The sequence below is a fragment of the Pelobates fuscus genome, chromosome 5, assembly GCF_036172605.1.
Source record: "Pelobates fuscus isolate aPelFus1 chromosome 5, aPelFus1.pri, whole genome shotgun sequence".
Classification (NCBI taxonomy): domain Eukaryota; kingdom Metazoa; phylum Chordata; class Amphibia; order Anura; family Pelobatidae; genus Pelobates; species Pelobates fuscus.
In genome coordinates this window covers 276,097,397-276,169,485 of record NC_086321.1, presented here as the reverse complement: position 1 = coordinate 276,169,485, position 72,089 = coordinate 276,097,397, and positions in this window count along the sequence as shown.

Here is a 72,089-nt window from a genome sequence, read left to right as displayed (position 1 = left end):
CTTAGGGGTGTACTCATTTTTGTTGCCAACGGTTTAGACTATGGGTGTCCAACCTTTTGACTTCCCGGGGCTGCATTGAGAGCAGAGGAATTGTCTTGGGCCACACATCAAATATATCATATAGATTATAGATAATGTATATAAGTAATATATCGTTAAAAGCCTTTTTCTTAATTTTGATATTTTAATTGTTTAGTAGATAACTCCCTTATTTGTTATCCTTATGTGGGATTGGCATATTTAAGGATATCAAAATGTATATACGTATGCACACATAACCACAGGTACACACACACACACAATCACAGACCTATACACAGTCACAAATCTATACACACATAATCACCGACACACATACAATCACAGACCTATATGCACAATCACAAATACACACACACACACACACACACACACACAATCACAGACCCACACACACTCACATAAATACAGAATCACAAATGTACACACACACACACACACACAATCAGACCACACACACACACATACATACACAATCAATCACACACCCCAGACACACATGCACAGATATACCCACAACACAGACCTATACACACAATCACATACATACAAACACCCACAATCAGACCCACACACACACAAATACAATCACAGACATACACACAATCACATACATACACACACACACAATCACAAACATAATCACAGATGCACACACACATAATCACAAACTTACACACACAATCACAGACATATCTGCGGACCCTTCCCCCACACACAGCCAATCGCTGCCAAAACATACACAAAAATCACATGCACAGACATTTAATACTAAAACCCTGCACCCTCTCAATACCCTAGCACAAAACAAACACTTTTAAACAAACAAAAACCCCAACAATATTAGTAAGCACTCTGCTCCTCCGCCTCCGTGCTTCTGAAGGCACAGTGAGGGCAGAGCTTGTGGACAGCACGGCACTGCGTGCCTCCATGCACCACCGCATTCCTCTTTCTGCTGCCCAGCCACGACTCTCGCTCCCGCCCCCTATTAGTACACCACCTAATAGGCTCCCTGTCTCCCTCTATGCCCGGCAGCGTGGACATCAACCGGGCCGCACTGCTAGCAGTCCCGGGCCGCATGCGGACCCTGGGCTGTCGATTGGACACCAATGATTTAGACATTAATGGGTGTGTGTTGAGTTATTTTGACGGAACAGCAAATTTACACTGTTATACAAGTTGTACACTTACTACTTTACATTGTAGCAGAGTTCAGTGTTGTCACACGAAAATATATAATAATATTTACAAAAATGTGAGAGGTTTACTTACTTTTGTGAAATACTATATATACACTTTGTGAAATACTATATATACTATATATACACACATACACACACACACTCCCTTAATGCTCCCTCAGCCAGGTAGGTAATGTGTCACATCTTAGATGTAGCCGCACTGTCCGTTCAGCTCGCATCTACCCCATGGATTGAAGAATCCATGTCTTTTCTGCACCCCCTCCCTTCCATCCATGTCTCTGTTCCCCTCCCTTTCATGTCTTTTCTTCCCCCTTATTTCATGTTGTGGATGTAGTGTGTATTATATGTGTATACAGTGTGTGTATTGTATGCAGTGTGTGTATTGAATACATTGTGTGTGTGTGCGTGTGCGCGTATAGTGGATGCAGTGTCTGTGCAGTATTTGTGTGGTGGATGCAGTGTATGTACTGGATGTAGTGTATGTGTATAGAGTAGTGTCATATTCCGGCACTGGCATCAGTAGATGGATCACTAGGGAGCAGAGCACGAGGATTACAGCTCCCGTGCCGCCTCTGATGTGCTTACAGCTGCCCATCTCAGGGGTCCATAAACTGCTTCCTCCACGAAAGGGAGAAAAACTGGGGACTTCCATGCGGCCACTTTGGGATAGATATAGCCAGGGACGACTTTAGGTGCCCTGTGCGAAAAATCACACACACAGGCTTACAGTCACACACTGGCAGAGTGTGACGCACACACAGTTACAGACACACACAGTTACAGACACACACAGTTACAGTGACACACAGGCAGACAGTCACACACACAGAGGCACACACACAGAGGCAGACACAGTCACACACGCAGAGGGAGATAGTCACACACACAGTTATAGTCACACACAGAGATGCAAATAGTCTCCCACACACACACAGTTATAGTCACACACACAGAGGCAGATAGTCACACACACACAAACACACACACACACACAAACAGTTACCTCTGTCCATTATGGGCTGGAGTGGAGGCAGTGCAGCTCCTGGAGTCTGGATGTTGGGGAAGCACGGACTCCTTCCTGCTCCCCCCTTCCTGTGCAGCGGTTACTCTCGACTGATGTCTTCTGGGTGCTTTTAGCCCTGCCCCCGCCACAGGGCTAGTTGTTTTAATAATCCCGGGTGGAGGATTTCATTATTCTCCACCTGGAATTATAAAAAAACACAAAAAAAAAACCACATTGTGGCGGGTAGCCGGACCCCTTGGCCCGCTCCTTGATACAGTGCCTGCATTTGGGGGGGCACAAGAGGGGGCATGGCATGATGTAGTGTGGGGGGGCATGGCCCCCTCTAGCCCCCCTTCCCTAGCATTGCCCCTGATCTTAGCTATAAATTCTTTAGGGTCCAGACTGTGGGCAGTTTGAGACTGTTTCATACCAGTTTATTACTGATAGTAGAGATGGTGCCAGGTGCTTCCATAACCACTTCAATAAGATGAAATGGTTATAGTGTCTAGAGTGTACCTTTAAGTATCTATTTATTAAAATGGTAAGTTTGTACATAATCAGACATTACAATTTCAATGGGTTATGCATAAAGAACAATTCTTGAGCAAATATTCAATTCGTAATTTTGTTGATGGCTCCAATTTTGGATAGTTGCCCTGAAATTGTTCAAAATATATAACCCTAGATTTCTTAATTTATATATAAATGAAGTCTGCATAAGGGAGTCTGACTATTATACTAGTAACTGAACCGAAAACTACTTCATGTAATAGTAAAGAAAGTAAAATAATTATAGCTCTAGAAGAAAAATATGCCACTCGTTATGCTTATTTTATTGACTACATTGCCAAATTGTACAATATGGTTCCATGCTGCACAATATGCCTTAAACAAATCGTACATTTAAAGCCAACCATTTGGGGAAATGTAATATGATATTTATATTACACTGTATATACTTCTGCATGTGTATTTATTTTATAGTATTTTGTTAAAAATAGGGAAATCTATAATATTTAAAATGCTTTAGCAATATACTAAATATTGTTTTGTTGGCTTATCGTATTAGAATTGAATGAAATTAAGGAAAAACATGGCGTGGGCAGATAGTATTCTGTTTTTTGCCAACTGTGTTCTGATGTGCTTTTCCCTGCTGGCTGGCATGATATTTGCCTTTTGTTGTTTATTTCTTTAGAATTCAAATTAGCAAAAGGCATTTCCATTTCATGATTGGGACATTATTTCTTTACTGCTTGAGAATTATAGAATAACCTTATTTTATGTGATGTCAAAGAGTTCTAGGATCAATTTGTTTGTTTTCAGCCTCAATGTGTTCTCTCCCAGACAGTCAAAATAAAAAAAGGAGCAAGAAAATCCAATAGGTTATAAATCTAATTTAACAACTACAAAGATGCTGAGGTCTAATGAAAGTTAGTTAGTATAAAGTCACCATAAATGAACCCATGATAATACTAAATCAGAAAGGGATTGAACCAAAGCAAAACTAGATCAATTGTACTTGGCGTGTCTTTGTGGAGGTGGTGGAATGGATAGGAATGAATGAAGGTTGCCCACTATAAATAATAATGGATTTTATGTATAAAGAGGAATTCTGGTGCAAAGTTACAAAGGTACAGCAATGAGCGGGAGAATCTCGTAAACAGTATTTAACATTCTATGCTAGTTGTAGACTTTTGCTATATAGCTGCAATTTATTCACATTCCATGCTAAATGTTTTTCGTTGATTGTGGCATTTTTTAGCTCATAAACTTTAATACACAACTAGGCCTGTTTGTGTAAAATATGGTATACAGAATGTCATATTATTCAGTCCACATGACTGACTCAGCAATGTTTTGAGCTAGAGTGCATCTGTCTGTCTGTCTGTCTATCTATCCATCCATCTATCCATTCCTTTCTTCCCAGGAGACTGTCTAAGGTAACATTATTGTTAATACTTCTCTGTGTCTGTCTGTCTTGAAAACAAGAAAAAATACAAATATTCCTTTCAACCTTGTTTTCAGTCAAATCTGATGCTTTGTATATTCCCTTTGTAACATCCCTACACACAGCCACTCAAAGCCAGCTGCCGAACCCCTGGGGAAAGCTATTATCCTGCTGAGGGGCGTAAATATGAACCTGTCCCCAGACCTGGAGTCCTGCCTAATCTGCCAATCTGGTCAGGCAGTGGATGAATGCTACCGAGTCTGCTTTGTGTAATGGTTACTGACCTGCTCTAGCAAGCATGGCAGTTGGTGACTGCTGCTGCAATTGTCACTTGATGTCAGTAACTTATTGCTAAATATATGGCAGTTGATGGATGAGGCTGCCTCTGTCGCAAGACAATTAGAATTCCTGATGGAGAATACCTCTGCCATTGCTAATGCGGCAGGTGGTGAATGCTTAATTAATTATCTAGAATAATTTCCTTACAATTCTGTGGTTGACAGTTATTTCTGTAGACAACTGTGTTACTCTACCTCGTAGAGTATTTTGTAAAAAAAAAAAAAAAGTTAAACCAATCAAATGAGATGGGTAAATATTTAATCAGTAGCGGATGGTAACGTTTAAAGATGGTGGGGTGATGATCCCCTCCCCCCTCGACTTGTTGGCTGTACCCACCTAACCCCATGGCTTGCAATGCTCTGTTAAAAACCAACTACATCTCATGTCATCAATAAATGGGAGAATTATTTTTTTTTGTAACACACACTTAGCAGTCGTGCAATGCCAATAGATTCAATAAACAAAAACAAACAAAAAACCTGGCGAACACTGCTCTACCTGTCTCTATGGACTAGTCTCATTTATACAATTTAAGTAATGAAGTAGGATGTGTCCTTAAAAGATACACACAAAACATTTAAAAATGTTATGAAAGTATGAAATACTAAAATCTGATTTCAATTTCAAAAAATAGAATAGGAGAAACAAAGGGTTTTAAAAAAATAAAAAGAAAAGAAAAATGCAATAATACGTTGTACCATACTTAGGCATTGTTATAGCTGCCCAGCTTTTGTTATTCTGTATATTTTTTCCCCCCACAATTTGCAGATTTTGTCAAATTGTATTCAGCTGTTTTTACAGAATCATTTAACTAAAACCTGTACAAATAAAAAGGAAATAAATACTATTTCTCCTCTTTGAAATGTAGTTAGTAATGGTAATGATGATCTAAGTGAGACTTTTTAATTCTTTATTATAAAATACCTAAAAAATAAAATTTAAATAATAATTAAAATCAATAAACAATTAACAAGGTAGCTATCCAAGGCTAAACTGTCCATAGACTTATTAGTTCATTATACAAGTCTTAAACAATTGCTCTGGATTGTAGCACATATTCTAAATTATCTCATTAATAACCACAGAGACAATTCTAGTACCTGCAGCTCTTTAATCGCTATGTTCACTTCACTATCATAAAAATAAATAAATAATGCAGAAGACAAATTTTCACTATATTATTGCCCGGGTAAGTGGGTATTTTATGTGTTTGCTTTAGAAAGTGAAACAAAGATTCCTGATCAAAATGTAAATATTCTAGACATGATCATCTCTAATTACATATGCCAAATGAATACAGTACTCAGTCTTTAAGAGCAAAAGTCCAGCAACAATTATTGGATGTCTCAAATGAATGTAAAATAAAACGTAAAAATGCTATTATAAAACCTTGATATATGTAGCATCTAAAGATCAGACGTTTGACCGGATTTGGGCTATAATAATATTTTCAATGTAGCAAATATAATTCAGAGAAGAAGCACACAGTCTCTTCCCCCATGTGCTGAATTTGCCAATGGACTTCAATAAGCTTTATGACTTTAATCTCTGTCTTTGAGAGTTGGACTTTTCAGATTTGGTTTGTTTAGTTTTTTTAGTTCTTCTTATAAAAAGAAGTCCGTTAGAAAAATCACAGCCCAGGCTAATTCACAGGGTACCTAGATCCAAAATTGTTTGATATATGAAGGGAAAATGCAAATGATTCAAAGAAAGACAGAAGCACTGCTGGATGGTAGCCATAAGCACAGAAACACGTCTGTAACTATTCTGTGTGCTTGCCTAATTGGATCTTTGGAAATCTGCATCCCTACAGATACACAAGACAAAATGCATAGGCCTTTTTCTTTTTTCATCCTAAAATAAAGTAAAGGTTCAGAGTCATTAGACATTGCCAAGAGGTTCAAAGTCTCGTCCTGTAGTCAAAGGAAGGGGTATGCAGCATTGGATAAAGGTCAATAATCCAAGCTCAGGAAAACATGAAACCAAATCTAGGATTCTGAATACAGAGCTCTGTATCAAACTCGGATTGTGTAATCTGTCTGGTGTTGTTTCATTGGTGTGAGCACAGAAATTATGCTAAAACAGTAAGGAGTAGCATCATTGCAAGTGATTACCCACATGCATGATAATGTCACAGTGCACCTAGGCAGCGATAAAAAATCTATACGCTGCAGACTTGATTTTTTTCAACAAGACCGCAAAACAGATTAAGGAGCAATGTCACAACCTACTGGTGTCAAGGCAGGTACATCCCAACACGCAAACCTACACAGAGTTTCCTATACTAGAGGAGGAGATTACGGCTGGTCCTTAGAGTGGTTAGGCTTATTAGATGAACAGAGAACAGCATAAACAGAGACAAGTCAAGGTCAAGGTCAAGGAGTATAGAAATACGGATAAACAAAAACAGAGCCAGGATTCCAGAGTAGTTGATAAACAGAGCCAAATCAATAACCAGAAACACACCCAATCACAATAACGCACGTTTGGGCAAGTGAGAATGTTCAAAGGCAAGGAGAAGTGTTCACAACCGATGTTGGATCGATGCAGTTTCGTGCGGTGCCAAAAAATAATATACACATTGGGGGTGTATATAAGGATGGTACTGTGAGGCATTTTACATCAAAAAAAGATGCCAGAATGACATATGGCATCAACATGAGAGTAGTGATATCCAGAAGGTGCAGGGAATATGACAACTAGAGGCTGTCAGGGTACCTGTTGTTGATACCCAGGCTGTGCCACAGCCTAGGAACAACCAGCATGTGGAGAGGGACCTTTGTCAATGTGTGTATATGTATTTCTCTGTATATGTGTGTGTCTGCGTGTGTATCTGTTTATTTGCATGTGTGGGGGGGGGGGATGTATGGGAGGGGAGGGGAGGCGTATGGGGGAGTGGCGGGATGTAGATGTATAGGTGTGTGGCAGGTGATAGATGTACGGGGGGGGGGGGGAGGGGGAGAGGCCCAGGGAAATTTTCACACAGGGGCTGCATGGTTTCTAGTTACGCCTCTGATCTCAGGCCAGTGTTTGTGTGTTTGAATGTAAGCATGTTTTTCTATGGAGTATGTTTGTATGAAGCTAGGTGTGTCTTTGTATGTAGTGTTGATGTTTATATGATATGTAGGGGGCTTTAGTGTGTATGTAAGGGGATGTTGTGTGCGTAGGGACATAGGGGTTCAGAGTGCAAAGGGGAAGCAAAAAATGTATGTTAATTAAAAAAAAAATTAACTCATTAAAAAAAAAAAAGGAAAAAGAAGAAATATTTATTTCCCCTACCTTTTGTTACTTCTTTTAGGAGGGGGGGGGGGGGGGGGGCATAGTGGGGGCCCAGTGGGCTTATAGCATTCCCAGGGTGGCAGTGCATTGCTTCTGCTGACCTCTAGCATTACTAAGAGTATTGCAATGGTAACTCACGGCAATGCTCTCAGTGGCTGAAACTAGTGAAAATTATAACACTTGGGACCTCAGCCCAGGGTGAGATTAGTTGCTCTCTGCACCCCTCTGCATGTCTGTGTTGTGGGCTGGTGAGGGACATCTCTGATCTCCTGACTGGCCCATGAAGGGACTTAGTTTCTTGTTGGGCAGTGCTCCCTCAGCGTTGGCCGTGCTTGGGCCAGCCAAGGGGATCTTTTGATCTCCCTGGTTGGCCTCGGCTGTTGGCCATCGCAGCCCACCGGACATTTCCTCATTTTGCCTGATGGCCAGTCTAGGTCTGGCTATGTCTGCTAAAGAACTCCCTAATGTAGTATGTGTGACGAAGTGCCCTTCGCCACTTGGTCCTGGAGAGGCCTGCTTGCCAGCCTCCTCCCCTGTGACTATAACTCTTTGATGTATTTGGCTTTAACCCCTTAAGGACCAAACTTCTGGAATAAAATGGAATAATGACGTGTCACACACGTCATGTGTCCTTAAGGGGTTAAAGCCCCTATTCTACCTTCAGACAGACTATTTATGTAGGTTGCTTTATTTCTCTTATGTTTTAGTCACCCTGTACCCATTATAGGTGCAGGGTGTGTGTAATGTAATTGTTTATAGTGTGTGTGTGTACTGTGAAATGTATTGCCTGCTCTCCTGTACTGCTGAGGTTTGCTACCAACTAGGTGGATTTGGTTATGGAGCTTGTCTAGTCCTGAATAGCAAGACTGGTTCATTTACATATTCGGGTAGATTTGCATATTGCTAATTCTGCAGGCACATGAGATATTTTCTGTTAAATATTGTCTCCCCCACCCCTTTAAAAATATTCCATTGTGTTATAATAAGTCACTGTATGTTGCCTGCTATGATTTGACTGTTTGTAATTTTATTGAGTTTTCACAGCAATTTTAATATAATGACCATATGGGCTAGTCCCAAGTAAAATAAAGTTTTAGACTTAGTTCTTTTTGATCCCTCAAAATGTTGCCAATATTAGAGGGAGCTGTTATAATCACACTGGGAATTGCTGTGCTCTGCATACTCTCCTGAGCTTGAATCACTTAGCTCTTTTAAGAGCTGTTCCTGTTATGCTCTCCTTGGAGGAGAGGTCTTCCCCACACAGTCCTAGATGCTGGAGGTTCATACAGGGTGGAAGGAAGAGGTCTTTCCCACACGGTCCGGGAGGACAGAAGCTGATCCAGGGTGGAAGGAAGACAGCAAGACTACAGTCAAGCTACGGCGGTTGCCAAGTCTGCGGTGGTTGTGGTGTCCGGTGCGGTGCTTGTGGTCCTCGGCGCAAGCTAGGAAGCGTCCATCAACGGAGGGTACTCGGTCGGAGTACAGGGAGCTCCGTTACAGTGGTGGCAGCAGTGGGATGGCTATTTAGCCGAATGACCATGCCCCTTGCTTACTGGCAGCATGGGAGGAAGTGAGAGTCTGTCGCTTCCTCCCAGAGAGATGTGGAGCCACGTGGGAGGAGGGAGGTAGTAAGAAGGGTTTTCTGGACTGTGAGAGAAAGGAGGACAGAGAGAAGGCTGGAGAGGAGTGGCACAGACTGCAAGAGCCATCCTTTAACTCCCAACAGCCTCAGATACCACACTGGAACCCAGGGAAGCCACCCTCCTGCACCAAAAAGGTAGGAAACTCAAAGGTGGCTATAAAAGGGTAAATTGTGACCTGTATGTCTGTCAGTGTGTGTGTCTGTGTGTATATCTGTATGTCTGTCAGTGTGTGTGTGTGCATCTGTACAAATGTCAGCGTGTGTGTATATCTGTATGTCAGTGTGTTTATCTGTATTTCTGTCTGTGTGCATTTCTGTATGACTGTCAGTCAGTGTGTCTATATGTGTATCTGTATGTCTGTCAGTGTGTATGTATCTGTATATTTATGTAGTTTTATACCTAAAGTGAGGCTCTAAAAACCTCTCTGCAGCCAGAAGAAGTTTATTTTCATTTTGGTCCTTACCTACTACTAAGTTGTACAGGTCTGCCAAGAAAGATTTCCTGGTGAATGCAGCATTGCATTTGTCTAAATGCAAATTCTGAACCAAATATATCTTACAAATTTAATCTGAAATAAATTGACGAATGGACAAAATTAGTTTTGGTTGAAACAAAATGTATTTTCATCCAAATATATTCGGACGTACTGAAAATGTCATCTGTGCACAGGTCTAGTGAGAATCAGGTATTGTTTTACTCATTAAAGGGTATCAATGTTGGTTCTTGTGTGCGTGCTAGTACACGGACTCTTGGTCGGTGAAGAGCCATGAGCTGAAACCAGAAGATGTCAATACCCGCGGTGGTACATCTTCAAATAAATATATCTTATTTCTACTTCATCCTTGGACCACCACACCTCAAGCAAAGATCCCTGAAGTTGACAAAGTCACTTTAATAATTGTTTTCTATTTGTATAACAATAATCAGATAATATGGCTTCCTATGTATTTGTGATTGTTACTAGGACCAGAAACATGTTAAATATTAAACAGTCTATAATTTGATAATAGTGCCCAATTACAGATGTGGTATTAACTTAACAAAAATCAGCATACTGAATTGTATACGTATACTATATTGGCACTTTCTAAAGTTTTTCAGACTTCTTTGCAATATCATGCAAAAAGAATAATTAGCAATTTGTTTTTATATGTAAATGAATTCTCTATCTCTTCTAACCTGCGGGAATTCTGGGTCTATTACATAGTTACAGCGTAGATCAAAGCAGACCCTAGTGACATTGCTGAATCACCAAGTCCCAATTGTGATTCATAAGCATTTGTATATGTTGCTGTTTTTGTAATTACTAACACAGTAGCAAAATTAAAGTGTTTTTTTTCCTACTTAACATTGGATCTCTTTCAATGGATTTATATAGCTTGTTGTAACAAGAGAAAGTACTACATGCATTGCAATGGCATACTGGGAGCATAATTAGGTTCAAGCATTTCATCTCAACTCTCTCATTCTGAATCTGCATACGCATCTTTTTCTTTCATATCTAACTACATAAATAAATATTTCCCATATACTATACATTAAAAATGCTGGACTGGTGTCTGGGCTGGGAGGGCTGGCTGTTGGACTGGCTGCTCCTGCTGGGCTGGGAGGGCTTGCTGCTGGTGGCTGGGCTGGCTGGCTGCTGGTGGCTGGGAGGGCTTGCTGCTGGTGGCTGGGCTTGCTGGGCGTGCAGGCAGGCAGGTGCACAGTTGTGGCAGTGAGGGAGCTGTATTCCTCCTGCTCAGCTCCCTCGCACGACGCTTAGTGATGCCGGGAGCCAGAGTGATGTCATATCCTGGCTCCCAGCATCACTGTGGAGCGCGAGGGAGCTGAGCAGTAAGAGCTCAGACAACCATGCTTCCTTGCGCTCTCCCTGGCCGCACTGTGATAATTTGAAATCCTCAGGGGGCCCTGAGGTGGCCAGCCATGAAAGAGGCTAGCAAGGCATCTGCCAGGGCGTTTAGGGGGCAGCTTTTTTTGCCGCCCCCTAAAAGTGCCGCACAAGGCAAATGCCTTGTTAGCCTTGTGGGAAATACACCACTGCTCCTGGGTGGCAGCAGTTACCATAGTATACATCAGCCCCAATACATACAATAAAAAACAAAGAAAAAAAGCTACTTGCTCACTATTCCTATTCCCTGTTCCATTCCAATGGTCATTAGATGTCAGCCCACTTGCCACGTCAAGGCAAACCTCTTAGGTAAGTCCTACACTAACAATTTACAGTCATACTTACCAGTTACGGAGCTCCCCAATCCGGCGTGCGTGTCCATATGTGCGGAGTTGCCCCGACATCATAACGGCGCAACTCAGTGCTGAGCCAATTGTTTCACACGAACTGAAACTCCTGATTTCTGCTTTTTTTTTTTTACGAATTCGGTTATTTAAGCGTTCTACAGTGATGCAGACCAATGGGATTGATTCCTAATAAGCCAGAGCTTTTCACTAGCAAGTTGACCTGTTGTGGTTCTTGTTGATCCAAGAGAGCGCTTTACATTTTAATTGTATTTGTTTTTGCTTTACTTTATTACGTTTGACCTTGGCTTTCTTCTTGAATACTCTTTACGTTAAATCCTGACATTCTAAGGCCCAATAATACTTATACCTCTCCCTTAGCAGATTAGGGCCTGTGTGTTTTGAGTTCTCCTACTTTAGCCATGACATTCACCTTTCTTTCTTCAGCTTGAGGTAAAAAAAAAATCTCTAATGAGACAGAGAGGGGCATTTTTTTTTATACGTGGCAGGTGGCAGGTGGGCTTACATCTAATGGCCATTGGAGTGGAACTAAAAACCTCCATCTATATATATTCAAGGATATGCAGGGATTTGGAAAAGTTGGCAAGTAACTGTTTTTCTTCAATTAGTATTTTTTATTGACTTTCATTTTAGGTTGGTTTTGCTATGCTCTAAAACTTTGGATGAAAGAAGCACATTCAGATCAAATGGGATTATAAATGTGGTAATTTTCTTTTGAACATGCACTTGTGGTCCCATTACCCACTAACATTGCTTGGAGTAATGGAGGTAAAAACCATGTTAAAATTAAAACAAAACAACCTGCAAATCAAAAACCTATATTTAATAGATGGCATTTATTTTTTGGGCATAAATAAACTATAATTCCAGGTGTAGAAGACTCTTAACAAGGAAGGATAATGTAAGTAAGCCGTTGCTCTCTCCTCCTTCCCAAGTGTGATGGTACAAAGCTAATCTATAACTAGGAAAAAGCCTAGTGAATGTTCCCTTCCTTCACTAGGCAGTGGGTAGTGCTGTGGTAAGTGAAACACGTGTATAGGCTAGGGGGAGGGCTGACCAAGACCTCAGGCCCACTAATAAATGGACCAAGTAAGAGGATCATCTGGTAACTTAATCTGTGACTTTCTTTAATCTCTGTAGCAAGGATGACCAAAGGACAGATTCACAAATGTTGCGGAACTGCAACTCCTGTGATCCTTTACAAATCCCCGAGTTGAATTGCCTTATTCATGTCAAATGGACATATCGTGTATTGCTATGTATAGTTAGGTCTGTAAATATTTGGACACTGACATGTTTTGTTGGCCCCCTCCTTTTCAAGGGACCAAAAGTAATTTGACAATTGATTCAAAACCTGTTTCATGAACTGGTTGATTACAGGTGTGGCATTTGCATTTGGAATCTGTTTCTGACCCACAACTGGTGGTCAAATGAGCTCTCAATGCAAGTGAAAGAGGCCATCCTTAGGCCATCAGAGAGTCCATCAGAGAGAAAGCAGGAACATTAGGAATGGCCAAATCAACCGTTTGGTACGTGCTGAGAAAAAGAGAATGCACTAGTGAGCTTTGCAAAACAAAAAGTACTGGACGTCCACGAAAAACAACAGTGGTGGCTGATCATAGAATGCTTTCCATGGTAAAGAATAACCTCTTCACAACATCCAGCCAAGTGAAGAACCCTCACCAGGAGGTAGGCATATTATTATTGAAGACTGCCACACAGAGAAGACTTCATGAGAGCAAATACAGAGGGTTCTCCACAAGGTGCAAACCATTCATAAGCCTCAAGAATAGAAAGCCTAGACTTGACTTGGCAAAAAGAAATCTAAAAATCCAGCCTGAAACATTCTTTGGATAGATGAAACTGAGATCAATCTGTTGATGGGAATAATGGGAAGAAAAAAGTATGGAGAAGGCTTGGAATAGCTCATCCGTAGCAACCACATAATCTGTAAAACACTGTGGAGGCAGTGTGATGGCATGGGCATGCATGGCTTCCAATGGCACTGAGTCACTAGTGTTTATTGATGATTTAACAGGAGATGATAGAAGCAGCCAGAATGAATTCTGAAGTGTATAGGGATATATTATCTGTTGAGATTCAGTCAAATTCTGCGAAGTTGATTGGGTGGTGCTTCACTTTAAAGATGGACAATAACCAAAACATTATGCTAAATTCTCGATAAAGTAGTAAATTTACATTTTATTTATGATTGTGTTCAATTACATTTGAGCCCCTGAAATAAGGGGACTGTGTAAATAAATGGTTGCAATTCCTAAATGTATCATGCAATATTTTTTCCAACCCTTTCAATTCAAGCTGAAAGTCTCAGTGTTTTCATTTCAAATCCATTGTGGTGGGATACAGAGCCAATGTTATGAAAAGTGTGGCAGTGTCCAAATTTTTCTGGACCTAACTATATAATCATATTGCTTGCTTCTATTGAATTCATTATACACTCAAAAAGGGCAATTGGAAGGCACACCCGGAACATGCATTTGCCAGTAGTAAGTATTGCAGTTAGCATATTTAGCTTTGCGTTAAAACTGTATGACCGCCGATATTGGGGAAATGTGATGTCGTGGTGGGCTTAACACAATATCCCCATATTGACTGCTAAAATGTGAAACTGTATTTGTGTGTGTGCTGCTACTTAACTGTATTTTGTATATATTTTGGTTTCTATGGCATTACCAGTACTGAGAAATGCATGTTTCGGGTGTGCCCTCATTACCTTTTTACTGTGTATCTAGCGTGTGACTGTGTATATTTGTGTTGTGTGCATGCGTGTCATTGTAAATCCAAATGTGTTTGAGAATGTGTGTCTAGCAGTGCATATTTGTGAATATTTGTGTGTCTGGTGGTGTGCACTTGGGTTCAAGTGTGTATGTAAATGCTTGTCTCTGTGTTTTTGTCTTAGAATGTGTATGTGTAGGTTTGTATGTTTGTCTAGGAGAGTGTATTTGTGTGTGAGCATGTCTGGGAATGTATATGTGTCTGTCAGGTTTTATTTGCACGCATATCTGGGAGTGTATGTCAGGAAGGCCCAAACAAAATGGTTTTATAAGTTTGCCTTTCAGTTTCAGGTAAAAGCTCTGTGTGGCAACACTATTGCTGATATTAATATTATGGCGATAACAACAGAGTAATATTTTTGTTACCAATAATGTATTGAAAAGAGGTTTTTGAAGCGTTCAGGTAACCTGTGTGGGTAAAATCAGACAAGTGTGACATTATCTCCAGGGAATAAATCTATGTTACAGCACCTTCACTTAGATATTGGTTTTGTTATAAAATGAACTTGTCACAGAAGCTATAATTTATTGCATATCATGAATTCTTATTCCAACCTTCTGTAAAGGACTCACCTAAGGACTATAACATTAGGCAAATCCCCTCTACTTCCCTCACCCCACTGCTCCTTGTTTTCTACCCAGAAGACATTATCAGAAAGCTGGAGTGTCCAGACGGTATCAGCAGGAGTAACCTAGGCTCGCTTTGGAACTCCAGCTAGGCCACCCTCAACCTCATTTTGCAACTCGGTTTTTGCCACCTTCCCAACCACCCAGGATGGCTCTTTTTGGATGGGAGCATCTACGACCTAAGCCCCACAGTCACTCCCTATCACCACCAGGGAGCTTCTCCTCCATTACAGAAGTAGCAGTGGGAGCCGGCCTGGATTGGCCCTTGTGCAAATGCCCGGTAAGACACGATGACCATCGGCCAAGGCCAACTGGGGAGATCAAGGAATCTCATGCAGAACCAGCGATATTGAAGTGCTGGCCTTGCAGTGTGCCTTCACAGACGGAGGAGCTGCAGGCTAGAGTTACACTCCCCCAGCGGACCACCAAGGATTGCAATGTCGATGTGCCAGAGAAAAAGGTTAGAAGAAAGGAGCCATTGGATTTGCTGATATCAGCCAAGAATCTCCAATGAGACAGGAAGGGGCATTTTATAAACCCTTTCACATTTCACCCTTTATATGGCTAGTGTAGGACTCACCCTTTGAGACTTGCCTTGACGTGGCAGGTGAGCTTATATTAAAATGGCCATTGTAATCAGGGCCGGACTGGGAAAAAAATTAGGCCCAGGCATTTTTCAATCAGAGCGGCCCCCTAAGAAGGGGGCGGGGCCAGAGAGGGTGTGTTTTGTCATCACTAATGACAAGCACGCCCCCTCTCAAAGCATGTTAGTTCAATGCGCAGAGCCCGCTGAAGAGCTCTGGCATTAGAAAAAGGCCCTGAATTTGTTCTGCGCAGCGCAAGCAAATTTAATTTAAAACATGCTTGCACTGTGTTTGCTTTTAAATTGTCTCTGGTTTCTCCACAAGTGGGATACCAGAGGACAAAAGGGCCAATAAAGTGCATGGTGCATATGTTTGGAGCCTGCTTGTGGGATTGCGTGTGTGTAGAGTGTGGTGTGGTATTGTGTAAATAGGTCAATTTCATTTGTGTTTGTGGTGTAATATGTGTGGCTAGGGGGCATAGTGTTATAGGGGATGTAGCGAGTGTGTGCATACGGGTTGTAGTGTGTGTGTATAGGTGATGTAGTGTGTGTAGGGGTTGTAGAGAGGGTGTGTTTAGAGAATGTTGTATGTGTTTGCTGACAAGGAATGTAGTGTGTGCATAGGAGATTGTGTGTGTGTGTTTGTGTGTGTAGAGGATTAAGAGTGCATATAGGGTAAGGGATCTAGCGTTTATCTGGAGCGTAATGTATGTAGTGGTGCAGTGTGAGGGGTGCTGTAGTCTGTGTGTGTGTATATATTTATATTTGGACGTATTGTATGTGTGAGGGGTGCAGTGTGTGTGTGTGTGTGTGTATGTATGTAAGAGGGGAGCTGTGTGTGAGGGTGTTTTTTTCTGCCGTCACATTCTAGGTTTCTAATTTTCTTTGTTAACTCACTGAGGGTTATTTTATATATTATATAAATATATATATATATATATTATATATATATAAAAAAATATATATATATATATGTGTGTGCTGTATATGTGTGGGAGTGTGCTGTGTGTGTGAGCGAGGATGCTGTCTGTCTGAGGGTGCTGTGTGTGAGTGAGGGTGCTGTGTGTGTCTGAAGGTGCTGTTTGCTGTGTGTCTGAGGGTGCTGTGTGTGTCTGTGTGCGCTGTGTCTGGGGGTGTGTTGTGTGTGTCTGGGAGTGCTGTGTGTGTCTGGGGGTGCGCTGTGTGTGTCTGGGAGTGCTGTGTGTGTCTGGGGGTGCTGTGTGTGTCTGGGGGTGTGCTGCGTGTGTCTGGGAGTGCTGTGTGTGTCTGGGGGTGCTGTGTGTTTCTGGGTGCTGTGTGTTTCTGGGTGCTGTGTGTGTCTGGGAGTGCTGTGTGTGTCTGGGGGTGCTGTGTGTTTCTGGGTGCCGTGTGTGTGTCTGGGAGTGCTGTGTGTGTCTGGGAGTGCTGTGTGTGTCTGGGAGTGCTGTGTGTGTGTCTGGGAGTGCTGTGTGTGTGTCTGGGAGTGCTGTGTGTGTGTATGGGGGTGATGTGTGTGTGTCTGGGGGTGCTCTGTGTGTGTCTGGGGGGGCTGTTAGTGTGAGTGTATTTTGTATTTACATTTTTTTTTTATTAATAATAATAAAAAAAAAGTGATATTCCCCCCCACCCCCTTCTTACCTTTAGGGGGTGGGAAGCCGGGTTTCCATGGGGGGGGGGTGCCTGATCCCTGGTGGTCCTAGTGGAGGTGGGGCAGATTGCTTAATATCCCCCCTCCCTTCTTACATCAGGCCTGGGAGGGGGGATCCTTACTGCAGCTTCTTTCCCTGGTGGTCCTAGTGGTGAGAGTGAACTCTAGCCTGAAGGTCACAGTAAAATGGTCCTATAGAGATGACAGAGAGCTAGAAGACAATTGAAGAGTAGCCTAAAAGACTATATCATACACAGGGCAGTAGGTCAACAGTTACTACACATTGCAGCAATGTGGCTGCTTTCTTAGACATTATTAAGCCTTTTATACTATAAATAAATAAAAAGGCGTCCTTAGAGCTGTCCTGAGGAATCAGTAGGTGAATTACTAATAATGAATACAACTAAGATTGTAGTTTATTGTAGTTTAAATACACATTACTTTAAGTATTATTGCCGTGGAGCTCTGTTATACACTCTCTGTTACACACAACAGCAATATAACCGCGGCAACGCTCAGACCTCGCGAGAGGACCCGGCGGAGCTGCTGGCTAGAGCTCCGCCGGTGTTCTCTCCTGCCTCCCTCCTTCCCTCTCCTGCTGGCGGCCGCATCTCAGTGTCTCTGGGCCGGTGAGGGAGATCTTTGATCTCCCCACCGGCCCATGGAGACACACAGCGGGGCCGGCGCTCGGGTAGCGCTGGCCGTGGAGATCCTGTGATCTCCCCTGCCGGCCTCGGCCCCACGGCCATCGCGGCCCACCGGGCATTTGCCCGGTATGCCCGATGGCCAGTCCGGGCCTGATTGTAATGTAATAAAACTAAAGAGCCTCCATTTTGTTTAAATGTACATAGGGATTCAGGCCAGAGCACAGGTAACTTTCACTTTGTTTTACTATGTATTTTGAGCTGTTAGATACTAAGCTACTGCTGCTGTAAGCACGGTGCTTTATTTTTGTGTTTGTATTTAGAGGGGATATTAAGTTTAAAAAAACTGAATTATAATAATAAAAATGCATATTTGCTCCCTTCCCAACCACCTCACCCACCCCAATATATAGGCCCTATACCATCCAACACAGACACACACTGCATTCCTCACACACACTGCACCCTTCACATACACATTGCACCCCTTACACACACTGCACGTCTAACACAATACACCCCTCAAACAGACTGCAGATCTTACACCAAATGAACCCCTCTTACACATTGCACCCCTCACACACACTGCACCCCTCACAAACACGGAACCCCTCACACACACTGCACTCCTCACACAGCACCCTTACACACACTGCACCCCTCATACACATTGCAGTCCTCAACACACACTGCACCCCTACACATAATGCACCCATCTCACACACTTCATGCCTACACACACTGCACCTCTTTTATACACTGAACCTCTCATACACACTGAACCCCTCTACGCACTGCATCCCTCATACACACTACATCCCTTTTAGACACTACATCCCTTACATACACTCTCTGCATCCTCTATAAAGAATCTGGATCTGGATCTGCTCACACATCAAAAACACACACTACGTTCCCTAACTTCACACACAATGTCCTCTATACACACATACACCACAGCCTCTTTGCAGACACTTGCTGCATCCCCTATACAGATACTAGACACACATACACTACAGCACCTATACACACACTCTCTACAGCCCCTAGCCACACACACTAAAATTAACCTATTTACACAAAACACAACACTAAAATTAGCTCCCTCTACATACACACACTCCCACCTAAACAATATTTTTTTGGGGTACTTTTGTCCTCTGGTATCCCACTTCTGGAGACACCAGAGACAAGTTACAAGCAAACGCAGCACAAGAGTGTCATTAAATCTACTTGCAGTGCACAGGACTTTTTTCTCATGAGAGAGAGCTTCAGCCGGACTTTGCACATGGGCTGCCATGGAAGATCATTGAACCAACATACTTGAGGGGGAATGCCCGTCATGACAAAACATTTTTTCCCAGTCTGGCCCTGTGTGGGGGTATTGTATTACTCAGATTGAACCAGTTGTAGGTGTATTGTCCTGCTAAGCTTCAATCAGCTGTGGGTATATGTCATGATGCCCAACTATGCCTATTTTGGACCAAGTACCTTTCTCCCTCTTTCCTCTCCAAATGTATCTCTTTTCTAGGAGCTCCATATTGCTGTTGTGTGTAACAGAGAGTGTATAACAGAGCTCCACGGCAATAATACTTAAAGTAATGTGTATTTAAACTACAATCTTAGTTGTATTCATTATTAGTAATTCACCTACTGATTCCTCAGGACAACTCTAAGGACGCCTTTTTATTTATTTATAGTATAAAAGGCTTAATAATGTCTAAGAAAGCAGCCACATTGCTGCAATGTGTAGTAACTGTTGACCTACTGACCTGTGTATGAAATAGTCTTTTAGGCTACTCTACAATTGTCTTCTAGCTCTCTGTCATCTCTATAGGACCACTTTACTGTGACCCTGGCACAGCCCATTTATTAACACAGCCGCTGATTGCCATTCTGGAGTCTTTTTATAAATCGTACGTTAGAATTTGATGTTATGACCCCTAATTTATGAAATAATGTAGGATCTGCTTGCACTACAGTGTGACTGTTGAAACCTTTCACAAAAAGACACAAATTCAAGTGTGTTCTTTCTATCCGTAGTTTTAATTTATGTAATATAATATAGCTATCATTGCTATATTCACTCAGTGAAAAATTGCGTGACATTTATAAAATTATACACTAGCAACACTGTTCAGCTACATTGGATGTAAAATAGTGTTTTACAGTCAGCCTTTGGGGTCACTTATCAAATGGATTTATTTTCATGAGATAAAGTGATAAAATTATTAATAGTGAGACAAAGAAGTGGAGAGAAAATAGGAAAGAAGCAAAGCATTATATTTTATATAGACAAGAAAAGAGCGTGGGCTGAGTTTGGGCCTGCTGTGAGGCTCTGGCGGGAGAAACGGACAATCTCCCGTGCTTGGTCCGGCGGGGCCTCTCTCGGGCTCATCAAAGGCCACGTTTCCCCCCCCATGGGCCGGTGGGGGTTATCCCGGCCGCCCACAAGGGAGGCAGAGCACACTCCAGGGAGCTGGGCGACAGCGAGACCAGTCTGGGCCCGCATGGCACAAGCTAAGATGGCCGCCGCATAAACTGCACGACAGAGCAGAGCGACCGCAGTACCTGAGAGGAGGCTGGATAACCCCCAGGAGGTCAGTGCGGACGACAGCAATATCAGCAATTAACACCCCCAAGCTGACACTGGGGGGAGCAGCTGGAGAGTGACCATGCAACATATGGGTGAACTGCAGCAGCACCCGCACAGGAACCCTACCCACGAGATAGGAGAAATCTGCCTCCGGTCACTGTTCGCATGACTGGGTCAGCGGGGACCATTGCAGGACCATGACCCAGCATTTCATACAAGACCTCACGGACTTGGGACGCAAGACCCACTCACAATTTGGGGCTGGAGCAGGGGGACACCCACGAGAGTGCACAATGCTAGCTGAGGATGAACACCCCAGCAACCGGCAAACCCCGGAGAGATGCACAGCACATGGTACTGACCCAGACACCTATGGATCCAACGCAGCTCTGGGAGTGAATCTACTAAACACCGCTGCTGCCCATGTTGGTGGTGAACTCCTGTGAGATCCCGGCTCCCAGCATGTCTAGATAGCCCTTGTACTAGCCAGCATCTGCCTTCCTGGAGGGCTTTATTCAGCGTATTTCTCTTACAGTAAAATCTGAATGTCACTAGAAATGTTAAGCCTAGTCACTGATGTTGTTTTTATCTCCCAGCTAGCATTCACACAACGCAACGATAATTGAGATGTTTTTGGCAATAGTGATGTTTATTAGCTAGTATGAAACTACTGTTAATCTATATGAATTAACTGGTATACATATACCCACCTACCATATGCCATAGCCTAGCTTGTTTCTACTCTAACTATAAGTAAAAATGAGGCATTGCGAATCGACAACTGTTTATTGCATGATATATAAAATAAACCCGAGGGCTGCCTTCGGGGCACCTCAGGTCTCTATGTAACCCTCTAATGCACCTCAAAAAAAAGGAAAAACAAAGAAAAGAGCGTGGGTTACACCATCTACTTTTTTGGCCAGATTTAGATATGTATAACACATAAATAGGGCAAGCTGGTATTTAAATAGGAAATAATGTAGTCTACACTACTATTACGGGAGCTGTTGTATGTGTGTGCCCCATGGGGTATTTCATATACAGGCAGGTAGTACTGCAATATCTATATAAAAGAATAAAGTATTAGCGCTATTTGAGTGATATGTGAATTTTTGAAAGCATATACACCAATTATACGTAGCTGCTAGATCACAGTAATATCTTTTTAAACAGGAAATAGAACAAATAGATGTACCGGTGCAGCGCTTATGTGCTTATAAGCGCTGCACCGGTACTTTCAGGGCCGCCACCAGAAATTTCGGGGCCCCTAACTCAGCTCATGTTCTGGTCCCCCAGGGGCCCGCCTCCTAATACCGCCCACTGTGTCCGCCTCCAAATACCGCCCACAGGAATACACACACAGACACAAACACACACACACTGATACAAAAGGACACAGATACATACTAACAGACACACATACTGAAACAGACATACACGCATACAGGCATACATACTGACACACACATACTGAGACATACACACAGGCATACATAGTAAAAGACAGACACATACTAGCATACATACAGACACACATGCATGAGGACATAAAGACACATACATACATACAGACACCGACATACAAACATACACACACACACATACATACACACATTCATACATACAGACACTGACATCCATACACACATACATTCATAATGGAATACAGACTGACATACATGCATATATACAGACCTACTGGCAGACATACATGCATACAGACATCCATACACACATACACACAGACATACGTTCATAATGATATGCAGACATACGTTCATACTGACATACAGACATACATATATAATGACATACAGACATACATACATACATAGACATACATACATGAATACAGACATACATACACACAGACAGACATACATACATAGACATACATGCATGCAGTCAGACAGACAGACAGACATGCATGCATGCATCCAGACAGACATACATAGACATACAGACAGGCATACAGACATACACATACATACAGACAGACATACACAGACATACATGCATACAGGCATACATACATACATAGACATACATACATAGACATACATGCATAGACATACAGACATACATACAGACATACATACAACAGACATACACAGACATACATACAACAGACATACACAGACAGACATACAGACACACAGACATACAGACACAGACAGACACATACATACATACATAGACATACATCTATACAGACATACATAGACATACATACACAGACAGACACATACATAGACATACACATACATGCATACATACATACATACATACACAGACAGACATACATACACAGACAGACATACACACATACAGACACACACACAGCTCATTTTCCAGCCACCCTCCTGTCTCTTACCTTTTCTTTGCAGGAGGGTGGCTGGGGATGATGGGAGTAGTCGACACGGCTCCCTCTTCACTTGCGCGCGCGCTCCTCGCGTGCGGAGTGAGCTGGGAGGAAGTAACCACTTCCTCCCAGCAGCACTTGCGGCTGCTTTTTTTTTTTAAGGGGCCCGGTCGCGCTATACCGGCCATAGCGCTGACCGGGCCCCTGAAGGAGGGGGCCCATCGGGTGGCCCTAAGTGTGTGTGTGCTGGGCCGCCGGGCCCGTGAAAACCGTTATGGTTGTCACCCCCTGATGGCGGCCCTGGGTGCATTTATAGTACTGCAATATCTGTGTAAGGAAAGAATACCTTTTTATGAAAGGAATCTGGCTAGAGAATGACTATTTAAGGGTATTTTTGTTGAACACAATGTTCACGCCTTTGTGTTCTTCGTTAGAATTTTGTTTCACTAGAATTCTGGTAGTCAGTACAGTTGCCACTGGTTGCCGTGACTACATAGACTCCATCAAATGTAGAATGCATGATTACATAAATGGCCCTAGGCATAGTATTAATTGTTCTGGATATATAATAATGTAATAATAATAATAATAAACACTTCATAATTTACTGAGGTCCACTAAAGCATCATGCTAGATCAATTAGTACATCTTATAACTGCAGAGATGATGGCCTATTTCGGTATGGTAGCAACATACACTATTAGTTCAAAGGCCAATGCTTAAAACAAAGCTTAAAATATAATTAAGACTTTGTGTTTAATACATTTCTCTAGCTTTAAAATGCTAATTAATATTTAAAAAAAGAAAACATTAAGGATGCTTTCTTAGACACATTAATTATGGCTTTGCTCTCATTAATTTTAGTAGGGAGGGTAATGAATCTCCTTTGTAGCAATTGATGTTTAATTAACTCAACATTAGCTCAAGCAGTAATAGCAAAGCTTAGGAAGACTTGCGTTTTTCAAGCCACTCTACCTGTGACAGACCTACTTAGCCTTCTTTTAGCTAAAAAGAGCCAGACTATTAGTGGCAGTCATAAAATAATCAGAAATTAAAGAGTTCATTATTTGATTTAGAAATAAAAATTGTTTGACTTGTCTGTTTGCTAAATCTCTCTCTCTACAATGGACCTGTTATTAAAAGGAAATTAGATAAGTCAGACGCACGGACAGCAATGTCTATCCACATTGTTCATTGATGATTAACCATGGTACTTAATAGATGTGTAGATATTTCCCCAATGCTCAGTGAGCCTATTTCATCGTGGATGGAGTCATATATACACACACTCAGTGGAAATGTCCATGTTGCTGCTTTATGTATTAGAGGAAAACTATCTGATGACTGTTGTGTGGGGTTAGGACATGTGGGGTTAGGACATGTAGCTGGTTTATTGTCAGAGCTGGTTTAATGTTGCCCAGTTTCTGTGAATGGTGTGCGTTGACTGAGTGTTGTTTGTGTAGTTCCTGGGTGTTGTGTGTGGAGAAGAGCTGTATGGGGAGGGGGTTTGATTGTGTCTGTGTGTGCTGGTTGAAGATTGTGTGTGGTGGCTGCATTTTGTGTGTGTGTAGGGGAGTTTGAGTGTGGCTGAGTTTAGTGTGTGTCCTTATATTCCCAATTGGTCCAGTGGAGAGTGAAAAGGATCCATGATGGTTTAGTCATGATGTCATGATGCCCAACTATCTGGTTGGATCCCTGGTCTGGTTGGAGAACTCCATCATCTGTTCCAACATCAGGTACAGAACACTTTTAGAGTGCCCTCGCAGTTCCAGTGCTTAGTCAATGACTTATAGACTACAGCCAGTGCCATTGAGAAGCACTAATTATTGGTACAATTCGCAACGCTTAAGCAATGAAGTGAGCTAGTGCATTCCCATTAAGAGAGACTTTTTGAACTTCTTTCCAGCTCAAGGAGGGCTTGCTCAGAGCTGAAACTACAGGCCGAGGACAATATCTGCGCACAGGCCCAAGAGAGACACCCTGGTTGCCTAATGGCTAGTCCAGCTCTATTCATTGTGTCAGAGGGAAGAACAGAGTGATACCGGGAGCAGGGGAGAACATAATTCCAAACAGGATATGTACATGCATTCACTCTGCTAATTGTTAGATGGTTATGTTCTCCCCTGCTGAGACTGTTCTTCCAATGAATAGTGCCTGACTACCCATTAGGCAGCCACGGTGGCTGCCTAGGTCCTGTGCTCAGATGTCCCTTGTGTTGGCCCCTGTGTGGCCCTGGAGTTCCAGCTCTGAACAGGGCCTCCTTGAGACCATCTGTACCATTGTGAGGAAAAAATACTGGTGTAAAATAAGATTTAAGCATGACTAAGTACATAGCTAGGCAGATTTTGGTAGGTTCCCAACAGCAGAGTTCTCTGTAATAATTCAACAGCTTTACACAGTGAATGAAAAAAAGCTATCCATGTTTGTTATTTATATATAACATAATGTGCATAACGTGCTAATTTTGTCTACTTGCAATTCATGGACTTGTAAGGTATAGATCAGACCAGGGGATTGCAGACTAAGCAGGGGTGGAGGAGACTTAGCATCGGAGGGAAAACTGAGCAGAGGAAGGAAGACTGAGCACACACACACTCACTAGCAAACACACACAATAACAGACACACACACACACACACTCACTAACAGACACACACACTAACAGACACACACACACACTCACTAACAGACACACACACTAACACACACACACACACACACTCACACACACACACACACACACACACACACACACTCACTAACAGACACACACACACTCACTCACTAATAGACACACACACATACATTAACACACTCACTTTTTCTTTTAAAAAATTCAATCCCCCCAGCCTCCTTACCTTTGGGAATGCTGGGGGGGGTTCTTCCTTTCCTGGGGCTGCCAGGCGGGCGAGCAGGTGGTGCTGGCGAGGGAGCACTTTCCCCTGAGCTCTCTGCTCAGTTCCCTCGCGCACAGCAGAGTGATACCGTCATATTCCGGCTCCTGGTATCACTATGTGGCGCGCAAGGGAGCTGAGCAGAAAGCTTAGGGGAAAGTGCTCCCTCGCCAGCGCCGCCTGCCCGCCCGCCCGACCGGATGGTCAGCTAGCCGCAAGGCTAACAAGACCCTGGGCATTTGGGGCGTTTTTTTCTGCCGCCCCCTGGAAAATGCCACCCAAGGCAAATGCCTTGTTTGCCTCGCGGCTAATATGTGCCTGATTGGTCCTCCCTTTCTGGAGCACCCTGCAGTAAGTATTCCCATTTTTTTAGTGTGCGCATTACACTCCTGTTTTTTTTTTTGCAAACAACAATAGTTACTTACCAGTGAAACCCTTGTCACATCTGACTATTATATTTTTGACCATCTAGCTACTATAATTTTATCACATAATCCTAATGATTATATCATGAAATCCTCTTCTAAACGTCCACTTGAAGAATCGCTCGATAGAACCTGACAGCAAGGTTGACATCTGCGACAATCACATAGCTTTTGCAAAAAATATATATTTTTTTCCAATCTGGCCCTGTGTGGGTGTATTGTATTGCTCAGCTTGAACCATTTGTAGGTGTATTGTCTTGCTGAGCTTTAATCAGCTGTGGGTATGTCATGATGCCCAACTATGCCTATTTGGGGCCAAATCCCTCTCTCCCTCTTTCCTCTCCAAATGTCTCACTTTTCTAGGAGCTCCATATTGCTGTTGTGTCTGAGTGTATAGCAGAGCTCCACGGCAATAATACGTAAAGTAATGTGTATTTAAATTACAATAAACTACAAAGTTAATTGCATAAATTATTAGTAAGTCACCTACCAATTTCTCAGAAGAGCTCTAAGGACGCCTTTTTATTTATTTATAGTATAAAAGGCTTAATAATGTCTAAGAAAGCAGCCACATTGCTGCAATGTGTAGTAACTGTTGACCTACTGACCTGTGTATGAAATAGTCTTTTAGGCTACTCTACAATTGTCTTCTAGCTCTCTGTCATCTCTATAGGACCACTTTACTGTGACCCTGGCACAGCCCATTTATTAACACAGCCGCTGATTGCCATTCTGGTGTCTTTTTATAAATCGTAAGTTAGAATTTGATGTTATGACCCCTAATTTATGAAATAATGGAGGATCTGCTTGCACTACAGTGTGACTGTTGCAACCTTTCATAAAAAGACACAAGTTCAAGTGTGTTCTTTCTATCCGTAGTTTTAATTTATGTGACATAATATAGCTATCATTGTTATATTCACTCAGTGAAAAATTGTGTGACATTTATAAAACTATACACTAGCAACACTTTACAGCTACATTGGATGTAAAATAGTGTTTTACAGTCAGCCTGTGGGGTCATTTATCAAATGGATTTATTTTAATTAGATAAACTGATAAAATGATTAATAGTGAGACAAAGAAATGGGGAGAACATAAGAGAAAGCAAAGCATTATAGTTTAAATAGACAAGAAAAGAGCGTGGGTTACACCATCTACTTTTTTGGCCAGATTTAGGTATTTAAATAGGAAATAATGTAGTCTACACTACTATTTCGGGAGCTGTTGTACAGGTAATACTTGAAAAATTAGAATATCGTGCAAAAGTTCATTTATTTCAGTAATGCAACGTAAAAGGGGAAACTAATATATGAGATAGACGCATTACATGCAAAGCAAGATAGTTCAAGCCGTGATTTGTCATAAGTGCAATGATTATGTCTTACAGCTCATGAAAACCCCAAATCCTCAATCTCAGTAAATTAGAATATTACATGCAATCAATAAAACAAGGAGTGTACATAGAACAATATCGGACCTCTGAAAAGTAAAAGCATGCATATGGACTCAGTACTTGGTTTGGGCCCCTTTGGCAGCAATTACTGCCACAATGCGGCGTGGCATGGAAGCTATCAGCCTATGGCACTGCTGAGGTGTTATGGAAGACCAGGATGCTTCAATAGCAGGCCTTCAGTTCTTCTGCATTGTTCGGTCTCATGTCTCTCATCTTTCTCTTGGCAATGCCTCATAGATTCTCTATGGGGTTCAGGTCAGGCGAGTTTGATGGCCAATCAAGCACAGTAATCCTACGGTCATTGAACCAGACTTTGGTGCTTTAGGCAGTGTGGGCAGGTGCCAAGTCCTGCTGGAAAATGAAGTCAGCATCCCCATAAAGCTTGTCTGCGGAAGGAAGCATGAAGTGCTCCAAAATCTCCTGATAGATGGCTGTGTTGACCCTAGACTTAATGAAGCACAGTGGACCAACATCAGCATGGCTCCCCAAATCAATACAGACTGTGGAAACTTCACACAGGACTTCAAGCATCTTGCAGTGTGTGCCTCCCCATTCTTCCTCCAGACTCTGGGTCCTTCATTTCCAAATGAGATGCAAAAGTTGCTCAAATCAGAAAACAGGACTTTGGACCACAGAGCAACAGACTGGGTCTGTTTTTCTTTAGCCCAGGTAAGACGCTTCTAACGTTTGTTGTTCAGGAGCAGCTTGACAAGAGGAATACGACATCTGAAGCCCATGTCCAGGATCCATCTGTGTGTGGTGGCTCTTGATTCACTTACTCCAGCCTCTCCACTCTTTGTGAAAGTCCCCAACACATTTGAATGGCCTTTTCCTGGCAATCCTTTCCAGGCTGCGGTCATCACTGCTGCTTGTGCACCTTTTTCGTCCACACTTTTCCCTTCCACATAACTTTCTATTAATGTGCTTTGATACAGAACTTTTGGAACATCCAACTTCCTTCACAATTACCTTTTGAGGCTTTCCCTCCTTATGGAGGGTGTCAATGATGGTTTTCTGCACAACTGTCAGGTCAGCAGTCTTCTTCATGATTGTGATTCCTACTGAACCAGACTGAGAGACCATTTGAAGGCTCATAAACCCTTTGCAGGTGTTATGGCTTACTTAGCTGATTAGAGTGGGACACTGTGAGCCTAGAATATTGCACCTTTTCACAATATTCTAATTTACTGAGATTGTGGATTTGGGGTTTTCATGAGCTGTAAGCCATAATAATAGCACTTATGATAAATCACGGCTTGAACTATCTTGCTTTGCATGTTATGCTTCTATCTCATATATTAGCTTTTGCATTCAGGTACAGTGTCTAGATCAAGCATGTCAAACTCAAAGGCTGAGACGGGGTAAATAAACAAGATTTTGTGGGCCACAAAAAAAACAAAAACGTCAGTTTTCATAGAAACGTAGGTTTATTTTGAAAAGTACAATATAAAAAAGTTGCCTAACTGACACTGGACGTCCTCACGCTTGTAGGGCTTAAAAGTAAACAAAAGAGCAAATTTATGATTTTATGATATCAGCCAATCCAATGTTTTCCAATAGGAAAGCATTGGGAGGCTATTGTGCATGTGTGGCAAAAAGCTGCGCGGCCAAACAGCATCTCCATGGGGAGCGTTCAGCGCCTCCATGCAGACCTAATCTAATACACTGCCTCCTTCCCACATTCTAATACACTGTTCAGAAATCCAATACATTGCCCCCCTTCCTCCACTATTATACACTGCCCCCTTCACCCAATCTAATACATTACCCCTTAATGTAATACACTGCCCCTCCTTCCTCTACTCTAATTGAATAGACTGCAACCACACCACTGCCCTCCCTACCCCTAATTTAACTCACTGCCCCCCACCACTCTAATACACTGGCCCCCTCCCTCAAATAAGTAAATACATTGGCCCCCTCCCTTCCTCAAATAAATACACTGCCCCTCCTTCCTTCGAATACACTGCCTCCCCTCCCCAAATACACTGGCCCCCTGACTTCCCCAAATTAATACAGTGCCCCCTCCCTCCCTCCCATTAATATACTGCCCACTCCCTCCCATTAAAACATTGCCATCCCTTCTCAATTTAATACACTGGCCCCCTCCCTCCCCCAAGTTAATACACTGTCCCTTCCCTCTCTCAAATTAATACACTGATCCCCCCACCACCACCACTCTAATACACTGGCCCCATCCCTCCCCCAAATATATACACTGCAACCTACCTACCTTACGTTTTTCTGTCCGTCCTCCAGCTCCAGCCCTACTAAAGCAGGCCAGATGCTCCTTCTGGCACTGCAAGCAGTAGGGAAGGGGGAAAGACATCAAAGACTATGTGGACGCTTGCACAGTTTGCGCGGTTTCCAAGGTTCCCCATAAACATCCATGTGGGTTATTACAACCACTTCCTGTACCAAGTGTCCCATGGTCTCATTTGTCTATGGACTTCATTGTGGACCTCCAGGGTCCTCTAATAGTTATATCACCATCCTTATGGTGGTTGACCGCTTTTCAAAAATGGCACACTTTGTGCACCTCAAAAAATTGCCTTCCTCACAAGATCTAGTTCATATATTTATACGTGAGATTGTCAGGTTACATGGTATTCCGCAAATATAATAGCATTCAATAAACAGTTGGGTATTGAATTATCCTTTTCTTCTTCATACCATCCTCAAACGAATGGTGCGGCTGAGAGGGCTAACCAGTCATTGGAACTGTATTTATGCTGTTTTATCAATAGCACGCAGGAGAATTGGTCTGAATTGCTACCTTGGGCCGAATTTGCCAGGAATAATGCTACCCATGACTCACGGTCGCCATCCTACTGTTCTTCCTGCTGTATTCTCTCACACTGCGATCTCTGCTCTGGATGACCACCTTACTTCTATATGTGAAACTTGGACTAAAGCCCACTCAGCTCTTGAGGATGAGGCTGCTCGTTTCATGCCGATAAGCGGTGGGATGCCAACCCTGTTTACCAGGTGGGTGATCGGGTGTAGCTCTCCTCACGTAATATCAGACTCAAGGTTCCTAGCATGACATTTGCTCCCATATTTATTGGTCCCTTTTGTATTGTTTGGAGGGTCAATCCTGTTTCATATTCTCTTGCTCTTCCTGCCTCCTTACGTATACCTAATTAATATCATGTATCTTAAGATTCTTATTTGTAATAGGTATACTGTCCCTTTTGTCCCTCCTCCTCCTCCGGTTGTTTCTGGAAGGGAGGAGTATGAGGTCTCTTCCATAGTTGACTCCAGGTTTGTTTTGGGGGCTCCCTGCAATACATGGTTGATTGGAAGGGTTATGGACCAGCTGATTGTTCCTGGGTTCCTGCCTCTGATATGCAAGCTGGCTGCAAAATTTGTGCTTTCCATGCCAAATTTCCTCTCATGCCTGGTCCTACCCGCTAGGTGGGTGGTCTTCAGGTGGGAGGAAATGTCACGTTTACATCCTCTCCATATGCTATGCACAACAAAAATCACCTTTCCAGGAATAGGAGAAGTGCTGCTAAGCGGCCCCATGCTATAAGACGAGGCTTTTGTGACATGACAGTGGACGCCGGCTGCTGCGGATCCACACTGTTATGTAGCCCCACGTCTGTTCATGATAGCAGCGACGTTGGCGTGCGGATGATGTCACGTAGAGGACATGCGCACACGTTTTGGGGTCAAAGGCCAAATACGGCAAATCGGATTCACAAGAGGGATATTTAAACTCACTCATTTCTTCTAATGATTGCCCAGTCGTGGTTTCCCTTTGCTGGTTATCCGAGAGTGTGTTACTGATCGTGTATCTTTGGTTATTGACTTTGGCTTCGTTCTGACTTCCCTGAATTCTGGTATCCCTGACTATTGGCTATTCCTTGCAACTGTGTTTCATTCTGTGTTCCTGACCTTGGCTAGTATTTCGACTATTCTCTGGTACGTTAAGTCCGGCAATTCTAAGGTCCTGTTAGACGTTATCCTTATTTCTAAGTGTGATACTAATACTGCGTGTTGGATCAATTGTAGTTCTGAGAAATGGCTGCTCTGGTCTGCTCTGCAGACAGAGAGACACTCTGCCCTCTTGTGGCCGGGAGAGCAAGAATCAGGAAATATTTTTCCTGTCTTGCGGCTGGTCACAGTCACAGCTGAAAGCAGCCCCAGGGCAGGCGGGCTGCAAAAATATTAATTGTGGGCTGTATGTGGCCCGCATGTTTGACATGCTTGGTCTAGATCAAGTCATATAATCTTAATGTTTCAAATGTTATTTGACTATGAGTTTCACTAGTTTCAAGTTCAAGCTACTACATTTATGTGAACAGAAGTCAAGGACCGGGTTGAACACCTTAACCCCTTAAGGACCAAACTTCTGGAATAAAAGGGAATCATGACATGTCACATATGTCATGTGTCCTTAAGGGGTTAAATGACCACTATAGTGCCAGGAAAACAAACTTGTTTTTCTGGCATTATAGGGTCTTTAGGTCCCCCCACCCTCATGGCCCCCCTCCTGCCAGGCTGATGGGGGCTGAAGGGGTTAAAAACTTACCTTTTTCCAGCGCCGGGGAACTCTCCTACCTCTACTGACTTCAGTGCCAAATGCGCATGCACGTCAAGAGCCGCGCGCATTCAATCAGTCCATAGAAAAGCATTTCTCAATGCTTTCCCATGGACGTCAGCGTCTTCTCACTGTGATTTTTCACAGTGAGAAGCGTGGAAGCACCTCTAGCGGCTGTCAATGAGACAGCCACTAGAGGCTGGATTAACCCTCTCTGAAACTGCTATGTTTACAGCTGCAGGGTTAACACTAGATGGACCTGGCACCCAGACCACTTCATTGAACTGAAGTGGTCTGGGTGCCTTTAACCTAGACACTTTGCCTTTTGTACCATACCATATTGTAACGCTAAATGTGGTTTAGAAAAAACCTCTGAACTATGGATATTCTGTTTCATAAAAATCATTCTCTTTTTGCCAATAAATCTCTGTAAAGTTGAAATCTTACCTTCAAGCTAGTTTTTCTAAATCCTTTTTCATGATAACCATATGTCCTTTTGAGTTATAAAGATCACTCTGTTAGATGTCCAGATGTTTGCAACCAAATTAAATATAGCAAATCCAATTACAGCAAATAAAAAGTGATACATCAAACAGTAGACTGCGCAGAGACCTGAAACAGATTGATGACTAAAGCACTAATCTTACACTTTGTATTTTTGGCATTAACCAGCATGATTGATTAATTGTGGATCCATGTGCACTTTTATTTACACCTGTTACTAAATGAATAACGCATTGGAAAGGGAGCATCGAGAAAAGCTGTGCGCACAAGAAACCACTTGTATTTGTTTCGATGTAATTGGGGAAGGGAGCAATGTAAGGGGTTTGCAGTAAAAGAAAATGTAAGAAATTGAAACAGAGCTAAATACAGTTTGGTAAAGAGACAGCTAATTCAGATAATTAGCTGTTTTATGAGTTAATGTTCCCATTTCAGATTACAGAATAGACAAAATATTGGATACTGAGTATTATAAGAAAAACATATTTATTAAAAAGATTTTAAGAGAACACAGAGAGTGATGTTGGAAAAAAATCTTCGGTGACAAGTTTTAATGAGTTTTTAATGACAAAATGAGTTTAATAATGTCATATGGAATCACTGATTTTGATTGACTTTACAATACTATGCCTAGAAAAGTGTGGTAACTGCTTGTTGTATTTAACGATTTAACAGTTCTTTGGAAAATAACCACATAAGTTGATTTATTAGAACAAAAATAAATAGGATCTTCCACATGTTTATTACTATGCAAAATATTCAAAACAATAAAGCAGTGTCAGAAAGGAGTAATATAGCAGAGATCACCAACGTTTTAACATTAAAACCAGTGGAGATTAAGAGTAAATGAGATTTCTACGAGCTTGCGCACACCCCAAAACACACACATACATACATATAAATTTGTAGCTGGCGCTGAATTAAAAAATGATTATTTATGAGTTGCCTTTTCATCTAAATTAGATCTCCAAACACAATCTTTGCCAAACTCCTATATATTTACTAAAAAATACATACAGATCCCCACACTACTTGTCTTTACTACTAGAATTGGTAGACAAACAGTTTTCTTTTAATGCTGCCAAAAACATTATTTCCTGTTCCAAAGTGTTTACATCCAAAGTTTTTACAGAATTAACCAAAGGTATACATCTTAAAAGGCTACTTCAACCGCAGTGGCCTTTCCGTGATTTGAAATGGTCATGGTGGTAGGAATATGTATGTTCAGCGTTTCTGCTTGAAACACTACACATACTGAGTTATTGCCAATTGTGTGCTAGGGGCTACTTGCACCCCAAGTACACATGACACTGGTAGCGCAGAACTTAATTTCAACAGTTCCAATGTCAATTCTGTGCATAAAATACGTCTGTTGTCAGCGTGCACTACTGGGCAGCATTGAGAAGGTTTGCTGGGAGACAGCCCACTGCTTGTTTCCCGTAAGAGCATCTCCTGCTCCGGCTTCCACGGTGGTCCCTTCTCCAGGGAACAGGTACAGTGGTGAGTCTCCTATTTATCCTTCTACTATTTTACATTCTTAACCTGACACTCACTCGCAACATAATACAGTGGGGGCGGTTTCCATTACTGAAGGTAAGGCCACGTCTGTTCCACATAGCCCCTGGAGGGATGCTAATATTCTCTCACAACTAGTATCAGGGCTCAGGGATATCTTAAAGGCAGTGGAAACTGGTCCATTTATTCACTCGTTGCCCCTCCTTTCCCACTAGTGTGGGGGAGCGTATGCAGCTGCAGTTTAGTAGCTTTAGTAGCTTCAATTGTGGCAGAGGTGACAGTTCCCACCACAGACACATCCGAAATAGCTCCTTAGGCAAAAAAAAAAAAGAATTGGTATGTTTGTCTGATTTTGCCTGAGGGGTTGTAGGACCTCAAGCAGGAAGTTTGGAAAGAAAATAGGTAGTGGGGCTCATGCTGGCAGTTTAATGTCTCCTCATCTAAAAGGGGCAACTCGTGCAAAGTTAAGCACGATAGACCAGACCCGTACAACAGACACGACAACATCCCTGACTTTGATTTTGTCCTGTACAGTATTCCGTATATCAGACCTGGCTATGTCCCTGGTGCTGGCTTATCCTGTCCACTATTACTGTAAACCAAATCCGACTTCGTTCCTAACTCTGCTTTGCCTTAGTCTTGTGTTTTTCAGAACCTATCTGTTATTTGCTTTCAGTCCTGGCTTGTATTAGGATAGTTTGTATCGATACTTCCTATTGCTATCTAAAACAGCTACTCTAAGGTCTGGTAATACGCCTGTCTATCCTTTCCTGCAGTGACTTTGGTTAGGTTGCTGACTTCTATTTTGCTGAGGATCCTTCCATATCCTGACATGTCTTATATAATAAGAAGCTATTTATGTTTTTTTTTTGCCATTTCTTTCATTATGTATTTTCTTTGCAATTCTTTTGGCATTTTTAGTCAAAAAATAAAATAAATAAATACACACACATAAATTATATATATATATATATATATATATATATATATATATATATATATATATATATATACACAAACACACATCACACACACCACATAAAGACACAAAAAAATAAAATAAAATACAGATCTGCTTTTAAACCCTATGTATATTTATTTCTTCAGTATGTTCTCTGTTTTCTTCTGTTCTGTGTATTATACCGACTAGTTCAAGCTCCCTGTGTTTCCGTTATTCTTACTTGTGATAAATGTATCTACACTCGCAATATGCTCGTCTGCTCTATTGTCCTTCTGTCTTCATCTGCAGTTGTGACATATATCTTGCCCTTTGGGGATCTCCTGAGGGTACAAACTGCTTCTTATAGTACATAATTCAGCTGTAAACATTTTCAGCGTTTGCTATATGCACTGAGATATTCCCTGCAAGGCACATTAAATACTGGTGATGGATTCCTCGGTTAAGGCTGTGGCAATGACAGCAGCAGTAATCCATTCCCTCTACAGTCCCAGCCCTGGTTACAGCAAATGGCTTGGCAACCAGTTGAAAGGCTGCTAATGACTAAAGAGCTAGCTAGACAGTTATTCACACTGCACAGGGGGTTCCAGTTACACACCAAAGAAAAGAAAGAAAAGAGAAGCAGAAAAAAAATATAAAAAAATAAAAAATTATAATATATATATATATATATATATATATATATATGTACTTATACATAATATATATACACAGTATATTTAAAAATACAGAGAGAGAGAGTATATTAATGAAAATAACACAATTATATAAATTAAATTATATTTGTATAAATATTTCACTTTTTTGAAAGAAAATTGCAAACTCAAATAAATAATATTATAATAAAAATGCCTTTTAAAACATCAGAACATTTCTCATCTGCCTTTTGGTCCCTTTTAAAATGTGATGCACCTCTAACAAACAAACAAACAAACAAAAAAACATATAGCAAACAAACCAAAAACAGAGCTTAATGAAGCCCTGAAACACTCACTAAGCATGCACAAGTTTCATAGCTGTGGCGGCATTAACCTTTTCACCTCTCGACTCCATCACAGAAATGAACATCAGGAGAGCTACAACTGGGTCTCAGGATCACTTTGTAATGTCTTTTGTAGCTTGTCCTCCTCCTAAAAAATGTTTAGGGGTCCTCAGGACCGTTTCATGGTCTTTGTGGTTTTTTTTTTATTTCAATAATATTGTGTACACCATGACAGGTACGCTTTAAAAACTGATACAATAGGTTGAAGCAGAAATAATTGGTATGTAAGGAAGCTTCATAATTCTATTCACTAGGGGAGCCCTTAAGCCTTTGACTCACCTGATGATGGATTATACCTCAATCTTAAAGGACAGCTGTCACCTAACACCTATTTTGAAATACAATAATCCTGTAATCAAGTTTTAAAGGAAATATATTTGTAAAAAAAAATGAAGTATATGTACAAAATAAAATAATAGAAAAACTCATCATTACATTAAGTATTTGATATGATCCTTCAGCTATATACCTTGGGTTGTTTGAAACCGTTTCAATGATCTTCCCTGCGCACAAAAGCAGGAAAGACCATAGAGACTAATTCAAACACTGTCTGACACAAGATGCATGTATATGGCTGAAGGGTCATGCCATATACTAAAGGTAGGGAAGAGTTTCCTAATTTCTTTAACCTATACTTCATTAAAAAAAAAAAAAAAAAAATATATATATATATATATATATTTAAATATATATTTTTCCTTTTGAAACATGATGAAATCTATTAAAAAAAATAGATGTGAAGTGAAAGTTATCATTTAAGTGTCTTAATTAATCACTGCCCTCTAATGGACAAGTCTTACTTTGTTTATTAATATTATTTTTTTTTCTTTTCATAACATGCTTATTAACAGGAAAGAGAACCAACATGTAAGCATATACATTACATTACTAGTGAGCTGCACAATTTTTTTAAAGAAATGATAGGCTAATAACACGAGTACTAACAAAATGTATTCCCCAGGAGGCCACTAGCAGAATGCCTAGTAAGAAGAATGGGTATGAGAGAAGAAACTATAAAGCCGGGTGCTTTTGAAACAGTGTTTCTTCCAGTGGATTTCCCCGCATAATGAAGGGGCATAATGAAGGGCCGAGAGCTCTTCCCCATGCAGTTCAAGGTATATAACCCCTGCTTGTCCGAGTGGGGAGGTAGGAGTGTGACAAGTCCTCTCCGTTGATTGTAGAGTAAGGAGAATGTCCAACCTCTATCCAGCTCCTATGCCCGCAGGCCACAATGATGTGGTGATGGCTCCCGGTAGCCAAGTGAGTCGGGTAAGGGATCCCACGAGTCGTCGGGACACTCCCGGTGTGATTCACGGTGGAGTGATTTCGGACTTGGAGACCGGGATTATCATCGGCCAAGTCCCACCCCCTCATATCTTGCTTATTATTTGTCATGCTGCTACCAATCATCAGGCCCCTACCTGGTATTATTGAAATCCTGGGGACTCCATGCTTTAAAAAAAAAACAACAAAACAATATTTATTTAGTTATTGCATTTCTGTGCCTTTCAGCATATAGCATTGCTCTCCATTGCAGCAATGAAAGTGTTATGTTTATTTTGTTTTTTTTGTTACAATGGCAGTTTATAGTTCCAGGCACTTTTTCTATCAATTTTCAAAATCTTTTCACTATGTGGTGATCATTACTGGGTGTGGTAGACATTACTAGTGATAGACCACTTAAGATAGCAGTGAGGCTGAAAACCTGTCGCTAATTTATGGACGCTAATATTTACCAGCTGTATTTAATAACAGCTCATAGCAGCTTTGAAATAAGCCTTCTTGTTCCTTGATAACAAAATAACAACAACAAAAACAAAACACTTTGGTAATATTTCAGAAGGGTCAAAATTACCTTTCCATCCAAAAACATTCAAAGGTATCTGATTTAAATTATGTTCTTACTTATGTAATCTATTGATTCCGTGGAATCTTTGTTTCAGCACTGGAAAATGTTTAAAAAGGAAAACCTTTTGCATATTGTATATTCATGCAGATTACCCCCTTTAAGTACCTGAGATCCATTATATGCAAAAAGGATAAGCTCTCAACTTTTAGTCTTTCGTCCTCATGGGACTGTTTGAATCATTTGCTTGTGGCCTTTTTGCATGTCTGTGCTGACTTTTCAATTTTGATGGACAAGCAGATTTATAGGGTTCTTGGCCATATTGCTGTTTATTCTTTTTGAGTTTCACAGCCTTCACCATCAACATGTTTACATTTCTAGGTGGCCTTATCAGATTTAATATTGCTCTTATTATTATCTCTGCTCTCTGACTCTTCTTCACACTAGAATAATTCTGAGGAACATATATTCCTTTAGTCAGCATATTTAGCTAGCGTTAAATCAGCAGTAAAATACATTATCAGAGTTTCTGACTTATTACTCATTCTAGAAAAAAATTGCTTTTATTGGAGAAAGGAGCATCTAATAACGCAAGTATATTTCTTTCTAGATAGGTTTCCACGATTTCTATCATACTCATCTCAATTATGTCCTCTATTGACCGATAAACTAAAATGATCAATAAAAGAATACTTTGAGAATGACCATACAATTATATGTAATTGAGAATACCTTAACTTACCAATAAAAAAAACAACACATTGCTTTGCATTGCATTGCAATTTGACTCACATATATCAGAAAACCCTATATAACTAAATTATTCAATGCAAAACGATTCAATAAATAATAAAATATCACACATTTAGTACATTTGTTCATTCATTTTCAAATGAAATTCAACCACTATTTTAGTTTTGAAATTTCATTCATCCGATCTGTGCAGTGGCTGCATCGCGAAAACACCTTAAATTCCCTCAGTTGGTACCCTTGTGGGATTGCCATATTCCAGGGTTCCAAATTAGGGAGCTATTTAGTAGATAGCTTATGTTTTGGAATCCTTAGGGCAATCCCACAAGGATTAGGGAACTGTCTACAAATAGTAATAAGGAATAGTGAGTGCGCTTACAATAAATAAAATACAGTGTTAATCACACCTAAAAAATCTGAAGGGCATATAACACATTTGATGATAATGCAATAATACCAAAGTGCTATAGTGCTTTAAGAAATTTACACAATATGTGGAGTGCCAAAGTGCATATATGTGCAGACAAGGGATATCCAATATAAATAAAAAAAGGACTGATATACTTGCAGAGCTTCTGGAACAAATAATACACGGCTCTGTAATACAAATAATACAACACCTAGTGCAATATGTTTGTACAGTGCAAGATTAACAATAAATAAATAGGTATCTCACTCACAATGGTGGAGTGGTTGAAGTACCACCCCAAACTATCAGGCTCCAGGGAGGATCAGCCCCCAGTGATCGTGGGATCCACTCAGTGTAGAAAGAACGTGGGCCAGTACGGATATGTGTAAACCAAGAATTTCTTTATTACCAATGTATAATAATATAAAACACCAGTCTCCTGCAGCCTGCTACCGATAGTCCGAGAAAGAGAGAAGGTCTATAATCAGCGTGTCCTCCTCGCAGCTCAATCCTCATGGATACACGGATACACGGTGTACGTGCAAAAACTAGTTTGGGGTGGTACTTCAACCACTCCACCATTGTGAGTGAGATACTTATTTATTTATTGTTAATTTTGCACTGTACAAACATATTGCACTAGGTGTTGTATTATTTGTATTACAGAGCCGTGTATTATTTGTTCCAGAAGCTCTGCAAGTATATCAGTCCTTTTTTTATTTATATTGGATATCCCTTGTCTGCACATATATGTACTTTGGCACTCCACATATTGTGTAAATTTCTTAAAGCACTATAGCACTTTGGTATTATTGCATTGTAATCAAATGTGTTATATGCCCTTCAGATTTTTAGGTGTGATTAACACTGTATTTTATTTATTGTAAGCGCACTCACTATTCCTTATTACCTATTTAGCACTTAGGGGATCTCACCAGGACTCCCAGTGAGTTGCAGCTATTTGTTTCGATTTATATTGTGTATGCTCGCTATACATATATATTTTCCTCCTTGTGCGCCATTTAACCTTCCGTCGATAACTATCTACAAATGCAAGCTGGAAGACTAAAATTAAGAAAGAAATCTCTTCCTTTTTGTAATTTTGGTCTTTCAGACAACAATACTAATACTAATTTAAAATACTTATTATTTGTAAATAAAAGCGGTTGAATTCTACCTCCTGACCCTACCTGTCATGAGTAGGAGCCACTGGCTGCTCACTGTTATAAAAAAAGACTAGGGACTGGGCAGTTATTACCCCCCTGGGCAGTTATTACCCCTCTCCTACCTCCCCCTTGTTTAGTTTAATAGTCCCCCCTCACGTCCTGTGCCAGTTCCAACTTTATTGGATTAGTGACTGGGCAGTAATAGGTTAGTAGTACTCGTGACAAGGCGGGTAGGGGCAGGAGGAGGATTTAACATCCCTTATATTTATATGGGGATCATATTGACCCACATTGGGTGAGGGAGGGGGGGCATGAGGGGATTTAGGAAGCATCTGAGCAAACTGCCTCTTATATTTTTAAATATTACAAGGAGGGAGCCGTGATCTGGTATCTTTCTTCTTGTAATAAACTAAAATGAACGAACGAAAGAACAAATTGCACAGACGTATTACTTCGTCTTTCGGACGAATGGACGAATACCTGAAATTCAAATAAGACATGAAAATGAGGTCAGAGGTCATATTAGGAAGGTCAAGTAGCTTCCACGAATAGTTGTTAATTCCAAGCAGAATTGGACCATTCAGAAGTAGTTGATGCCTATTTATACTTACATCTCCCATTCCTTGTTGCCCAGTTGTGGTTTTTGGTAGCCCAGCAGCGCATTCCTCTTGTGATAATCTGGTAATATTATCTAGCTCTTGTCTTACGTCTATCCTGTCTTCTGTACTCGTTTGACCTTGGCTTACTTAATTGTTTTCACTGTCTTCTCTACTCCTTTTGACCTAGGCTTGTTATACTGACTCTGTGTATTCGTTAACCCGACCATTCTAAGGACCGGTATACGGATTTTATTTTAGATATTCTGTCTGTATGTTCCAGTATTCCTGACACTCAGCATGCCAAATTTTGCAAAGGTTTAGCTCTAAAACAATAATTGGGCTGTAATGGGACTTGGTACTCAGCCCAAGTATCTACATTAATATCCCTCCTTTTCTAGAAGGACGCCTTCAGTGATAATAGCAGTGCAGCCAAACATCAGCCTAGACTTGATGAAGGGTAAAAACAAAGACATTTTATTTGGTTCAAATGCACATATTTATACACAGACCCCTGGCAGGGGGTTGCTAACCGAAACAATGGAGCTCCCACCCAGGCGCCTCTGCGTCTGTGAGATAAATAGATCAAGTAGCGCTGATCTAATTAACCTCCAGACAACAAGGCATTTTGACAGAATATTCCCAAAACATACATAGACAGCCAACATGTGTGGTATCTGCACATATCTCATCCCTGAGTGCAGGGGTTCCAAACTACCTCTGACTAAACTTTCAGCTGGCTGTTTCAAAGTTCCTATCCGCTTGGCTGTGCCATCCTGGTCGGGCGCATGGAGTCCTCAGAGCTGATCTGTGTGTGGAAGTCTGGTCTGGGCAGGACAGCCTTGGCTTCCTGTTCACCCTGTTCCTCCCAATAAGCATAGGGTGACTAAAACATAAGAGGGGTCCCAATTCTCAGGGGGCTGCAATGACACACACATGAAGGAGGAGTCTAACACAGAACGGGACCCCAGATGGGTTGACTCTGAAATTAGTCAGTACATCCAGCCCACCAAGTCCAGTACCAAATTGGTCCCTCAAGCAAATTGCATAGGCAAGAGCTGCTTTCACACAGCCAACCTCTGCCTCTCCTGAAGCATATACCTGCTGCTGGGGATATATATCTGTCAAAGGGTTGGTCTGACTGGCCAGCACCCCTGTGGACCAGAGGTGAAGACCGTAGTCCCCCAGTGCTCGTGGAGAGGGGCCAACATTCTTTGGTTCTGGGATCACCAATGTGAAAGGGCAGAGGTTAGCGGTGCTATACCCAAGGACTCACTCTTCGGGTGGGCCAACCGCATCTGATGCTTTCGGCTCTTGGACTACCAGTGGGTTTGGGCTGCTGCTAGTGGCGATCTGCCCTGAAGCCAGCTCTTCAGCTTAAGGAGTTTTGTACTGCTCGAACTCCACCATCACCAGAATGCCATTTTCCCAGCTCTCAAGTTCTGGTGTCACTGCAAGTTGGGGACAGAGACCATTGGAGCTCTGTCCTGATGCCACGCTTCAGCTGGGGAAGTGATGTAATCCTTAAGCTCCACCATCACCAGAAGGCTGTCCTTCCCGCTTTCCAGCTCCTGCATCACTGCAAGTTGGGGGCAGAGACCTGCAGTGCTCTGTCCCTGCTTTAGTGGTCTACAGTGTCTATTTAAGGGATAACTTTAAGGAATTCATGTCAAACAACAATGTCATTAGCAGAAATCAGCATGGTTTTATGAAACATAGATCATGTCAAACTAACTTTATTGCATTCTATGCAATTAGGTATTGTCATATAAAAAGGGACAATTAATGTTCAGGATAAAAATATAATTTTGCCTGTTAATAAATCAATGGTAAGAAAACATCTTGGCAATGCCAGAAATTTTGCTCTAAAGAAGGATATATTGTCAGGGGTCCGCGGGCGGCTAAGAGGGGAGGCTGCACGCAACTTGCAGCACTCACCCTCAGTCCATCGCCGCCCGCGGTCTCTCCTCCTCCTACCTGTCGGCGAGCGGCGTCTCCTCTCCGCCGCTCGCCGCTCGCATCCTCCACGCCTCCCAGCGACAGCATGTATAACGCTGCACGCTGGAAGGTCGTTAATTTATGCAAACGCCGAGGTCACGTGAGTGACCCGGCGTTAAAGCAACAGTACCACAATCACAGTGGGAGGCGTAGATATCTCCCACGTGTGATTGTTAATGCTGATTGGAAGTTATCCAATCAGAATTAAACCTAGGGTTGTGGTCTTGTGTTACCTGTAGTGCAGTTTTCTCATGTTGCTCTCTGGTTACCGATTGTTTTGCTTGTTATTCCGATTATCCTGTCTTCTCCTCTCCTTTGACCTCGGCTTGTTTCTCGTTCTCCCGTTTTCTGGCTCCCTTTACTTGGCTTGTCTCCTGACCATTCTTAGTGTGCTTAGCCCGGCCACTCTAAGGACCGGTATAGCACCCTTCCTCTCTGTGACCTGTTAGCGTGTTTGGTTCCCAGAATCGTGACATATATATATATATATATATATATATATATATATAAGTTGCAGTGTGGAATGAAACTTTGATTGTGTTTCTGTGTTATTATGCTGGCTGCTTAAATAAAGCAGCATCACTTTTGACCAATGTTAAGTCTCCCGGGTGCTCTCCAATATGTTCATGTATATGTTAGTCCAATAAAAAAGGTATTAGAAGATACACATTTGATCTGTTTTTTACATATATATATCTTACCTCAGTGTATGCAGCACTCAACCACACAGATATGTTCCGTTAATTTACAGTGAATGGTAAGGAACTGAGGAGTGCCATAATGATGACAGCTTAATTATCCTGGACATGGTGAAGTCACAGTAGGAACAACACTTAAAACAGGCACTGATGCTTTTTTCATAATGCTTGAGGCAATTTTAAAGCAAAATTGATTAATGCAATTCTGAGCGAAGACAAAAATGTGCTGAATCCTTAAGGGAAGAAATAAAATCCACCTTAGGAACAAAGAAGAAAAATCTAAATTAATAAAAATATACTGTCCAAGCTTAATTCAGAGGGTATGCTATTTAATAGAAAATCATTTCAAATTCACAAATTGTATATTAAAAAAACAAACCATAAAATCTACCTGTATACATTAGTCCAATGTTTCAATTATATTTTTGACGTTATAGTACATTTCCTTCACTACACAAACATATATCTCAGTTATCTCATTTAATTGCAAGACTGATGGCAGTCTGCAATTAAAAATCAGTTGAGAAAGGGTAGCTCTGAAAGTGGCCTTGAAAACTTAAGAAGTGCTGTCATTTTTGCATTTTTTCATAAAAAAAATACTCAAAAAAAAAAACAAAAAAAAAAAACATATGGACAGCTTTGCAATTTCATTGAAACTGTAATTAAAGTTGTCAGATGACACTCAGTCAATGAGTAAAGTCTAAACCAGATAAGTTTTGATATGATATGCATTTTTCACATTGTTTACATTTCACGTGTTATTTTAAAATTTATAGATTTAAATTTAAAACTATTAGTTTAATTGAGCTTGCAGTGACACATAATATTTATTACAGAAAATAAGACACTTGCGCAAATCGATTGAGGTCTAAAGAATTCCACACTTTATTATGTTTATAATGAAATTGTTGAGCTGCTTTTGAGGTTTCAACTCTTTAACTCCATGCTGTTGTTCCGTTCCAGTCTGTAAAGTCCTAGGACAGTATGACATGTCATGCTTTTAAGATACCAGCAGGTCTAGGTCTCTGCTCGTACCAAAGAGGCTCAGGTATTAATTGTATTTTAGGGTCTAGATCCCTGCTGGTACCAAAAGTCTCTAGATCTCTGCTGGTACCAAAGAGGCTCAAGTATTACTTGTATTTTAGGGTTCCTTAGTCAGTTGGGTCCATATTCAGTGGCCCCAGACTGACCAACAGGCCGTGTGCAGTGCTAAAAGTCACTGTAGCTGAAAATGTATTTTCTTTGTTTTTCAGCATTCTGGGGAATTCTAACATCCCGTGAAAGAGGGAGACCAACAGGGGAGACTAACTCCCTGCTGACTGCACAAAGACTGCAGCATATGAGGTTAATCTCCCTCTTGTGCTATAATCACACAGTACAGTATTCTGTATTGTCGAAGCAGGGAATGTCAGTAGTGACATCAGCAGAGGGAATCACTCTACGTTAGGGTGTGTATGGGTGTGCAGTGAGTGCAGGGTGTGTATGAGTGCAGTGTGTGTGTATGAATGCAGTGTGTGTGTATGAGTGCAGTGTGTGTATGAATGCAGTGTGTGTGTATGAATGCAGTGTGTGTGTGAGTGCAGTGTGTGTGTGAGTGCAGTGTGTGTATATGAATGCAGTGTGTGTATATGAATGAAGTGTGAGTGTGTGTGATGCAGTGTGTGTTTGTGTATGTGTTGGTGGGGGTTGGCATTTTTATTATTGTTATTTTATTAATTATTATTTTAATCATTTTTTTGTTCTATTATTATTTATTTTATTAATTATTATTTAATTTTGATTTTGTTATATTGTTATTTTTTTAAAATTATTATTATTTTTAATATTTTATTATTATATTTATTTTTTTCGTCCCCCCTCCCTGCTTGATACATGGCAGGGAGGGGGGCTCTCCTTTCCTGGTGGTCCAGTGGCATTGGCAGCTCAGTGGGGGGGGGGGGAGGGGGCTGGCAGAGCTGTTATTTACCTCTCCTGCAGCTCCTGTCAGCTCCCTCCTCCTCCGCGCCGGTCCGGTCAGCTCCCCTGTCAGCTCACACTGTAAGTCTCGCGAGAGCCACACTATGACCCCGCGGCTCTCGCGAGTCTTACACTGGGAGCTGACAGAGGTGCTGAACGGACCGGCGCAGAGGAGAAGGGAGCTGACAGGAGCTGCAGGAGAGGTAAGTAAACACTCTACAGCCCCCACAGCCCCCAGTCTGTATTATGGCAATATAAATTGCCATAATACAGACACTGACTCGAGTATAAGCCGAGTTGGGGTTTTCAGCACAAAAAAATGTGCTGAAAAACTAGGCTTATACTCGAGTATATATGGTAATCAAAGAGACATTTCAAAATGACATGACTTTACTTTATCACTCCTGGCATTGACAGTGACAATGGATCATTGAGCCCGTAAAGTTATGGCAGATATTTATAATATATACAATAAGCATATCCTCCTTGGTTAATTGGGTAGTAGTAGTTTGATAGAGAAGAATATTCTCCTTTGTGATTGCTAATGGCTTGGCACCATATAATTGTTTAGAAGATAGAAACAGGATACCAACAATACAGAGGAGTTACATAGAGGAGTGAGCTGCTTAGTTTGCCCAGTAGTGGCAGCAGAGAGATGGCAGGTTTTGGCAGAGAGAACAGATATGAGGCAACAGAGTTGTTCAATATGGAGAAGCAATTGAGTGAGTCTTGGAGTGAGATCAATAAATGAATGGAGTAAGAGCAATAAATAAATTGAGTGATAGCAATGGATTAATCATGGAGTTTACCATGAGTAGAGCACTTGGATATAATGTCCACAATAATTAGGTAATGATTGAATGGATGATCAGGAAGCATAGTATTGAATGGTATGCTGCAGTCTAATACCAGAGCTGAAACAAGGCACAGGGATAATCAGGTAGGTATGACGGAATGAAACAAATGCTTCCTAAAAGGCTAACCTAGTAGGGAGCACAAAGAAAAGGGTTATAGGGGTGCAAAAAAGTGCAAAACCCTACATATATTACAAATGAAGAGAGAAAATGAGGCAGGATCATTCCATAACCAACTGGACTGATCCCCCTCATAAACCACCTCGGTATGGGCATCTAAAAATTATATAAAAAAACAATGAATAAACTTTATTGAAAAAACAATAATTAAAAAGAAAAAGACTCATGAAAAAGTGGGGTTTAGATTACTGCAAGCAAATAATTGTAGTACTTTGTGTCCAAATAAATGTAACAATATAACTCATAAAAGAGTTATTGGTAGAAAAGGACACTAATTACAATATATATTAAGCCATGCAGATAATCATTGAACCAACAAAAAGCAGTATATGTGCTAAAAAAAAGTTTACCAGAAATCGAAAGGACTTCAAACTATCCTACACGTATAACCCAATATCCCTCCTATCCCTCCTGTCTCGGGAACTGGCCGGCCGGCCAAAATCTCGTTGTAGCACAGTAAATACTGTCAAATGAGTCTGCTAAGGTTCTAAAAAGTCGGTAAAAGCCCGACGCGCGTTTCGGCGGTCTAAAGCATTTCTCATGGGACAAACAGACCAGAACAGAAAGTCCCCCCCCCCGCATTAAGTACCTCATATGCGCCTCCCATCTGCCAGCTTCGCGCCATCATGGGTCCGTACTGGCCAATGGAATCCTCACAGGGAGGAGGGGTCGGTGCGCATGCTCCAGGTTGTCGGCGCATGCGTGAGAAACATAGTTTTCTCACAGTCTCTCTCTCTCTAATCTGCCAGGAAAGCCATCAGTGCGCAAATAACAGCGGAATATCGGCGCATGCGCCAACAAGTGTAATATATCATCCAGTTATAAACATAATATCGCAATACTGTATCTATAGTGGTATACTGAATCCAAACAGCCAAATAGTTAGCTGTTTGGACATTATATCGCAACACTATATCTATAGTAGTATGCTGAATCCAGAAAGCTAGATAGTTAGGTATCCTCCAGCAGATACATGTAAAGATAATGATGATAATGTAAACATCTGAGAAAAAAATAAATAAATAAATAAAATAATAAGTAACGAGGAAAAAACAGAAAAAAGGAGAAGAAGGGGGAAAGAAAACTAAAAAATAATATCCAAATAAATTCACTGTAAAGTGTAATAAATAAAAAAGACAACAAAAAAGAGTGATAAAGCATGAAATATTAGAACATAGCTGGCTATGTAGTAAAAGAGAAAATGTATCCCAAAATTTACCCCAAAAATTACAAGGGTAAAGAGGACATTGCGGACTATCTTCATATCTAACTTCATATGAAGGGGGCAAACGAAAAGCCCTCATTCAGACCCAAAGGTTGGAGTGTCTTAAGGTCGTATATCCACCTAGACTCTCTCTGTCTAAGGATTTTATCAAAGTCCCCACGTCTAGCATTCCTCTTGACCAGTTCCAAGCCACAGAACCTCAGGTTATTGGAGTCTCCGTGGTGGTATTCTTTCAAGTATCTCGAGATAGGTGTCTCAAGACGATTCCTAGGGGATCTTACATGTTCCATGATCCTATTTTTAAAGGCCCTAAAAGTTTTCCCCACATATTTCTGTCCACATGAGCATGACAGTAGGTATACCAGGCCCTTTGTGTTACAATTAAAGACATTTTTAATTTTAAAGGGACCCTGACCTGTACTGTCATGGATGGTTTTAGAGTATTTGAGCATATACTTGCAGGCCACGCATCTACCACATCCATATGTGCCACTTGGGGGAACGCCCAACCATGTGGCATGTGGTTGTGGTTTGGTGGAGAAGTGGCTCGGTACCAGTAAGTCACGAATATTGCGTCCACGTCTTGCTGTGATATTAACATGTGGGCTCAGAGTCTCCTTAAGATGTACATCATTTAGCAAGATAGGGGAGAATCTCTCAAGTGACTTCTGTACTTCTGGCCACCCTACATCAACTGTCGCGATCATGCAAATATTACCAGCATCCCTATTCACTTTCTTTTTCGGGAGATCACACAGTAATTCGCTTCTCTCAGTCTGGAGTGCTTTTTTATACGCCTTTTTAAAGCAGCGATTCGGGTAACCCCTCACCTGGTGGTAAACTCGATTATTAAACAGGAAGTAATTGTGTGACAAAATAAACTTCAAAAGGCGTAGAAGGAAAGCTGTGTGTAAATCATCCCTAGGTGATCTTTGATCAAGGAAGGAACCCACATGTTCAATTCCTCTATCATGGGGTATGGAGGAATAGAGTGATTCCACTTCAAGGCTGCATAGTTGAACAGTGGGAGAGAATTTGAGATTCGACAATCGATTTAAGGCATGCTTTGTGTCTCTAATGTATGAGGGTAGAGTTTCCACAAAGGGTCTTAAAATTCTGTCAACATATAGGCTGCCATTTTGTGTTAGGTTGTCAACCCCTGAGACGATTGGGCGCAGTAGAAGGTTGCTATCTTAGGGTGACGATTAAGAATAAATTCATACTCGTCACCTGACAGCAACCCCCCCACTGCGGCCATCATCAAGTATCTCTTTGAACTTAGATAAAAAAATCATTCGTAGGATCGTACTTGAGTACTGTGTACGTTTCAGCGTCATTAAGGACCTGTTCAGCCATTCCCAAATATTTGTCTACATCCATTATTACGATATTCCCCCCCCCCCTTATCCGCTGGTTTGATGATGATATTTAGTTATAGATATAGTTTTTAAGGCGCTTTGTTCCCGTCTAAGGAGATTAACTCTTGAGTGAAGACAAGAGATTTGAGATTGATTTTCTCTATCTCACTTTTTGCTGCCTCTAAAAACAGCTCAATATTCCTAAAACTCGCAAAGTTTGGTGTATAGCGACTCTTAGGTTTTAAACCAGTACGGTTTAATATGGTGTTAGAGTCGCTTTCATCAAGGAGGGCCAGCAGGGTGGTGAGACAGTGGTAGTCTTTTGGGGGCAAGTCCGAGGTCCCTAGCCTTTCTTTCCTTCTGGACAGAGTGAAACTTATGTAGAGCCAGCTTTCTAACAAAAAGATGAAGGTCCTTAATCCAACCAAACTTATCGAATGGTGGTGTGGGTACACAAGAAAGCCCTTTCCCCAGAACGACAATTTGGTCGGTAGTTAGTACACGAGAGGATAGATTAATGACCTGTGACTTGCGTTCTGATATCTGGGTACTGCCTAGTATCTTCTCCTCTGCCCCCCTGCCCTTGGATTGCGAGTCTTCGGTTACACTTCAAAGAGAAAGGTTACCCGAATCGCTGCTTAAAAAAGGCGTATAAAAGAGGACTCCAGACTGAGAGAAGCGAATTACTGTGTGATCTCCCGAAAAAGAAAGTGAATAGGGATGCTGGTAATATTCGCATGATCGCGACATTTGATGTAGGGTGGCCAGAAGTACGGAAGTCACTCGAGAGATTCTGGCCTATCTTGCTAAATTATGTACCTCTTAAGGAGACTCTGAGCCCACATGTTAATATCACAGCAAGACGTGGACGCAATATTCGTGGCTTACTGGTACCGAGCCACTTCTCCACCAAACCACAACCACGTGCCACATGGTTGGGCGTTCCCCCAAGTGGCACAAATGGATGTGGTAGATGCGTGGCCTGCAAGTATATTCTCAAAGACTCCAAAACCGTCCACGGCAGTACAGGTCAGGGTCCCTTTAAAATTAAAAATGTCTTTAATTGTAACACAAAGGGCCTGGTATACCTACTGTCATGCTCATGTGGACAGAAATATGTGGGGAAAACCTTTAGGGCCTTTAAAGATAGGATCATGGAACATGTAAGATCCCCTAGGAATCATCTTGAGACACCTATCTCGAGGCACTTGAGAGAATACCACCACGGAGACTCCAATAACCTGAGGTTCTGTGGCTTGGAACTGGTCAAGAGGAATGCTAGACGTGGGGACTTTGATAAAATTCTTAGACAGAGAGAGTCTAGGTGGATATATGACCTTAAGACACTCCAACCTTTGGGTCTGAATGAGGGCTTTTTGTTTGCCCCCTTCATATGAAGTTATATATGAAGATGGTCCGCAATGTCCTCTTTACCCTTGTAATTTTTTGGGTATTTTTGTGGATACATTTTCTCTTTTACTACATAGCCAGCTATGTTCTAATATTTCATGCTTTATCACTCTTTTTTTGTCGTCTTTTTTATTTATTACTCTTTACAGTGAATTTATTTGGATATTATTTTTTTGTTTTCTTTCCCCCTTCTTCTCCTTTTTTCTGTTTTTTCCTTGTTACTTATTATTTTTTTTTAAATTTTTTTTTTCTCAAATGGTTACATTATCATCATTATCTCTACATGTATCTGCTGGAGGATACCTAACTATCTAGCTTTCTGGATTCAGCATACTACTATAGATATAGTGTTGCGATATAATGTCCAAACAGCTAACTATTTGGCCGTTTGGATTCAGTATACCACTATAGATACAGTATTGCGATATTATGTTTATAACTGGATGATATAACACACTTGTTGGCGCATGCGCCGATATTCTGCTGTTATTTGCGCACGGATGGCTTTCCCGGCAGATTAGAGAGAGAGAGACTGTGAGAAAACTATGTTTCTCACGCATGCGCCGACAACCTTACAAACATACACTTAGTGATTTTGAATTCTGCTGTTAAAGTTGTAGTCTCAGCAGACCAACTTTAACAAAGGTTTAGTTTTAAAAATGTAATTCGCTTCTTTATTCTATAACTTCCATAATGTAACTGAATTTCTAGAGATATGGTGCATTTTAATGATCAAGGCCAATAAGTGAATATATTTTTTTGTATTTTTCTTTAGTTGTATAAACTGTGTAAAAACTATTATAAGCAAAACAGAGAAATTGTTTTAATTGTTTTCCATTATTATTTGTATGTAATAAAGTGCAAAGTATACATATATGGTTTTAGAAAACAGCCATACCTGCTCTTTAAAATACAATATATAATATTTATGGGTGCATTTAAACTAGGTTAAATTGTGGTGGAATTAATACAAAGGAAAACTGTCATAAAGGTCCTAAAGAAGCTTAATGGCCCTACTTATCCAGCAACTCAAAACTGGCACAGTCCTTGCATAGTAATGCAAGGATAGACAGGGTTTGTCTTGGCCAATAATCTACCAATGTTTCATCTTGCAACGTGTTCTCTAATTAAATATATAATAACAGAATTTACATTGTTGTCTTTACTTTATTTCAAGTATTCTATTACTGACTGATAATATCTATATTTCTTGAAATCATAATATATTTCATACCACTATATATATACCACTGCCTTGCTAAAGATGCTGAAAGTAAAGGTGATGGATGGACCAAGCATGTCCCCAGACCTAAACCCTATTGAGCATCTGTGAGGCATCCTCAAACGGAAGGTGGGGGAGCGCAAGGTCTCCGTGATCTCGTCATGGAGGAGTGGAAGAGGACTCTATATATATGTATATAAAAAATATATCAGTAACAGGATAACTAATAAGACAACATTATTGAGTAACCACAAATTGATATTCTAAGCAATTAGACCATAACGATTTAATTTAGCGATAATTCTTGCTAGATGTCAGGTTCATAGTTTTGGTAAATTCTCCATGCATTATAGCTTTACTCCCCCTGTATTTCATTTAAAAGAAGAAGGGTTGATACCATAGCGTTCACAGCACTATAGCATTACCCTTGAATATGTCGGCAGCTTGTCCAGTGCAGTCAAGAGAAGCATCTCATTCACTAAAAGAAATGAATGATTGATGCACTTGAAGGTGAATGGAAGCTACTCTTGCTTCTATTTACTTGTGCGAGCAATTTTTGTTGATATTTTCAAATAAATGGAAATCTGCGTGTGGCAGCATTTTAAAGTATAAAAGACACATTGGAAAAATAGTACATACAACACAATAAAGCAAGTATTGGTTTACAATCAGATTCCACGCATTTACAAACGTACTTTAATCTCTGTATATGTCGACTTGAGATATTGCTCAATCTTTTCTTGTTTAAATTTTACTCCCAGAGCCAGCCACACAACACCGGTACTGTGCTGTAAAAAGAATCTAATACTGAAATGAGATTAGGAGCAGTGAGGTGAACACAAAGAAACTGTCAATGCTGTCTAAAGAGCAATGTCAATTCTGGTTATGTTGACAAGTCAGCTGGATATTTATTCATGCAAATTTGCTTGTACCCTTATCACTAGAGCAGTCATTGGAAAGTCTTCATATTTATACCAAGAAAATTAATTATTTATTTATATACAGTATCTCACAAAAGTGAGTACACCCCTCACATTTTTGTAAATATTTTATTATATCTTTTCAAGTAAAAACAATGAAGAAATGACAATCTGCTACAATGTAAAGTAGTAAGTGTACAGCCTGTATAATAGTGTAAATTTGCTGTCCCCTCAAAATAACTCAACACACAGCCATTAATGTCTAAACCGTTGGCAATATAAGTGTGTACATGCCTAAGTGGAAATGTCCAAATTGGGCTCAGAATGTCAATATTTTGTGTGGCCACCATTATTTTCCAGCACTGCCTTAACATTCATGGGCATGGAGCTCACCAGAGCTTCACAGGTTGCCACTGGAGTCCTCTTCCACTCCTCCATGACGACATCACGGAGACCTTGCGCTCCCCCACGTTCCGTTTGAGGATGCCCCACAGATGCTCAATAGGGTTTAGGTCTGGAGACATGCTTGGCCAGTCCATCTCATTTACCTTCAGCTTCTTTAGCAAGGCAGTGGTCATATTGGAGGTGTGTTTGGGGTCGTTATCATATTGGAATACTGCCCTGCAGGCTGCAGCCCAGTTTCCGAAGGGAAGTGAACATGCTCTGCTTCAGTATGTTATTGCACATGTTGGCATTCATGGTTTCCTCAATAAACTGTAGCTCCACAGTGCCGGCAGCACTCATGCAGGTCCAGACCATGACACTCCCACCACCATGCTTGACTGTAGGTAAGACACACTTGTCTTTTTATTCTCACCTGGTTGCTGCCACACAAACTTGACACCATCTGAACCAAATAAGTTTATCTTGGTCTCATCGGACCACAGGACATGGTTCCAGTAATCCATGTACTTAAATAACAAACACACGGACACCCGTGAATAAATGTGAAAATATATAAAATATGTAAAAACACAGAAAACTTAACTTATAGGCACACGACTTCCCAAGGTTATCTCCCAGCTGATAACCATATAACAAGGTATGTATGATAGATAGGATATTTTGGGATTCTGTAAGTGTACCTATAATAGAGGACAAAACATAGTGCAAATATTGCTTTAAAATTAAAATGAAGCTTCCAATGATTAGAATGCACTCACATATTCCAGGACAAATAAAGCGTGTTATAGGTGCCTCCCCTTGGTGGAAGAAAAAGGGGGGTATGTTCCTTTAAAAGCTCCCTCCTCGAGTGATAGCCAATGGGGTATCCGGGTCAGCTAGAAGATTCACAGACAGCAGACCAAACGGAGTACTTAAATGGAAATTTATTCACTTGTAGAAAGGTATATGATAAAAATCATAAAAGCAAATTAAGATAACGATGCTGGTCCTACGCGTTTCGTCCTTGTGCAAAAGGACTTCCTCAGGGACCTCTTTCAATGATCAGTAATCAGACAGGTACATAAAATCACAGCAGCATCCTAAACATACTAACAATGAAACATCTTATATAGGGCTAGTCCCTTAGAGTCATTGGTGGAATAGTGGGTGTCTTCAAATCCTGTAGTTCTAATTCGTCAGGGTGTTCTCCTTCAGGTGTATTCACTTTGCCGAGATGAAGAAAGCCGGGTCCGTTTCCCTTGTCGGGTCCGTTTCCCTTGTCGGCTACTTCCGCATTCGTCATCTGTGACGCGTGCGTCACGTGTGTCATCACGTGATCCTCATGCGTTCCATGCTCGGACCAAAAAAATGGCTGTGCGTTCCACAGCATAGAAAGCAGCCTAAGGGAGAGTTTTTCTTATACCAGATATTTATATATACGTAGCTGCAAGATAGAAGACTGTTAGAAACCATCTTTTCATCTAAAGTATATAAAAAAGGGTAATGATGTGTCCTCTATATAAATAAAAAACGAATAATCAGTTTTAAGACATAATGATAAATGAATGAAAGACACAACTTCCTATCTAAGTTGGTCATTCATAGTGAGTGTTTGTGACTTTGCTGAAATAATAAAACATAATAAAATATGATAATAATGATAATAATAAATGATGATTAAGAGATACTCATACTCATAACCGTATTTTAACAAACCATTAAAGTGACATAAAAAACATATCAATTGCAAAATCATCTTGTGTAAAGTGACATGAATATTTATTTATATATTCAATTACAAATCCATATTGTATTAAAGTGACATAGCTAATACCATATTTTATTAAGTAACATGACTGATTGAACACTTGATATTTGTTCAATCCTAAACGGTGACAAAATTTTAGATTATAACCCTCCTTAACCTCTAAAAAGGTGTTTCTATTAATGAGTATTTATAAAGGTTCCCCAGAAAGGACAAGGGACATTGCACATAGGAATCAAGAAAGAGGGGAAACATCGTTCAAGGGTAGGATGGATAGACAAAACATTGATTTTGCCAGTGGAGCTATCCAACCCCCACATAATAGCGACCACCTCCCTGGGACTTATGCACAGGTGGTAAGGAATAAAGATGAAAAGAGAAAGGGGAATCCTTTAGAGACCAGGGAAAATGAAAATTTTCAGGAAAGATCAAGAGCCCCAAAAGAGAAAGTTATTACCAACTATTTTCAGCCCCGAGAGAAACGGTGGGAGCATCCCAACCGCTTCTCCCATCTATACAGAGAATCCCCACCAAAAAGAAAAAGAGCAGAGGAACAGGAGAGGAATCTAGGGAGAGATTAGAATTATCAGAGGATGAATTAAAGAGAGGGGTTGTCAATCTGTCTGGAGTTAATCTGACAGAACAGGAAATGCAGCTCTTAGAGAAGGGAATGAAATTTGCCCCCAATCAAGAGGCAGATGACTTTCAATTGTATATAGACCTCAAAAAGTTTATTAGATCTATGACAGTGACAAGACATTTTTTAAAACACCCCTATCCAATTGTAAATAAGAATGATGGTGAATTAAAGGATGTACAGAATAAGTTTAAACCCAAATCCAAATTTTTCCCTGTACAGAGCAAAGGGTCACATCTTGAAACCTTTGAAAATCTGGTAGAAAAAGATTTTGAAAAATGGATAGGTAAGAGAAAAAGAAAAGGAGGAAACCAAGTACAAAATTTAACCAAGGGGGAGCAAGCAGCATTAAAAGATCTTACCTCAAGGGAGAACATTGTAATAAAAGAGGCAGATAAAGGGGGAGCAATAGTCATCATGTCAGATCACTATTACCGCCAAGAAGCTTTTAACATTCTAGCTGATGGCAAAACTTACCAAAAACTCAAAAAGGACCCTTCCCAAATATTTAACATGGAACTAAAAACCCTTTTAGAGGAGGCCAAAAATGAAAATATCATCACAAAAAGAAATTTTGATTTTCTTTGGAACCCTCATCCAGTTATTCCCATTTTTTATTTCATCCCAAAGATCCACAAAAACTTAACATGTCCCCCAGGGCGCCCAATAATAAGTGGTATCGAATCAATCACAGCCAATCTGTCTGCCTTCCTTGATTCCTATTTGCAAAAATACGCCCAAATGGCATGGTCATACACAAAGGATACGAAATCCTTTTTACAGGAAATCGAAAGTATAGAATGGCAAGAAAATTTCAGTTGGGCCACACTAGATGTGACCTCACTGTACACAGTTATCAGCCATAATCTTGGTTTAGAAGCAGTGGCCTTTTTCCTAGACCAGGATGACACTATCTCCCGAGGCCTTAGATCTTTCATTTTGTGGGGCGTCCAATTTATTTTGGAACATAATTATTTTCTTTTTGATCAGTCCTTTTATTTGCAACTAGTGGGAACCGCCATGGGTACCAGGTTCGCCCCCCAGTTATGCCAACATATACATGCGCAGATGGGAGGACCTCTGCGTACGTTGGGGGCATGGCTGGGTAGCGAACCTGGTCCTATGGCGGCGATATATTGATGACGTCATTATCATTTGGAGGGGAACGGATTCTGAATTCATGACTTTTGTTAACCACCTCAACCAGAATGAATATAATTTGAAACTTTCCCCAGTGTGGAATTGTAAAGAAATCAATTTCCTGGACTTGACTTTGTTCTGTGAGGGAAATGAGATAAAATCTAAATGCTTCTTCAAACCCACCGATGGTAACAGCTACGTCCATAGACGCAGCTGTCACCATCAGCCTTGGTTGAAGGGCATCACAAAGGGACAACTTACCCGAGTAAGAAGGAATTGCTCACATACTGGAGACTTCCAGATACAGGCTCAACATATTGCTGACAAGTTGGTTAAGAAGGGTTATAACCAAAAACAGATAAATAGAGAAATTCATATGATGTCGAAAAGAAACAGAAATGAACTCTTAGTGGACGGCCCCAGTAGAAAGAAAAAAGAGGAAGATTTCAAACAGGCTTTTTTTACTCAATATAATGTAGACCATCCAAAAATCAAAAGGAGTCTACATAAATATTGGCCAATTTTGTTGGAGGATCCCATCCTGGGGGAGCATCTATCTAAAAGGCCAAAAATCATTTATAGAAAAAAACAGAACCTTAAAAACCTATTGGCCCCTAGCTATGCTCTGAAAAATGGTTTCAAAAATAACATAAAAGGGCTAAAAGGCTTTAGGGGTTGCAAAAGCTGTAAAGCCTGTTCACAAGTGAATACGGAGAAGGTAACAAAATTTAGTAGCTTTGTGACAGGGGAACAGTTTTCTATTAAATCAGAGATTGGCTGCCGCTCGACCTGTGTGGTGTATCTCCTTCAGTGCCCATGCGGTAGCCAATACATTGGCCGCACAAAAAGATGTTTGAAAATAAGATTTCTGGAACATATAAACAATATAAAGAGGAAACTGGACACACATTCAGTTCCCCTCCATTGTAATGGTTGTCCTTTATTTAGTTTAAAGGGATTACGTTGTATAGGGATCGAACAGATACAACCACATTGGAGAGGGGGCAATAAAGAAAAGAGGTTGGCCCAGAGAGAATCTTATTGGATCCATAGATTACGTTCCCTTACACCAAGGGGTTTAAACGTGGATATGGATATTGTCTGTTTTTTGAATTAATGAATTGTGAAGTTGTTATGCCTGGGAAAAACATACGATATATCACATATTAAAATTAAATACTCATTAATAGAAACACCTTTTTAGAGGTTAAGGAGGGTTATAATCTAAAATTTTGTCACCGTTTAGGATTGAACAAATATCAAGTGTTCAATCAGTCATGTTACTTAATAAAATATGGTATTAGCTATGTCACTTTAATACAATATGGATTTGTAATTGAATATATAAATAAATATTCATGTCACTTTACACAAGATGATTTTGCAATTGATATGTTTTTTATGTCACTTTAATGGTTTGTTAAAATACGGTTATGAGTATGAGTATCTCTTAATCATCATTTATTATTATCATTATTATCATATTTTATTATGTTTTATTATTTCAGCAAAGTCACAAACACTCACTATGAATGACCAACTTAGATAGGAAGTTGTGTCTTTCATTCATTTATCATTATGTCTTAAAACTGATTATTCGTTTTTTATTTATATAGAGGACACATCATTACCCTTTTTTATATACTTTAGATGAAAAGATGGTTTCTAACAGTCTTCTATCTTGCAGCTACGTATATATAAATATCTGGTATAAGAAAAACTCTCCCTTAGGCTGCTTTCTATGCTGTGGAACGCACAGCCATTTTTTTGGTCCGAGCATGGAACGCATGAGGATCACGTGATGACACACGTGACGCACGCGTCACAGATGACGAATGCGGAAGTAGCCGACAAGGGAAACGGACCCGACAAGGGAAACAGACCCGGCTTTCTTCATCTCGGCAAAGTGAATACACCTGAAGGAGAACACCCTGACGAATTAGAACTGCAGGATTTGAAGACACCCACTATTCCACCAATGACTCTAAGGGACTAGCCCTATATAAGATGTTTCATTGTTAGTATGTTTAGGATGCTGCTGTGATTTTATGTACCTGTCTGATTACTGATCATTGAAAGAGGTCCCTGAGGAAGTCCTTTTGCACAAGGACGAAACGCGTAGGACCAGCATCGTTATCTTAATTTGCTTTTATGATTTTTATCATATACCTTTCTACAAGTGAATAAATTGCCATTTAAGTACTCCGTTTGGTCTGCTGTCTGTGAATCTTCTAGCTGACCCGGATACCCCATTGGCTATCACTCGAGGAGGGAGCTTTTAAAGGAACATACCCCCCTTTTTCTTCCACCAAGGGGAGGCACCTATAACACGCTTTATTTGTCCTGGAATATGTGAGTGCATTCTAATCATTGGAAGCTTCATTTTAATTTTAAAGCAATATTTGCACTATGTTTTGTCCTCTATTATAGGTACACTTACAGAATCCCAAAATATCCTATCTATCATACAATCCATGTACTTAGTCTGCTTGTCTTCAGAAAACTGTTTGCGGGCTTTCTTGTGCATCCTCTTTAGAAGAGGCTTCCTTCTGGGACGACAGCCAATTTGATGCAGTGTACAGCGTATGGTCTGAGCACTGACTGGCTGACCCCCCACCCCTTCAACCTTTGCAGCAATGCTGGCAGCACTCATTCGTCTCTTTCCCAAAGACAACCTCTGGATATGACGCTGAGCACGTGCGCTCAACTTCTTTGGTTGACCATTCTGAGTGGAACCTATGATGTGAATCCGCTGTATGGTCTTGTCCACCATGCAGCAGCTCAGTTTCAGGGCCTTGGCAATCTTCTTGTAGCCTAGGCAACAATTCTTTTTTTCATATCCTCAGAGAGTTCTTTGGTACCATGTTGAACTTCCAGTGACCAGTATGAGAGAGTTTGAGAGTGATAACACCAAATTTAACACACCTGCTCCCCATTCACACCTGAGACCTTGTAACGCTAAGATTAACAAGATTAACATAGGGACTGATGCAGCTGCAGCTCCAGGCCCATAGCCATTTTTTTTTACACACTACTCTTAAGGTTACCACCTGGCTGGTATTTATTTGAGGCTGCCTGGCCGGTGCCGATATTGCAGTAATACCGGCAATACAAATGCTGGTATTTTTCTCAGTATAAACAAAGATTACTCTGCAATAGGCCAGTAGGGGCCGCTGTGTGTGTGGAGAGAGGCAGGGATAGGAAGTTACAGCATATACCTGCATCTCTCTACTCACTGATCAGTGGGGAGCAGCTACACAGCACAGATAATCCAGACAGCAACTCCCAGCCTGCAGAGACAGCCTACAGCTGAGGGATGGGGTAAAGGCTGCAGGGAGAAATGGGGACATTGAGACACCAGGGAACACTGGGAGACATGGGGACACAGGGAGACCTCTGGGGATGCTGAGACACTTGGGGACACTTGGAGACACGGGGACACAGATACACATGGGGACACAGAGACATGGTGACACAGACACACATGGGGACACTTGAGGACACTGTCCCCATGTCTCCCAGTGTCCCCAAGTTTCTTAGTGTCCTCATGTCTCTCAGTGTCCCCTAGTAACATAGGGACACTGGGAGACATGGGGACACTGGGAGACATGGGGACACTGGGAGACATAGGAACACTTGGAGACATGGGGACACTGGGAGACAGGGAGACACTGGGAGCAATGCATCTATACAGCAGAATCAAACTGTAAGTCATTTTTTGGTGATTTTACAGAATTTTCTCTTATGTCACTCCTTGTGATTTACATCATGTAAGGTCACACATACATAATTAGTTATGCAAATTAGTAAGGCCTGTATTTTTTTCCAAGAAAGGTGGCAACCCTAACTACTATTTACACACTCTTGCTTAAGTGTGGAAACTCAAGAGGGATATTTTGAAACAAAACTTGTGTAGACAAGCTGAAATTAAATTAGTTAAGGTAATGCTGACTTTGGTCTCCCTAACACTGTGGCATGTTCCCTTTCTTCTACACTCACTACATCCAACTTTTCTCTGTCTCAGACTATATACCGGGAGTTTCTGCCTGCTAGTAAGAAGGTAAGGAGACAAGTGGAAATGTGAGTGCTAGGGGACAGTCCTTGGAAAGCATGGAACGATTGCATCATTAGACGCATTTATGCCAAGTTCAGGATGCTGTTGGCCACCATGCATGATTGACAGGCAGCCTGGCATGCGTTCATACCAGGCTAGCCTTCTAATTCTTTGGGCAGACACGCCATCCTTTTTGGGCACGTTCACCCCTTTCGGGAGTTCTGGTTACATGATCCTCGTCAGTGGCCCACCCTTTTACACCACCCATTGACTTCCTGCTTCACTGGACACAGCTGTTGGGGGGGTATGGATTTACTTGAAAGGTAAAAGCATGAATTAGAGAGAGAGATTAGCATATTTTAAGAGAATCTGAGTTTTCTTATAGCTGCATCCTCCGGCAACATCTCCACCAGATACATAACGCTTGAGAGATATGACTGTCTTAGTGTTTTTGGTCAATTAGATTCTGTACTTAGGGCCCTCATAATTGTCAGCACCAGGCCCACTGGGCTCTTAATCTGGCCTTGTAACGAGTCACATGTCACCGGGGAGGGAAAATGGCTAATTAGGCCCGATTTGGACATATCCACTTGGGGATTTACTCACTTTTGTTGCCAACGGTTTGGACATTAATGGCTGTGTGTTGTTTTGAGGGGGCAGCAAATTTACACTGTTATACAAGCTGTACACTTACTACTTTACATTGTAGCAAAGTGTAATTTCTTCAGTGTTGTCACATGAAAAGATATAATAAAATATTTACAAAAATGTGAGATACTATATATTGCTTTCAAATTCATTACATGTGGTTCATCTAGTTTTTCAAATTAATCATTTTTGTGCATGCAAATAAGAGTTAAACCTGAAAAAAAGACTGTCAAAGACTGGTCTAGAAAAAGGATTTGCTAATTTTGATTGCATAGTTTAAAATTAAAACTATATCTATGTTAAGGTCAAAATATAATAAAGTTTTTTTTCTGCAGTTTCATAATTCACTATCTACTTTGACCCATTAGGAAATTATGAATTAATGGATTTAGTACGGCACTACCCACCCCCTAAAAAAATATAACAAATATACACAAAAGTGCTAAATTAACAGTATTTTTTCATTCATCACCTAAACAATGCCCTAACTCCAAGGTAAAACCGACTGAAAATGCGTCACACACACCTCTTTCACTGGTACAATAGATGCAGCATTGAAAGCCACTATGCTTAAAAAATGATACGTTCAAAGGATCACTATCAATTAGGTTGTTATTGGGGTTCTGGGCATCCTCTTACGGTCTGAGGCTAAACCATTTACAAACAGTTTAACCTCAAGTTTTGCTCACTATGCCCAACCCCTGCTTCCCCTGCCTCCTCCTCTGGCTCTACCTTCAGTGCAGAATACGGAAGAATACGGAAGCCATGCATTTATCATGCATTTTTGTCAATGGGAGGGCAGTGATAGGCTTAGAGCCTTGGTTGATGCCCCATGGGAAAGGCTTCCTCTTTGAAGTTGGGGCAGGAGTTGAAGACAACTCAGAGGATGGCTGCCAGAAAAAGAACTTAGAGGTTTGGAAAACGGCACCCAAGACCTCAAGACACCATAACAAATTAATTGAGATATAGTTGATATACTGTCCAGAGTTTTACTTTAATAAAAATATATCAACATCAGGATCCCAATAATAGTAGAAAGAGTACAACATCTATTTGTATCATAGTCTTCTCTCTGTGCAAAGGTTGAAAAAAATTAAACAATGTTCCAGCTTCCAAAGTGTGGCAATGCAAAAGAACTCCCTCTGCCTTCACCTCGTGTAAGGAATGATGGATTTAAAGGGATGGGGCAGCAAAATGGTGGTTTTACTATGATTTGCAGAGACCAGCTCCAAATTAAGAATTGAGAAGAGAACACACGCAATACATATTACTTTGAGTACTCTACTGAGTTTACACTAAAAGTAGAACAATGCGCCAACTCTATATAATTGATAATATTTTTATTTTTTTTCACATTAAGGATATTTTTTTGTTTGCTTCATTAGAAATGTTTCTTGGCTTTCCAGAGTATTTTGTTTTCCTCAAGGAATTGGTGCCTAAATGACACATCATTCTTTTCTTTTTGGTCCTCAGCCTCCCCCTGGAAAAACTGGCATGCTTTCATCACAGCTGGTACCTCCATAAATTGATCCCTTTCTCAAACACCCACTACTGTCAATCACAGTGAATATCTCTTAACATGTTGCGATGCAATTGTTCATTTCAGACATCATGACTTTCACACAACATAACAGTTTTGGTCTTGAACAAATTAATATGAGAATGTCAGATAAGGTTAAACTGAAAAAATATCTAAAATAACATCATACAGCTTTATTAGAGTTACAATAAAATGAATATACTCTGTTTGATTTAAAGGGACACTCTAGCCATAAGAATGTAATGCAATATCACCTCGATTTGTTACTATGCAAGATGTATTGTTTGCTTTATGCTGCTGTAAAAATCTTGTGCTGTATGGATCTACCCAACTCCTTATCATTTCTTTTTCTATGAGAAAGAGAGAAATGTTCCAAGACATGTTGATTCCAAGAAACCCCCCATGCAGTTGTTCCTGGAAAGTGCATTTCTTTTTAAGGTACACTCATGCTGACACACCATATGCTTCTTTTTCATTGATGAGCAAAACTGCATGAGCAGTAGAAACCACTCACAGCTTTCATTCACATGCACAGGTGTTGCTAGCCAATATATTAATATATTTTCATAAATGAGAATCTGCCAGGATGCATGCATTGTGAAACAGCATAATCTGTATACATATATGAGCCTGTATCCCATACATTCTCTGTGTACAACATGAGTTTGTGGGATAAGACCTTGCTGGAAATCACAGACTCCGATATACCTTTGCAACCGCTCCCAATGCTTTTGCACAATACCAGCATGCCACTAAAGACGTACAAAGACCAAGCACTTAGTGCAAAATGACAAATACCAAATTCTGGAAGCATCTGGGTGCACCTACTCTCTAGTAGATCTCCGAAATGGAATCCCTGACCTCTGCCCTTAGGAGCACCTCTGATAAATATATCTCCACCTAGACACCCAGGTTGGATTACATCTGACGGAAGCTTACTGATACCCGGAACTCCCCCTCCCTCCGTCCCATCCCCATAGTCTAGAGAAACCCAGAACATGAATCTTATCCCCTGCCTGGTCCAAATAAACCCCCACCCCACTTTTTTTTTCTCTTGCCCTCTGCCTTTCTTTCTAAGACTACTTCCTTTCTTCAATCCACTTGCTACTCCTTTCCCGAACTCTCCAGTTCGAACACAAGCTCACAATCCACAGCACTTGACTACCCAAATGGAACTTATCTAATTCGCCCACTTGGGCTTAATTCTAACAAGTCAAGGATCTGTCACCTCTGTTTTACTGGGGTTTGCTACGGTCACACTCACTACTAGTGTAATTTCTGTGCTGGAATACTTTTGTATTATGATGGCTCTTGTAGGCCTATTTACCTGTTTCCACTCCTGTACCTCTCACTTCACAAGCCTTACTTCAATAGTGGGGAAAGTTATGGAAACTAAAGGATAGGATTGCTGAACATCTAAAATCACATTGTCACATCCTGCTATGTTCTGCGGAGATGTCTGGCTTTGGCTTTTGGTATCCAGTACTCTTTTTAAAATTTTTGTTTAGTTTTTCTGGTTTTCTATGCCATGTCTGGTTTTCCTTATGCTGGGTTTTGTGTTTATTCCTGTATTCCGTTCCTGGAATTCCCAGTCTCTTTGATTCCTTTAATTGTTTCGTTTTTGTTGCCACACCCGTTCCTTTCCAATTAATCCTTTTGTTTCAGTTGGTTCCTGCAGGCAGTTTCTACAAGTCCTCTGCCCTTTTCTTGCAGATAAGTGCTGTGTGTGTTTTATTATTGTTTATTTAGTCATGCATATCTAGGTAGATAGGACCCACCTTAATTGGAGGACTTTGACGCAGTTGGTGGGCTACATACATCTTGGCCATTTATGCATGTCTAAATCTCCAATGTTTATGACATATATAGTACTTAGTTTTGTCTCCTCTTGTTTTGCCTCTTATTTCTGTCCTGCTCCGGTTCTGGGTTCTTCTAGTCTTGTCTTGTTTTCTTGTTAGGTGCCTGTCCTAGTCTTGCCTTGTTTCTGTACTGGATACATGTCTGCTTCTGAGCCCCCCCTATCCAGTTCCTGGGAGGTCTGCATATCATCAAGCTCCTAGCTCTTGGGATCCGCAGTAGCTGCATCAGGGCCCTGGTATGTGGCAGCACAAATGCTGGTGCTCAACACCAGGGAGAGTTTGGTTACCCTGCACCAGGCCCTGATGGTCCATTTCCACTCTGAGACTCCCATCATCATCATCAGGCACTTAGGGGTCCCTGTTTATGTACCACCACCTGTGACACACATGGATTCAAGATCAGCGACAACATGGGTTTTACTTCAGGGAGATTATGCCAAACTTATCTTATTGATTTTTTTTGATTGAGTAACTAAAATAATAGATCAGGGTGATGCAGTAGACATTGCTTACCTAGATTTCAGTAAGGCTTTTGACACTGGTCCACATAGAAGGCTCATTAATTAACTGCAATCTCTGGATTCCAATATTGTTGAATGGGTTAGGCAGTGGCTGAATGACAGGCAACAGAGGGTTGTAGACAATAGGGTATATTCGAAGAAATGGTCCTGCACTTGGACTCATTCTCGTTAATATTTTTATTAGTGATATTGCAGAAGGTCTTGATGGTAAGGTATGTTTTTTTGCTGACGATGCGAAAATTTGCAACACGGCTGATGTTCCAGGAGGGATAAGCCAAATGGGAAATGATTTAGGTAAACTAGAAAAATGGTCAGAGCTGTGGGAAATGACATTTAATATGGATAAGTGCAAGATAATGAATCTTGGGCATAAAAACCGAAGGGCAGAGTATAGAATATTTGATACACTACTAACCTAAACATTAGAGGAAAGGGATTTAGGAGTAATTATTTCAGATGACTTAAAGGTAGGCAGACAATGTAATAGAGCAGCAGGAAATGCTAGCAGAATGCTTAGTTGTATAGGGAGAGGTATTAGCAGTAGAAAGAGGGAAGTGCTCATGCCATTGTACAGAGACCGTATCTTCATTAGGATATTTATACTTTGAAGAAAATGAATAATTAAGGGCTACTAAACTGGTTCATGGATCTTAACATGTATAGCTTGGAGGAAAGATGAGACAGAGGGGATATGATAGTTACATTTAAATATATAAAGGGAATCAACACAGTGAACAAGGAGACTATATTTAAAAGAAGAAAACCTACCACAACAAGTCTAAAATTCAAAAAATTAGAGGGGCAAAGGTTTAAAAATAATTTCAGGCAGTATTACTGCACAGAGATGATAGTGGACGCATGGAATAGCCTTTCAGCTGAAGTGGTAGAGTTTAAGCATGCGTGAAATAGGCATAAGGCTATCCTAGATTTAACATAAGGCCAGGGGCTAATGAAAGTATTTAGATCATTGGGCAGACTAGATGGGCCAAACGATTCTTATCTGCCATCACATTTACAAATGTTGTCAATAACTTCTTTAAATAAAGATTGTAAAAAAAAAAATCGTTCCTTAAGGAATGCTCATTTAAGGAATGATTGTTTTATTTTACTTTTTGTTTTTAATCTTCCTTTTTTTATATTTTACAGTTTTTTTTAGATCTTTGGTGCTGGTCTCTTTGACGCCCTATTTTTTCTACTACACGACATGATAAGCTGGATCTTTCAGGGACTACTAAGATTTCTCAGGGACTACTAGGATGTGGACACAACTTGCTCTCTCTTCATTGCACGTTTATATGATTATAAGTACAGGAATGCACTTTTAATATTAGTATTAAAGATGGTGTTTCCGTCTTTTGGTGTTATACACTGTGATCACACTATTACTTGGACCACTTAGTAATGTGGTGTCAGCTTGAAAAATACCTTTCCGGTCGAAACGTTGTAGCATTCTGCTACAATAAAACTGCCTGCGGCTTGAATTTGGAGTGCCTGTGAGTTTTTCTTCTCTGCCTATTGTTCTGGGATTGCTGGTCCTGCTCTGGAGCACCCTTGGCCATTGGGAATGAGTGCGGTTCTCACCATTTACTTTGCTTAATAAATGGCTAACGTCACAAACTATACAAATGGACACTATGGTCCGCTTACTAGTTACCTGTTCAGTAACAGGACTGTATAAAGGGCATTTAGGAAAGGAGAATTCACTCACAGCACCAGAAAGAGATAATTACTTAAAGAACATAACATTTGCTGCAAAAGCACATTTCTGTTGTCAAATTCAACATAAACATGTAAATATGCTGGATATACACCTAGATAATGTTAATTCATGTTCTCCAAACAACAGAAGCAACAGCGATGTGTATAAGGTTAAACTTGATGGATCTTTGTCTTTTTCTTAACTAAATTATGGTAGTTACTAAGTTATTTTAACCTACCTATCTTAAAAGGCAAATAATGTTGCGTGTAAAGGCATGCAAAATATTGTGTGGTTTGTGATGTTTCTTTACATAATAAATCTTCGTATTTTAGTTAATAATGAGCTGCCTGTCTAACTAACTGCTTTACAATCAGTTCATGCCTGTTTCAAGAAACAAAGTTTTCTTAATGGTCATACCATCTTTAGTAGACTTCTTCAAAACTCTCATATGAATCCCAGCAGTATCATATGTATTTCTCCATATGGCGTTCCCTCCGCTTTTGTTTCATTTGGCAAACCTCCCCAGTTAGGTTTCTTTTTTTTTTATTCTAGTTATCATCTACTCATTTAGCATTCTTGCACACGTAGTTGATGGACAAGAGGCTAAAACATGAATGGTTGCCAGTGAGATGATTCATGATTTTGTTTTGTGAGTTACTAATTAATATGCACATATGTACTGATGACACATTATATTTTATGAATGCTTCATCGATAATATTAAATTGAATTCACTAACTGGTACAATTTTACAGTACGAGCTATTTAGCACACTAACCATTTATAGTGATCGGAGAAGGGCCTGAAGCAGAGACACAGAAACAATGAGCACTGTCCAAACATTACAGCTTTATATCTTTATACCAAAAGATATTTGAAGGTAGAGGTGTTTGTGTGTCTGTGTTTTAGTGCACCCTTAACAACTTTCAATACTAACTTTTTTAACAACAATTATTGATACACATTTTGTACAAAAAATAGTTACATAGACCAAAGATTGCTAAGCCATTATAATATTTCACAGCAATACACTATACACGTACACTATTTTTACATATGTGGTACACTAACCTCTGCAGGGACAGCACAAGTCTCCATAAACAACAAGGATGGGATTTCCTGTACCGACCCACGTACTGTATTGTAATCACAGGCAATCACATCAGGTTTTGGTCCAACTTCTAAAGAGACAATGTACAGACATTAAATAACAAGCCACCATCTCACCTGGGTACAGTCAGGCCAATTTAAAAAAAACTCAACTACACTTGCTGTTGAATTAACAGCAAAAAGTGGTAACTTTTACCTGTCAGTCTCAAGATTTACCCGTCAGAACACTCTGATTGATTGGCCAATCAATCAGAGCACTCTGAGTCAACTTGCACAACGTGGGAAAGCTCTATAAGACCTTCCCTGCCCTCCATGCTCAATCTGTGTAAGGACGTGCAGAATGAAGACGGATTATTTTTTGGTCTGTATATATTTTTGCGATTTTTCTTTTATTATGGTATTATAAGGTTGAGGGAGGTAATGGGTAACGGGAGGTAATGTGTGGGAGCGGCGGGGGGGAGGGGGAATGGACCACCTATTCAATATATTTAATTGCCCCTACCCATGGCCCCAGGTGGGAGCTGGAGAAAGACATAAGGTCCCCCTTATTTAGGTCAATAGCCCCCACTCACGGGACATGGGTGTTGACATGGGGGGCTGTGTTTCTGTCCTAGGGCTGTGTGGAGCTTTGTTGGTATTGTACTATTTACTGTTGTATTTGCCCTTGCTACTGTCATTTTGTTTACTCATGTTTGTATTATTTCTATGTGGTACTATTTATGTACATAATAAATTGCATTTTTTACTAATAGTGGTTATAGTGTGCATTCTGTAGTTTATGCCTATCAGATTTGATTGCCATAAAGCTCTTACGGTCACAGTCATAATGCTGGTTAAGCGTCAGGGGAGATGTAGTCTACAACATCTGGAAAGCTGAAGGTTGCCAAGCCCTGCTTTTAGCAAATAACCTTAGTATTTGGTAAGAAAAAATTAGATGATGATAAACCAGTGAATCCTAAAAGGACCTCTGTTTTTTTCCTTTACTACCTTGGGAAATGCCTCCTTGCATAACCATGCATGACGATGAGTCAATAGTTTGGATGCTGTTTAATCCAACACACAAACAGAAATTGCAAAGAGAGAAAGTACAGGTAAAATGAAACAGGGAGATGTATTACAGGGGAAGCCCTATAATACTACTACTAACATGAATCAAATATCAGTAACACACTTAATACTCTGTAGAGCCATGAAAGGTGATCTCAGCTTATAGGAGGGGTGAGGCACTCAGATGTGAATGCACCTAAATGTTGCATGGAGGCCTGCACTGCCAGGAAGATGATGGGCAGGAGATCTATTAGAAAAGGATGCAGTGTAGATCCAAGTGTCTGAATTGATGCAAGAGGCCAAACACAAGTAACTTGAAACGTGTGTCTGGCACATTAACCATGGGTGACGTAAATGGCTCCATAAAGCATATTGTGCTATATGCATTCCTTTCATATTCCATGTTCAGGTATGTTAAAGCTATGTCGAGGGTTATATATTCAAATAAAGAAAATAAGTGGTCAAAACAGTAATATAAATATGTATTCATTGGTATCTGCAAACACAAGTTTAGTTTTAATTATTTGTATGCTATTTGCATAAAATTATTAAATTAATAATATATATAAGAGAGTCCCTGTAGGAAATATTTAAAAGCTTTGTTAACCTTGGTAAAGCTGTGTGTCTTTAAGAAAAACGCACAATACACTTGAGTAACCAAGAAATTAAAGGTCTGCAATTGGTGTTCCTCATTGCTATAAATGAGTTGTCAATCTGCAAAAAGTTGTCAATTCTGCAGAAAAACTGCAAATGGATTGAATATAAGTTACACTGTACACCATAAATTTAGTAATTAATATATCATTCAAATATTATTTTGGACATTTTCTGTTTAAATAATGTTAATAATGGGTTTATTTTAGATGCCCCACACAATTTTAAAACATAAGATAGGACCACAAGGAAGGAGACCCTACACTTATGAGTCTCCCAAAATAATTATAGCATAATTGAGCATGTTCATCCCAAAAGCCAGCTAGGCTTCAACCCCTACTGAGTTTTTGTCAAGCCTAAGCAGAAACCAAGCCAGACATTTGGTAGGGAGAATTTCTACAACTTACATGAACTGATATGCTTTATGCTGCAATTTGTTTTTAGATGTAACAAGTGTTTGTCCATTTAATTTATTTTTTTAAAGTGCTATGCTGTATATATTTCTATTATAACTACATTTACTGAACACTATTCAGTGCTTGCAAAATTCTCACTACTATGTCAAATCAAATATCTCCAAAATGCCAACAAGAAATGACAATAATATCTATACAGGTTTCATGTCGAACATGTCAAACATCATGAATTTTATATTACTAAGCTGTCATTTTTAAATCAAGTGTTTCTATTCTTTACACATGATTTCGATCTCTGTATATCTAGTGTATCTTACCTCGTTTCCACCAACGTGCATTAATCCAAACACATACAGTTGTTTATGTGCATGTGTGTGCATGCGTGTGTGTTTTCTAATTTTTTAATTTTAAAATGTAAAGCTTTCATAACTGCGAATAAACACATTTTATGACTGTTTGTTTTGTTCAGGCATGACAAAGAATATTTTTAGATTTTTCTATTAGAAAAAAAAAAAGGTTATCTTAAGAAATATACTTAAAAACACTTTGAAAAAAATATATTTAAAAAAAAACTACACAGAAAGAGGAAAAGCCAAACGTATAAATGATAATTAGCGTGTGTTATTAAGAACTTATATTATTTTAATATTTTGCAAATCTTGATGTTTCAGAAAATAAAGTCATGTATGTATATTCAATAGTTACCAAAAAGAACGCGCTAAAATAATCTGTAAATATAAAGAAACAAATAATGGTGCAGACCATCTGGTAATAATAGTATGGGGAAAAGGTGTTATATGTAATAAACTCACATGTCCCAGAGCCCTATCACCCCTGGCTCTGGGTTTGAAATGCTCCTTGGGAGAGGGGATATTCCCACACTGCAGGATAGTCAGGAGGATATGTCCACTGATAATTCCGTTGTGCTGTATGTAAAAGGAAAGAAGGGCAGGACCTCCAATTGAATAGTATCACAATTCGTTTTATTGTATAAAAAAGGTTAAAAACCCTTACTTTGGATGTGGTGGGTACAAACTCGCAGAGTCACCCACATAAAAGCATAAAACACATGTATTCGAAAAAACGCTTCCTGGTTATGGTCCGGTCACGTGATCGCTTCCGGGTCCGCCCTCCAATGACGTCCGTGTGACGCGTTTCGCCCGCCTCCACAGGCTTCTTCCGACAACGTCATGGGGTTTCAGTCTTCCTTTTAAGTCCATAGTGCCGCCCTTCTCTCGCCTCATTGGTCGGGGGGCGTGGTTTCACACGATCTTTTTCAATCATTCAATTGCACACTAATAAACTTCATAGACTTAACCCCTTCCAGCACCCACACTAAAATGGTTATATTCAGTGTCACATAAGAAATGGAATCATCTAAGTGATGTTAATCCCAATTATTTCTAATGTGTATATATAGACCTTATCTAAATTATTCTACATAATGATTTATCAAAGAGACATCTTCTTACTTCATTAAATTATATTTTTAAGTATACACAATGGATATTATACGAGGGTAATTGATAAAAATTCTATACAAACAATACAACAGAGATCAATTCTAGACAGCAGGAAAAACCTTAACTTTTCCCATATCCCTTAAGATAGACAGTGCAGATATATTATGCTCATTTCTAAAGTATACAGTTCTTATACTAAATACAGGCTGACATTATTGCAGAGTACCTGCTGATTGAAAAAGGGGGGGGAGAGGTTGGAAAAAACAGCCATTATAATTTATTTA